Genomic DNA, 72,089 nt, shown 5'->3' with positions numbered 1-72,089 from the left:
TAATTGGGTCGTGATCACATGTATCAATTTATTCCTAAACCACTAAACCGACAACAACTAGTGAACAATAAAAGATGTTACTTTCACGTGAAAACTTTGGGCCGAATGATTGGGCCACTTAACCACCTTCACATACGATTGGGTCTTCAAGATGCATTCAATTCAGATTTGAGTGAACAATAGTAACAGCTGAATGATTATCTCAAAGCTGATTGGGCCTCTATCTTAAAGTCCAAATGTTCAAATATGATTAGGCCAAACACTCCACTAAGTTATAAACTTGTCCGACAAAAATTAATGTATTTACTGACCATTTTGTATTGATTTTCCTTTGACCATCCGGCAAATCCACTAACTTCCACACTCCCAATTTTTCAAACTGACTTAACTCTTCTTGCATTGCTATGACCCAAGAGTCTTCAGTAAGCGCCTCTTTGTAAGTTCTCGATTCAATCTGCGAGATAAAACAACTTAATGAAAATTCAGTTTGTAAAGGTGCTACTGTAGAATAAAAACATGTAAGGCCCTGGTCAATTTGACGTCTCGTGCGAACGCCCGATTGCAATTCTCCTATGATCAACTCCTCTGGATGATAAGAAAGAGTTCGCGGCATCACTTCGCTTGGAACATCTACATTTCCCTCCAGATTAGTAACATTCTATTCTGCATCTTGTTCACCAACTTGGTTTGTTTGACTTGATAACTGGATCTGCTCCCCCTCAAGATCTGAATCACCATGGTCAAAAACTGGCATGTTATCAGCTTCTTGATCATCATTCACCTCCGACTAATTACCATGAGCAACTTTATCATCATGTTCACCAGCATTGCTAGGACCTGCTTCATCATCATTTGAAGTTTCCCGAGGTCTTCCAGAATACTCTGCTGGGAACCTGAGCTGCGACTCATACTCTCGCAAAATATCCAGCTCATCAAAGAAATCTTCATCTTCCTCTGATTCTTCTCGCATGTCAAACGAATCCCAAAGTTTGTCATAATTATATCTCCATGAATCACCAGGATTCTGTGGCGGCATAGTGTAACCTTGACATTCAACATTCGCTGCTTCAATAATCCGCTTCTCGCTTGGAACGAAGACACGTCGCGTAGGACTTGAATAACCAACAAAAATTCCCTCAATGCTCTTCGGACCAAATTTTCCTTCAGGCTCTATAACCGTACAGGGTGACCCAAACGGTTCTAGATACTTCAAATTCGGCTTGCGGTTATTGATTAGCTCAAAACACGTCTTGTTGAACTTCTTTACAGTAAGAACTCTGTTGAGAGTATAGCATGCAGCAGAAACAGCTTCAGCCCACAAATTAATTGGTAACTTAGAGTCTGCAAGTATCGTTCTGGCTGTCTCGATTAGTGTCCGGTTTTTGCGTTCTGCAACTCCATTCTGCTGCGGAGTGTACGGAGCACTAAACTCATGCAGTATACCTCTTTCATCACAAAATTCTTCCATCTTACTGTTTTTGAATTCAGTACCATTATCACTGCGAATTCTACAGATAGGCCTCTGGTACAGATTCTCAATTCTTTTAAACAACGCCATCAAGCTGTCAAACGTTTCGTCTTTTGATTTCAAGAATGAAACCCACGAAAATCTGGAATAATCATCAGTTACGACCAAACAATAGTAGTCTCCTGTAATACTCTTGACGTTCACTGGACCAAACAAATCCATGTGAAGTCTTTCCAATGGTCTTGAAACTGAATTGACTTGCTTTGTAGGGTGTGACTTTTTCTTCTGTTTGCCTTTGACACAACTTATGCACTCCCCTTCCAGATGAAAACCTTTATGGAGGTACTGATGGCAGAATGGTCCACTCAGGTCTTTCACAATAAAGTGATAGACAGAACTGCCATGAAACGACTTATTATACAGAAAATTATTTTCACGTATGCATATATCAATTAAAAATATTCATTTAATATTGTTGTATTTTAATAGTTATGTTAAATTATCTTAGATTAAAACACAAATAAGTAAATGTTTCATATTAGTTGTTGCACGGTTGTTGGGTTGCGTTGGTGGTGTGGCAAACTGTTAGCGTTTGGTGCAAGGTCCCCCAATTTCGTCTTTTCAGTTAGGGATTTGTTAGTCCTTCCTCAGCATGTTGGGTTAAAGGATGGAGTTAAAGGCATTGTCCATGGGGTTGTGATTTTAGTTTGTTAGATGTTGAGTTATGTAATCTGCTGATGATGAAAGTCAAAACCTAAAGGAATCATGTTCCATGTCTGATAGAATAAGGTTGAGGTATAATCAAAGTACTAGAAGTTCCCTCCTTGAAAGGTTCTCTAACAACCACTTAAACAGCTAGAACAGAACTACTAGTTCAAAGTATAGGAAGACAAAGTACAGGTGCTGAAAAGACAAAGTACTGTTCAACAAGTCAACAACTGAATCAAAAAGTCAAAGCTATAGACCAAAGACTAGTCAATACAGAAGACCAAAGTACTGGATTCCAAAAGTGTTTGGATTCTTCCAGCAGTTATAGTATCCCAGCTTTTCCATGTATTTCCAGTAGTTTCAATGTAATAATGGTTTTCCCAACTAACGAGCAGTTTGCAAAACTATTGGCAGTTACATCATTTAATAGGTTGTTTAGGGTCGTTTCATGGTGATGTCTCCAGCAGTTATCTTCTCTTATAAATAGAACAATACTCAATGTAAAATTTAGAACTCTTACATCTGAATATCCTCTGATTACAGAATCTATAGAGAACGTCTGAATATCCTCTGATTACGGAATCTAGAGAGAAATGCATAAGAAGTAAGAAAGAGATAGATAGAGAGAGTACACCTGGTGGAGAGGGGTGTAATTGTACTTTTAATTGTATTGAAATCAGATTGCATATATGAACCATTTGACAATAAAAAATGTGCATATATTATTCAAAAAAGGGAAACTACTGATTTTCTTCAAATAGACCTAAACTACTAGTACATTCAAGCTGTTTCTTAAAAACCAGTACTTCTTATGACATAAAACCCTATAAATGTGACAACCGGTGATTTACGGCTCTTAATTATGTGATTAACAAGTAAATAATGCGATAATAAATAGTGATTAAGGCGAAGATTGACTTAATTAGGTCTTTGGAGTGCCTAGGAACGTCTATCCGACTTTACAGTGCGCGAACGGTGATTTGCGGAGAAGTATGTTAAACGTTAAGCGACAACGAACTGATACCGTACAAAATACTGACAACGCCGACAAGTATGAACGTTACACGAAAATTTTGTGCTCATGAAATTAGTTTTGTGAATTTATCATGCTTCCGCACGACACAAAACGCAGACGCAGACGAAAAACGTGGAAACGATAACGCCCCGACAATCAACGACGAGACTGACGCACCGGACTCGAATTTCGTCTCGATATTAATATATTATGATATATTTGATTTCGTTTTCGAATTTTAATGCTCGTAGTTGAAACCGGGTCAGAAAACGAATTAAACGGCAACAACACGGTTTTACGCAATTTCACCGTTATCGACGCGCGAACACGACAACATCGAATACCGACACTATTCCATATACTTTTAGATAAAAAAAAACTATAATTCACGATATTTTTACGATAATCATGTTATAATAGCGGGTGTCGTAGGAACGAGCGGGCCACTTAAACGCGTGAATCAGGCTTGTGGGCCTTGGGCCCAAGCCCAAAACCCACAAAAACTAACCTGCGTGTGTATATAAGAGACCTTATGGTCATCTATTTCCCACTTGTGTAGACAAACAACAAATCAGACACACACACATTACACTTTTGCTCTCTCTCTCTCTCTCTCTCCGATAGTTGTGACCGGACTCCGGCCAGCGAGACCGGCGAAGCCGGTGGTGGTTCACGACGGCGCCGCCGCTTCGGCGGCGTTGGAGGTGGTTTTCCGGCGCTGATCGACCCCCGACAAACACCCACACCCTGTTTTAACCCCCCCTCTCGTCGACATAAAGGACCACCACCACCGTGCGGTGGTGGTGAGCGACGGCGACATGACAAAAGCGAAGAGAGAGAGAGACTGAAAGAGAAAGAGAGAAACCGATGGTCGGCTCAATTATCCGGTGGTTAGTTCGTTTAATCGGCGGTCCATGTCTTTATCCGGCAAGTTATCCGGTTTCGGGTTCAACTTGGTTCGGGTTCGAGTCAGTTTTGGGGATTCAAGCAGCAGAGAACGAGATGGAGACTCGGACCACCGGTCAGTTTGGTTATCCGGCGATCCTCGACATTATCCGATGGGTTTCACGGTAGGTGGTTCAACGGTTCGGCTTCGAGGTGTATTGTGGCTCGGTTCAGTTTCAGGTATGTGGTTCAAGACCTCGGGTCAGTTCGCGTCCTTCGGGCCAGCCGCATCTCGGGTTCAGATTGGTTACGGGTGAGTTTTGGTTCGGTTCGGGTCAGATGGTAGTTCGGGTCAACACCCGGTCAAACCTGGTCAACTTGGTCAAAGACGGTCAACGGGTCGGGTCAACTCAGTCAACATGTTCGACGTTTCGACACGAGAAGATGGTAAAGATTAACGGCGCGTTTTATTTCGTTATTTCATAATTTTATTAACTACGTGAGAAACGAGCTCGAACCGATTCATATTAGTTTTAGTTTTTATTTTGTCGTTTCTATGAAAGTTATATATTAGTAACTAGTTTATAGACCCATGTATTACATGGGTTGAATAAATAAAATATCTTACATAAGTTAAAAGATGATAAAATATCATATAAAAATTGCTTAAAACCACCCATAATCAAGAAAATGTCAAAGGTTTTTTCTTTGAAATTTAGAGAAAAATATGATAATTTTGAAATAAATTTACACATATTAAAAGACCAATATATAATTGATAATTATTGCTAATTATTATTAAATACATAAGTTAAACTAACAATTTAAACAACTTGAATTCTAAATAATTTCAAATGGAACACTAACATGAATAATATGCTAGTACTTCTAAGTGTTAAATATCAGCTTGAGCATAGATTCAATTAACGGTTTTCACTTTAAGATAATATTTTCTTTTCTTTTGTGTTTTTGTGACAAGAACATTAAAGTTTATTTTTTTTTAAAGGAATAATGGAGTTTAATAATCCCAACTATTAGTTGTTGGCCGGTAGCGGTCCTAACTTCAAAAATAACCAGTGGTGGTCCCACATTTTCACATATTGTAAACCATCGGACCTTTACTAAAAGAAAAAGAAAAAGGAGACAAAAAGAAATTAAGATTCTTTTAGTAAAGGTCCATTGGTTTACAATATGTGAAAAAGTGAGACCATCACTGGTTATTTTTTAAGTTGGGACCGTTGCCGGCCAACGACTAATAGTTGGGATTATTAAAATCCATTATTCCTTTTTTAAAATGGCTATAAACTTTTTATACACTGAAGTTTAACGACTTTATTTCTTTGATTTTTTTTCTTTCGGTTGTTATACAGAGTGTCATTGGTAATGAACTAAACCGGTATTGATCGAAATTGAATTCCCGCCGAATCGTATAGGGGATTTCAGTATTTATTACTTCAAATTATATATTAGTTATTGTTAATAACTAAAGCAAATCAAATCCGTCCCGTTGGTTTATCCCACTGATCAAGTATAAACTTAAGATGCTATATAAATATCCTCTACGATAATTAGAAATAACTTCATTGATCATAAAAAAAATATAAGTTAAGGATTATATACAATTTAATTTAAATATTCATTAAATTATTTATATGTTAATAATTTAAATATTTTCATAAAAAAGAAAGCAAAGACAAAATCCATATAATTATTAAAAAATAAAGTTTAAGAAATTGATCCAAAGATAAATTAAGATCATGTATAACAATCATTTATATTTATATTTATATATTATTACATATATTATATTATATATTAATAAGTTAGAGTTAATTTAATATATTGATAGTATTAATTAGTTTAATTCATAAATAAATTAAATAAGAGAATGCCACATGGCATTAGATGAAAATAAATGAAATGAGAGAATGCCATGTGTCATTAACTTCATTCTTTTATTAGTATTAGATTGAATCTTGTTTGAGTATTGATTGAATTTTGAAAATATAAAGACAACTTGTGTTGTCGGGGCGTCCAAAAACAGAGGAAACTCCGCCCGTTTTTCGAGAAAATCCGTAATATACAACGCGTTTTATTATAAAGTAAACTATCGGATTCGAATACTCTTTTAGAAATATAAATACGAACATATAACGTCTTTTGACGATACTTTACAACTCGCTAAAAACGACGATTTGATGTTATTCACAACTAATAAATATAGTTATTATATTTATTTTAAAAATCTTGAAAAATTCGACGAAACTTTTATAAAATCAATGAAATTATTTATATTGTTTCAAATGACGAATATTACGACTCCTTTTTATAAAAATAAATATAATTATATATTTATTTCGAACATCAAACAAACGACGATTTTTTTATAAACTTAAATGTAGTTTATATGTTATTTCGAATGTCAACGACACGAATTCGTTTTATAAAAATAAATATAGTTTTTATATTTATTTCCAATATATCACAATTACCAAAATAAATATAGTTTATATATTTATTTCCAATGTTGTTCAACACGAATCCTTTTAATAAAAATAAATATAGTTATATATTTATTTTCAAATACAACAACTCGACGATTCCTTTGTAAAATAAATATAACTTTTTATATTTATTTCAAACACCGAAGCGGCTTATACGTATGCTTGATAAATATTACACGAGACGTAATAGATGGTGCGAGTTTGTTATATGATATTTTCATATAAATATTCTTTTTATACCGGTACGACTACTTGAGACGGCCAACGCAACTACAACGACATATTTATATTTTTATATATAAATATTTATTTATTTTTTAATCTCTCGAGAATCAAGCCTTTTCAAGACTTATTGGTTGTTATCAACTATAAACGACACTTATCAAATATGACTTAATCATTTCTGATAAGTTAACAAGTTACAGTTGAATAGTTGAATCGTTCGGTTAACGATTCGGTAGAGCTCGATGACACGTAGTTTAGTTACTGCGTTTAATTAGAAACTTATAAGATATTTCGTGTTAGGAATATTGTAGAATGCACGCTAGCAAGTCCAGTCTTGGAAACGACATCACGAAGTCGTATATAGCTAGCTTTGCACAGGAATATTCAGGTGAGTTCATAACCCCACTTTTTTTTACGATTTTACATTTTTGTAAATGTTTTTAGGGTGGAAAGACATGCATGATTTTCAGAAACATAAAAGTTTTCGATAAACAAAGACTGTATATTTTTAGACAAAGCACGTTTTGCAAGAACATACAAAGTTTTGAACAAACGCATTCTAAATCATATTACGAAAGGATTTCGAGGAACTCAAATGATTCACGAAAGGTTTATACTAAACATACCGGTTTTTACAAAATAAATACGTATTACCGAAATGTGAATGATTTTCATAACTAGGGAGTTGGCCTTAGAGGCTGGGGAGGTTTAGCCTTAGAGGCTGGGGAGGTTCAGCCTTAGGGGCTGGGGTAAAATACGTGTTACAATTATTACAAACATTTATTTACATGGTATGGTTAGCGTAGGGAGGGTTTATACTACTAGATCATGTGAAGGGTAGGTACAACACTTGAGGCCATTAATCCTCGTTGTAGGACCGAGGGACACAAGAGTGATAGATCTATTTGGGTGTAGCGAGCCCACACCCGTGAGGCCGGGGAGGCCCATAGAGGTGACTGTGTCTTACAGCCGAAGCCCGGTAACAAATTTGCTAGGTTTGAGTTTCCCTACACTTTCTCACACATACCAGTGGCTTTGCAACCCATTGGTGATCTCTTTTTCCTTATTGCTACATACCAGGGATTTTTATCATACACACTTACAGAAATAATTGATTTATACAAATTAAATACCATGTTTTATACAAATTCAAAGCATAGGATTTATGCGGGCGTGGAGTCAAAGTCTGGGTGGGCATTGACGGTTATACAAATTTTACAAATACGAGACTTTACAAATACATGGTTTCTTTTACGAACATAATGCGTTACAAATACAAAGTTTCCATATAACTTGGCAAGAAAATGATTTCTAAACTCGTTTTCTCATTATTATTTCACAAACCGGTTATTCAAAAGATTTATTTTAAATCTTTTACAAACAAACTATGAACTCGCTCAACTTTATGTTGACTTTTTCGCATGTTTCTTTCTCAGGTTGCTTTTCAAAGTCAAGGCACGGTTGGAATAGGAGAACCATTCGAGATTCGAGTACTTAATGGGCGTTCATTTTCTAGAAGTCTTAGCTTTATTTGCTTCCGCTGTGCAATGAAGATACCAGTCCAATCACGCCAGCTCTGATAATTTCGGGGTGTGACAATAAATACTCCATTAGTAGTTTGGGTTTCTCTTTCCACTCACATACTTATTTTATCATTAATTGCAAACCCTAACTCTCAATTTTTCTCTCGGATTCTTCATTATTTATCTTCTTTGATCATGGCCAACCTTGCACTACGTCCTGTTCACAACCTTGTTTGACCAAATCAAATGATCACCCACGCAATATAACATCATCATTGATCTTATTGAGAAATCTCCATTCCACCATGCATTAACTATTAACCCACCAATCTACAAAACCCCCTCTTGTTGAGTTCTGGACCACTGCTCGATTAACACATAATGATAAAGGGAAAGTGTTAGCCATCACTGCAATAGTGGGAAAGAAAAAAATAGCCATCACCCTGAGGTTTTAACAATCGAACTCCAACTTGGAGATGGTAAGGGTGTGAACAAATTCTTAAAAACTGAAATAGATTTGGAACTCATTGAGCAGGGTATTATGGTCCAACAAAATATACTACTTATCAAAAGAATGAATGCTCTGCTAGTGTTAAATTACGCTTTCACACCATAATGCAATGCTTATCAGGTAAATTACGCTCATGAATGAAGTTCCTCGAACAACTGAGTATATTATGGTCCACCTCCTCACCTACGAAGTTCATTTATGCTTTCACGTTTATGGATTTAAGCCCACAAGACATTTATATTAGTTTCTTAACTTTTATAGACTATATTATAAGACTATGATATGAAAAAGGCATAAAGTTAATCCATAAGGGTGTATGGGTGGTCACGGCAAGGGGTGCGGCAACCCCCTTTGCCGAGCGGTAAACACCGCCGCCACCAACATATGCCGCGCGGGGAGGTGAGAGATCGGGGAAAGGTTGCCACTTACGGGAAGGGAAAAGGTGAACGTGTTGGGTGGGGCCCACTAGTATTCAACGAATCTCAAGTTTTGTTTTTATTTATTTATTTTTTTAAATGGTTTAGGGGGAAACCATCTCTAGGTTTTTTTGGGCAAGATGGGAGAATGAGAGGGGCAATGACATGACATATTTATGATTGGGTGGGTGGAAAGTTTGCCCATCTCACTAGACATGCACCCCTTACACCCTAACTCAAGGGCGTAGCTTAAGAGGGGCCGGGAGGGGCGCCCGACCCCCCGAACTTTTCGCTCAGTAGTGTTATATATGTAGTTTTCGTATAGAAATTTTTGGGTATATACGTTTTCGAGCCCCCAGTTCTATAGAAATTTTTGGGTATATACGTTTTCGACCCCCCGTTTTCATGGTCAAGCTTCGCCACTGCCCTAACTCATCTTGTAGAGTCTAAGACATAATAGAAAATTGTGGAGTTCATATTGGTTTTTTTACGGCTGTTTTTGGTTGAAATCGTAAACCAAACCGATAGGTACAATTTAAAATTTTCTAAACCGAGCAACCAAAAATTCTTATAAGAACCCACCACGAAACCAAACCAATGATTGGTTTAGGCAGTTTCACGGTTTAAACCAAATCGTGAACACCCCTAACTTATATTTTCCCCATTAAACTATTTGAATACCGGTTAAGATTTTGCCAAAAAAAATTACACCATTAAACTGAGCATTATATACTTCTTTAAGTTGAGTATTGACATTATTGCTTTAGTTTTTTTAATATAGAAAAGATAATACATGTTATGTAATTATCAGTGTCTATGGTCATCGCTACATCACACGAGCGCCTTTGTCTGTGTTTGTATTTGGTCCCCCTAATGAAAACCTTAATCTAGTCCCCTCGTCGTCTTCGGTCTAGCATTCCAGCTGTAACGCCCAGTTTTAGGGGCAATAAATTGTAATTAATTCAATTAAATTTGAAGTTGTGCAACGTGTGTAGTGTGTGTAATAACTAAGTGTATACGAACAAATTCAACACACACACACATTTATTTATTTATAGTTGTATATCAGTCATATACTCATATACTGTAAGGTTCATTGGAAAACATTAAAAAAGTGGTGAACCTAAGAGCACTCTTAAAAATTTAACTTAACATGTTAAAAATTAATTTTTTAAACATTCTTTTCGACGCTTCTCCTTATATATACTTGTAGAAGCATTTTTAATAGAAAAAATCAAAAACTAAAAATATTAAAAAAACAATTAAAAAAAAGGCTAAATTTTTTTTTTTAGAAAACTTATTTTTTTATTCGACTAGTTTCTCCTCCTTTTTATAAAGAAAAGCGCTAAAAAATTTTTTAAAAAAAATTGATTTTTAACATGTTAAGTTAATTCTATAAGATATAACCGTTTTTAAACATTTTTTTTATATTTTTAGTTTTTGATTTTTTTTATTAAAAATGTTTCTACTTGTATTTATAAGAAAAAGCGCCGAAAAAAATTTAGAAAAAAAATAATTTTTAACATGTTAGGTATAATTTTTAAGAGTGTTCCTCCGTTCCCCACTTTTTTAGTGTTCCTCAATGAACCCTCCCCTAGTCATGTAAACTTAAAAACATATAGATAGATAGATAATAAATGGCGGAGCTTGACCAAAAGTTCTAAGTGGGCGGAAAGTCATGGGACCCAATTTATATATTGTATAAATATTTAGGCAAAATAATTTGGAGGACAGTCCTATATAATTTTAAAATTTTCGAACGAAAAATAAAAAATTTTACACTTATAACCGAAACATTCAGATGCCCTTAAGATGCCCTTAATTTTTACAAGGACAATTCGGCCACACAAACAATTTGAAACTTGGGCCCTTGTATTTAAGATGCCCTTAATTTTTAGTGTTTAACTTCTTATAATTTCAGGTTTTGATAACAAGAATTAAGGTTTCAAGTTTTAACCATTAGGGGTATGTATGGGTCGGTTTTGGTCGGTTTTTTTACTATTATCCATAACCATAACTGTTAGTTCGGTTATGGAGTTTTGGTAACCATAATCATAACCAAACTTCGGTTATGGATAATCGGTTATGAAGTCGGTTATGGTTCGGTTTTGGTTAATTTCGGTTAAGTAACCAAGCAAGGTTTGAAATAAATAGGGTTGTGCACGATTTTAACTTAGCTTGAGCCTATTTTATAAGATAACAAAGACTAAACTTTTTGGTTAAACTACCAATTTAGAGTTCTTTTTAATAAGGTAATTCTCAAACAAAAACAATTATGGTCATAACACCTTAGTTCTTTATCAAAATAAATTACATCTATATCAAGATCATTTTGTTACTAACATACTTTTACCTTAGTAAAAAACCCTCTATATGGTTTTGTAAAACACAAATCTATTATATAAAGTTAACATCACAACTTCGGTTCGGTTTCGGTTATATTCGGTTAACCAAAGCTTCATAACCATAACCATAACCGATTGAGCGGTTATACAAAGTTTCAAAACCATAACCATTGGTTATATTGGTTATCGGTTATTAGTGGTTCGGCTATGTCGGTTATGGTTCGGTTATCGGTTATGATGATTAATTTGCTCACCCCTATTAACCATTACTAGGGCTCTAGTGGTGACCACGGGTATTTAAGTTCCACATATGGTGGGTGCGGGTGAGTTTTGCCCTCCAGGTCTCAAGTTCGAGTCTGCGTGATAGGGGTTTCTCATTGAGAGGTTTGAATCGGGGATCTATTGTGCGAGGGGGCTCTCTAGCGCGGACCCGGTTAAGACACCGTATGCTAGACCTCCCGACATTCGCGAATAATTCACACCTTTCAAAAAAAAGAAAGGTTTTTTTTTAACGGCCAATGAATACTATATAAGTCCGGCCATCTGGGCAAACCCATTGGCGAAAGGCCACCCATGCCTTACGTACGCAAACAACGCTGGTGACCAGGCCTTCTCCCAAACCAATTGATTTAGGATTCATTGGCACTTGGAAATGTTTCTAATTCAATGAAATCATGGTTGCAAAAGTCACCAGGCGTTCCCTACTCGGATTCGGGAGTACTCGGGAAGTACTCGGCTTAGGCGAAGATTACTCGGGGAGTAATTGGCCTGGGAGAACAGTACTCGTGCCTTGGCAGCCTACCTTGTAGCGAGTACTTGGGAAATACTCGGAGCTTAAGCAAGACTTTTACAACCATGAATGAAACTAAATCATGTTTTAACATGTGATTGTGTGCCTTTTCTAAAATGGTACAAAAAGAAAATGTCTTCATAATGATAGATCTTAAGAGATTTTTTTTTTTTTTACGAAAAGTGCCTTAATTTTAGAATTTGTTTTACACTCTCGAAAAGGTTTAGTCAACCTTGTATAGTTATATATTTTAGATACATAGCTTGCATAGTCAAGTTTCAGATGATCAAATACTTTCAATGGATACGTTTACAATCTATGGAACATTGCAATGTATATACTCCAGCATGTCAAAATAGAAAATAAAATACAAAACAAACAAACAAACCGGTCCGTAGGTTACCGGTTCAACAGGTTTTAAAGCTACTCCACACACAAAAAAGAAAAACAAAAAAAAAACTATAAATATTAAACTGGTGGAGGCTACTGTTATGAAAACAATGGTTACGACTTTTTTATTGTAGTTTTTCTCAACTATTTACTACTTTAAATTATCATCATTAAATAAATGCAGGGCAATATTTGTGGCCTAAATTAAATTTCATATGTGACACAATTAATTTTGGTTTGAAGTTTGATAGTTTTGTGTGGTGAGTCATGAGTGTAGGGGCTTTTGTTTTTTGGAAAATCAAAGTATTCAACTAGTTTTTTTTGTTTACTTTCAAATTTATATCTCGTTTTATTTTTTAAATCTTGTTCTACGTATATTATTTCATGATTTTATACTATATTTCTAATAAGCGGCATAGGAGCATGTCCAATGTGCCCCATTCAAACGCTTATTATAAACACCTCATGTTAATAAGTGGCATAGGAGCATGTCGAATACCTCATTCAAACGCTTATAAACTCCTCATGTTAGCTGACACCATATTTTCACTTATCCTTAGGGCTCACCGCATTCCATCAAGATGCGTTTTGGAATTTCGGACGCCAACAAAATGAAAACCTAACGGGACGAATCATCCAATTGAGCGTTTGGATTTCCAGACACCGCCTAAGTATTCACTTCCGTGAAATTCTGCATTGGAAATGCTCTTAACATTAACGGAATAATAGGCGAGACAAGAAAGTTCATGTGTCTCTTAGTCATTCGGTTATCAAATTTAATATTAACAATAATACTTTTATTTGTTTTCTTGTAATACGACTCTTAAGTTGTTACCGCTAAATTAGTTACTACACATTTAAAAAAAATCCGTCACCCTTCAGTTAAAAGTCGTGTTCCACAACTTCGTGTCACAATCGTTACCAAGTTCGATAAAGTTTGATGACATGAATACAAGATTAGCTTCTTTATTTAAAAACACTTAAATAAATCGTGTTAAACTTTCAATGCATCACTTGTTAAATAAAGCTCTAAAAGAAAAATCATAAACTCTAAATCTTAACCTTAAACAAAGTTGCCCACAATACCATTGTGACTTTTATGGCTTAAGTTGAAAAACTTTTACATTGCAAAACGTCTGATGAAAAAATGACAGATCTAAGATTTTTCGTTAGTGGAGACAAAACCAGATTGATTAAAACGGGTCAAAATGGTTTGCAAGACACATATATAATTGTGTGGAGTGTGAACTATTCTTTTGTTTTCTAGAACATAAAAGACCATTTTATTTGTTATTTGTGGTTGGCTTCCATTTGCAATTAAGCGTTAATTATGTAAAGTCAAAAGTATAGCACTATAGCTCTTACAAACCATTAACAGGTAGAAAAAAATTGGTGTTCATATTACTTCAAATATAAGTATGTTTGTGGTGCTCAAACGGGCCACGTTTAGCCTAGGGTTGGTTACCTATTCCCAGGGTCAGTACTAGAGTTTTGGGGCCAAAGCGAATTAAAAATTCGAGACTCTTTTTAGTTTTTTTTATGCTTGTAATTTTGGTTTGTATCTGACATGAAATATATTAGGAAGAATTATAAAGCATTTAACCATTATATAAATTAGATTATTTCCCTAATCAAATAATATTGGGATCTAATACATAAATCAAATCTAAGTTGTTCAAAAGAGTTTAACTAACAAACAATTACATACATTATGTGTGAAAGGAATTATCCTTATTCGTATTATTATTATTATTATTATTATTATTATTATTATTATTATTATTATTATTATTATTATTATTATTATTATTATTATTATTATTAAACACTAAAAATTGATATACCCATCACCACGAGATAATATTGTAAAAATAATACATAGTATATCTTTACGGGGAAGGATCCACTAAAAAGTGGATTTTGCCTAAGTAGCATAAGAAGGATTGTGATGATGACATGTGGTACTCCTAATAAGTAGGAATGAAGGGCATTTTGGTTCTTATAAATAGGAGTGAAAATGACATGTGTCACTCTTTTTTTTTAAAATACAACAAAAAAAAAATGTAGTACAAAAAAATCTAACACAAAAAATCTAGTAAAAAAAATATAGCACAAAAAATTTAGTACAAAAAAATATAGCACAAAAAATGTAGTACAAAAAAATAATAACACAAAAAAATCTAGTACAAAAAAATATAGTACGAAAAAATTCAGCGAAAAAAATGTAGTACAAAAAATACAGCACAAAAAAATGAGGAAAAAAAATTCAGCACAAAAAAATTAGCACAAAAATCTAACTTATAATAAAAGACTACAAATAATGCCACGTGGCATTATCTCCTTCAACCTAATAAATTTTATTTATATTAGTTTAATAAATTCCTTCTAATATTAATATTAATTAATAACCAATATATAGATATTTCTTATTTTTATCCTTATCTTTATCTTTATCTAAAATTAATAAATAAATTTAATTTTGCAATTTAGACCCTTTGTCTTTTTACTTTTAACCCAAAGTTTTTCATCTTTTGCAATTTAATACCAACTCTTTTTTATTTTCAATTTTGGTCCACCATACTTTTCATCTTTTCCAAGTTTTTCGTTTCGTTCTAAATTTTGTGAGTTAACGCACCGCAACGTGCGTGTGGGGTTCAACATTTTTACATATATTTTTCCCGTTTGACTGGCCCGTCGCGTCACATCTATTTTTCTGCGTTTGGCAAGTTCATCCAACACGCGAGTCCTGAATGAACTTAGTTATTTTTTTCTATGTTTTACGTTTCGGCTTAATTTCTCAGCTACGAGCGTGCGTGATTCAAAGATTTTACGTCTGCTTTTCGTTCGGCGTTATTTTTTTCCCATTTTTATTTATTTTGTTTTTACGAGCTTTTCCTGTGTTGGTGATCGCTGATAATGGTATAGTATTACTACTACTTAACACACTTTATGACAACCGCTGCAACGCAGGGGCTTAATATTAGTATATAGTACAAAAATTCAGCACAAAAAATGTTATATAACATAGAAATACAACACATTTTAGTGGTTTTTTTAGTCTTCATATTTTATGGGTGGAGATAAAATAGGAAGTTTATTTCGCTAGGAAGGATAGGAAGCAATCATAACCGTCCAATTGCATAATCTACGGTCTAGATCAAAATCAAATTAAAAACTGTCATTTAAACACGCTCTCCGGGGTTTCAGGGGTATTATCGTCAAATTCCCAAATAACCGCCGTTGAATATACACAGAAATCCTTCGAAAAATAGTGCATTACGTTTTACACTTCCATTGAACGATCAAACACATACAGAAATTTGAGAAAATCATACTCCATTGAAGTTCATGGCGTCGTCGAGAGATAATTTGAAGGTTTACATTCGAGTTACTCAAAAGAAATCCGTCTCTGAAAACCCTAAATCATCAAAGAAGCAAAAAACATCATCAGCAGAAGAGAACATAGATGAACAAGAAAATATTAGCCGAAAATCAACAATGAAACAACAAGGAACTAGAAAACGAAAAGAATTTCAGACAATGGTAATTTTATCTATTTTTGCTCTTTAACTGAATTCAAGTTACGTTTTATGAAGTACAGTAGACCTAATATATCATATCCGTTCCAAAAAATAGTTAATGAGTTATATCTTCCCCTATCTTAACATTTTTGTTAGTAGAGACTACATTGCGTTTTATGTTAAAACTATGATCTAAGATGCTAATGCTTCTTATGGGATTTATATATTGTGAATTAATGCGTTTTACCATAATAAAGTTGCAGAAACAAAGAGATTATTATTATGATAATTGTAATCGAATTTTAGAACATTGCGTTTTATCTTTGAATTTTAGAAACAAAGAGATACATGTGTTGTTAACTATTGCCTGTTAAATAATATGATGTAAATTATTGCGTTTTATCTTAAACTATTGAATTAATGCTTTTTATCTTTATAGTGTTACCTAATTCGATTTATCATAAATTTGTTAATTGACATTGTTAACTAATGTGTTTTATATTAATTTATCATAAAAAACAAAATGAGATTATGTAATGTTAATTTGCTGTGTTAAATAATATGATTTAAAGTATTGTGTTTTATCTAAAACCTGGGAATCACTGCTTTTTATCTTTATAGTGTTAGCTAATGCGTTTTATCATAAATTTGTTAATTGACATTGTGTCATTATTCTGTTTGAAGTTAAAAAACAAGAGGAAAAACAAAAAAAGGAGAAGAAAGAAAGTGGTGATCGAATCATCAGAAGAGACCGTTTCTGATTCCAATGATAAAAAATCTAGTCGAGCTATTGTTCTGCATACTTCCGAAGAAGAAGTAAATTCAGGTAACATAAAACGCATTTAAAAAATTTCATGAAAAAAATATATGTTTTTAACACAATTCAATGTATCAGATGATGATTTTGTTGATCCACAACCAAGAGTTAACCCGACAAAAAATCAAAAGAAGGAAAAGGCAGAATCAAAACCAAAGAGATCACTGAGGAAAGATAAAACAAAAGAACAACCAGAACAACAACCATATTACGATTACGACGGAAAAAAAATCAACATAAGATGTGCAGTCAATAATCTAAAAGATTATATTGAAAGTTTGTCAAAAGAGCAAAGGAATGCTGTTAAAGAAATAGGGTTTGAGAGCATACTAAAATTCAATCTGCATTCAGTTCCACGCAAATTCGGATATTGGCTAGTAAAAAACTTTGATGCTGAAAATGATGAGATAAATACCGGAGATGAAAAGATTAAGATCACAGCTGAATTTATCCAAAAGGTACACTAAATACCAAATGGAAAAACAGAGATTGAGGAAAAATTGAGACCAAAAGACACTGATCTTATAATTAAATTCTGGCGCGGTCAATTCAGCAAAGATATCTTGAAGAGGATGTATGCGCACAACTTGATTAGTTATTTAAAATCAAGAAATGAGCTTGGAAGATTGTTCAAACTAAATTTCTTGGTTATATTTTTTACAATCATGGCGGAGGCAATGCAAAGTAGTAATGTTAATCAAAGATTCTTGCCATCAATGAAAAGTGACAAAAAACCCAGGATTTTAATTGGTGTGAATATATTCTGACCGTTTTAAGGTGTACAAGAAGACAATGGCTTGGAAATGAGAAGCTCTTCAATGGACCTATTGCATTGTTAGCGGTATGAAATCTGATCTTTCACTATTGCTACATATTTGCTGAATGCTTGTTTAGACTGCTTGTTTATATTCTTTGTTTGTGTAAAACTATACTTTATAAAACGCAATGTATATTATAAAACACAATGATCTTTCATTTTTGTTTCTTTATATTCTTTGTTAAAACTTCTTTTCTAGTGTAAAACGTAATGTTTTTGTAAAACGCAATATATTTAAAGTTACAAAACATTAGTTTTGTAAGTTGTTTACAATGATTTATATTTTAAAACGCAACAAAATTTGAATTGATTATATTTCTAAAACCCAATGATTCATACAGATACTATATGCTTACAAAAAACAAGGATTTGACGATGCTGGAAACACTGAAGAGTTCTCTCTTGATAAAATTGACTCTACAACATTACAAGAATTTGAAGATGAATTGGAAATTGCTGCGCAAAATGAGGGGATATGTCTTGTAATGGATAAAAAGAAAAAAGTCAGAAAGAATAAACAAAAAAAAGCAAGATGAAAAGGATGAATTTTATGTTTATCCAACTGAATCCGAGAATGAAAACGAAGAAATTTTTGAAAATGAATCTGAAGAAAATGATGAAGACGATGCTGAAGAACAACCAATCACATTACTTAAAGCTGCAACAGACTGGATTGATCAAGAGAATCAAGAAAATGTTCAAAACAGCCCAATTAAAACCAATGAAACTGAGAAAACACAAACAGAAAGTGGAGGATCATGGGGGCAATTCTTCATTAAACCATCAATAGGAAATAAAGATAAAATGTGGGTAGACAGTCAAAGCCGACTGCGTAATTTCATGCTATCACAAAATCAAAGTGAAGGTCTTTCTGACATTCATTCAACAAAAAGTGGCGATGAAAATATGAAGAACATTGAAGATAAAAAATCACATGAAGAATATCTTGTGACTGTTTTGAATGATCATTTAAAAGGATTTGAAGAAATTTTCAAAAACATCCAATCATGCATAGATGAGATTGTCGAAGAATATCCAAACAGTGAAGCTCTTCATAACAAAGTAAACGAATGGGTGTCATTGATGGAAAAATTAAACCATCAAGCAAAAAAGCACACGAAAGTTAATATTGATTCAACTATGATGGAAACACCATCAAGATTTCTAAATTTGAGCCAAAATGAAGACAATGAAAATCAAATCATTTCATCTCCATTGATTATAAAACGCAATGATGATGATGATGATGATGATGCAAAACGCAATGAAGATAACACAGCTGTAGTCCAGTCCTCCAATCCAGAAAAAATCAGTAACAATGACCCTACATCTATTCTGCAAACATACATTGAAAAATCTTCAATGGAACAATCATCATTTAGCGAAGAAACTCCATCATTAATGTTGGAGATGATCAAAAAGACAGATGAAGAAGAAAAAAATCAAATCAAAAGAAAATTCAGGATAATGAGGTACCATCCTTTGATTTGAAAATTTCTCAGTTGTCTTCAAATGTTGATGAAAATGAAGTTGAAGTTGATGCTACTCCTCACGCTGCACAAACCGAAATTCAAGCGGAATCTGAAAATAGATCAATCGAAAAAGATGTTCAAATTACTGGAATACAAACAATGTTTGAAAGAATTGAAGAACAGGATTATACTGAAAAGCAAATCAGTGATCTAATTCAAAACACATCATTCCTCAACCCACAAGAAGATCCGTAGAAAACACCTGCAAAATCAGTTCATCAAGAACAACCAACAATAGATATAAGCAAAACAGAAGAAATAATCACAAGGATGGTACGACCTGATCGAGAGAAAAATGTACCAGAAGTGTTTTGTTCACCGTACTATCTACGACAAGTAGCAATGAAGGAAGCAAGAACGGCACACGAAAACAACATATCGGGATATGCTTTCCATGCAGAAGGAGAAATGATGTAAAAATTCATTTATATACACTAAAAGAAAAAAACAAAAATAAAAAAAATTATAATTTAATTATTATTATTTTTTTTTGCAGGGATACTCTTTTTGAAATTAAAGATCATGTATTTCTATATAGATATGATGTTGAAACAATGAGGCCAGGATTGGAAATCACCGGAGAAGTAATCAATTGTTGGTCATATATTTTGAATGAAGAAGAAAAAAGAAGATCAAAAGACAACAAAACTCCAAGATTTTTCTGTACTATTCGAATGCTGGTATGATATATAAAACACAATTTTTCTGTGTTCGTATAATGAAGTATTTTGAAGTTTGATTGAATGAAGTTTTATAAAACGCAATTGCAGTTTTATTTCTTTAATAAAATGCAATGCTTACTTTGTTTGAATGAAGTTTTATAAAACGCAGTTGTATTTTTTATTACCTTCATAAAACGCAGCTGTATGTTTTATAACTTCATAAAACGCAATAATATGTTAATTTGATTAATTTTATGCAGGCTTTTCCTTTGAATGATAAGGAAGAAACAAATAAAGAAAAGATGATAGAAGCATTCACAATGAACATAGAAAAAATTCTTAAAGGTGCAAAGCTAAAAAGCATAAAGGATTTTAAAATTATCCTTGTCATGATTCTCTATATACAGCATTTCTTTGTGATCTCCTTCAATCTTGAAGAGAAACAAATATTCATCATTGACAACAGTGCCAAAAAAGAAACAAATAAAGCTAAATATGGGGATGTGCCTGAAAATACAGTAAGTATTCTTACTTATGCTTTTAAAACACAAATATAAACCACCTAATCTTTTTGTTTTGTTTTTTTTTTTCTGTAGAGGAATGCTTTGGCAGCTTACCTTAAATCTGTTGGACATGAAAAAGCAGATGATATAAAGGGAATAACCCCTGTTAGAATGCAGATGAAATGGAGGACACAATATAATGGCAATGACTGTGGTATATTCACTATGCGTCATATGGAATGTTATCATGGAGAACCGGTCGAAAAATGGGATTGTGGGTTTAACGTGGAGTATGAAGAACCTGCAAGGGTAAAAACAAAAAACCAGTCAACAAGCAGACCACACAACTTGAAGATCTAAGAAGAAAGTTCATCGCGAAGATATTATTGCACGAAATCAACGAACAAAGAGATTATGTAATTGAGGACTCAAAGAAGTTTCGAGACCTCAGTGCGAAACTTAAAAAACAATCCTATGACACTAGTTTAGATAGGATTAAAGACAGGCTTTCTCTTGCTGGTTTACTTTGATTTTGAAATGCTACTTATTATAAAATGCAATGTTTTTTCATTTAGCATGTTTTTAATATAACTCATTATTTTCTTGATCTTGCTACTTACTTTGATTTAGAAATGCTACTTATTATAAAACGCAATATTTTTTTATATAACGCAATATTTTGATGATATTTTTAAAATGCACTTATTTGTTTGTTATTTTAAAACGAAATATGTATCCTTTAAAATATTTAAACATTATTTTGAAAAAAAAATTATAAAATATATATACAATTTATAAAACGCAACATTTTAATAGTATGCTATAACTCAAAATTGTCAATTTTAATTTTAATATGTTTTGAATATAAAACGCAATGTTTTTTCTAATTATTCATTTCCAAACATATAACGCAATATAATTTATAACTCAATGCAATTTTTTTTTAAATTTTTATAACACAAAAAACAAATTAAAAACATAATTACAATAAGGACAATAATAAAAATAATATATTATAATCTTCTAAAACGAAATGTTATAAAAAATAAAATAATATACAATATATGAATACTGTATGATAGAAATTGATACATTTGATTAGACCAAAAGCCTTAAAAAGCCTTTTGGATTCCTGATACCAAATACTGTGTATGATTAAACATTCAATTCAAAGAAAAAAATAAAAATTAATCATTTTTATTATTAAAACATAGTTGATTCAAATTCCTCTACCAATATATAAGAACAGAAACCCTAAACTATTTTCACATTGCTCTCATCATACACCAAAAATACACCAAATACCCAACACACACAAACCCTAAAATGGCTAATCCACAACTATCAGTTTGGTGGGTTAAAAGAGGCAATTTCGTTCTTCAATTCCTTGATGGAAAAAAATAAAATACCATTTCGTTGCTTCTGTTCTTCATAACTGCAATGAAAATGTTTTGAAAAGAATGAACGAAATAGGTATACCACCTTCTTGTTACACAAATCAAACAGCCGCACTGTTCAGAATTCTACACAAGAGATATGGTGATCCGAATCAAACTACAACTGAAGATGCCCAGGTTACATCTTAGGAGTTCATTGAGGAAACTTTCAAAGTTTTAGTGACTTGGGACGATGGTGAAGTGGAGATGTATGACCCAAAGGACATATCTACCAGTGAGGATCTAAACTTTTTGAATCAGTTATCTAAAATACCAATCATCAACAACTCTGGTAGCAAATTTGCAGAGAAGCTCCAAAACGCAGTAGTCTCACAGGTTGAACTTTGGGTTAAATCTGAAAGTGATGAGGAAATCCCTGATGGAAGCTTAGGGTTCTCATCCGATGAAGAAACAAACTTTGATCCATGAAGCTGATCATGCTTGTAATTTTTCTTTAATTTTGTGGTTTGAAAACATCATGTTTGTGGGTTTAAAAACTATCATCATCTATATAACGCAATGTTTATTATATCCAATTGCATTTCTTGTTTAATTTTATGTATGAACTGACATTGTTGTTATCATAAAACGCAATTAAAAAAACAAACTGATATTTATGAAGGATATCTCAAAACGTAGTAACAAAAAGAGATGAAACCTATACATCATAAAACGCAATGACAATTTTTTTTTACTTATTGATATCTGATTTTGACAGAATTTGTATACATAATTACATTGCATTGCTAGAACCTATAGCATTAGAAGAAACCTTATCTTTACATGTTCGACTGTTATGTCCTTTTCAACCACATACACGGCACGATTTCTGGATCTTTGATGATTTCTGAATTGCAATCTCACGATTAGACTTGATCCTTTTTTGTACACCGCATCCTTTGGTCCTTACTTTGATCGGGACACGAATCATAGAATCTGATTTTTCTATGTTCCCTCCAATATCAGCAAATCTTTCTTTGCGACTAGGAGGCGGCGCAGCAACCATAACCTCATCCGCTTTATCAATATAACTTTTAATATGATCCCTGTAACGACACAGTTCATCTAAATCACCAACCAGCCTATTAACAACATACTCATTTGCAACAACGATTTCTCTATAAACTTTATCAATTTCACTATTCCTACCAATTTCATCAAATCGAATATTGGAATGATTTGATCCCACTGAAACAACATCTCTCATCCATCTTCTATGAACATATCTTCTAGGAAACTCACTTATATCCTCATACCGTAATACGTAAAATATATGGCGGCACAATATACCAAATTGTTCAAACCGTTTGCAAGAACAACTTATACTTAAACCATATTCTTCTTTGCTGTATTGCACCTGTAAATAAGATTAAAAAGCTATATAAAATTAGTGAAATGTAATATAAAACGCAATGAATAATAAATATAATACAGATATAACCATATGATCATATAATGTTAAAACGCAATAAAACATGAAAAATAAAACGCAATAGATATTTAAACAATATAAATTTATAAAAATACCTTGAAAAAAGAAGTGCATGGCTGTCTGAAATCCTTTATTTCAAAATATTGAACATCACCCACAGTATCAACAGACTTTGACATACACTTTGTAATAGCAGCATCAATTTCAATCCGAATATCCTTAAAAATTGTTTGGGTATATATTTCTGATGCTTGTTTCTCCAATACAAAGTCACTCCAGGGTTTACACTCAATATACCTTGTATCATGATCATTCCTCCTATGCTCATGCCTTTGAATATCCATTGCAGTCTCAAAATGAGTGAAAAATTCAACAAGTGTACATCTTGGATTGCAAATCTGACTAAAGAAGTAATTCTCGCTTTCACATCTTGACGTAGTACGCATAAGCCCAGCCAAATCCTCTCCATGGTAATAAGCAGGAATCCAATCAAATCGAAGATCGTACATGTCTTTTAACCACTCATGATTTTCCAATCCAAAAGTAGACATTATTGAATGCCACTCAGTTTCAAAATCTTCTGGAATAATAGTATCATTCCAAACAACATGAGTCATTCTTGTATTAAAATCAGTGTTTGCTGACAAAACAGGACCAACCTGAATAAAAAGTTATAAAATCATTAAACATAAGACGCAATAATTTAAAAACCAATATATTGAAAATGATAAACATAATGCGTTGACTGTAAAACGCAATTGTTTTGTAATTCTATTGATAAAAATGTTAGAGGATCTTATTGTATAATACATAAAACGCAATAATAAAATAATTATAAAATTGCAGTTTGTTATATCATAAAACGCAGTTAATACCTTTGTCTTCAATTTCTCCCGTATATGCCACATACATAACCTATGCCTACTTCTTGGAAGTACATCCTTAATAGCTCTCTTCATTGCAGCATCTTGATCAGTAACAACAACTTTAGGCTCACTTCCAAAAGCATTAACAAAGCATCTTAAAAGCCATCTATACGAATCTGCAGTCTCTGAACCAAGTAATGCACCACCAAAGGTGACATTCCTAAAATGATTATCAATACCAGTAAATGGTACAAAAACCAAATCATACCTGAATAAAAAACAAATTAAAAAAGCATTAGAAAAATTAGAAAAGGATATATAACGCAATAGAATATATAACGCAATAAATCAAAAAAACTTACTTGTTTGATTTATAAGTAGCATCAAAACCAAATATGTCACCAAACACTGTATAATTTTTTGTTGATTGCTCATCAGCCCAGAAAAGCCCTTTCAATTTTCTATCTTCACCAATAACATAATCACATGTGAAACCAGGACAACATTCTTTCTTCCTAATAAGACGCCTAACTACCATTTCTGCATCATACTCTCCGATGTAAAGATTCAAATCCCTTCTATAATTCTTACAATCAACTTTACTAGCTCCAACTTCACCAAAACCACCATACATTGTTTTCATAATATTGAATGCTTTAACAGGTCCAATATTGATTGCAGACAATCCAGATATAAAACTTTCTTTCACATAATCGATACTTCTGGCAGCCGGCAAGAAATGAATATCTTCATCTTCAACAAAGATATGATTATGTTCTTCTTCAAAGTAGTAGATTTTAAACATATTATTGTTCTCTAATATTAGTTTCACATGAGCATTGCATCCAACTCTTTTTGAACCTCTATTACGTCTAACAATCTTTTTACTATTCTCAACTGAACCAGAATCTATTTCTTTGCTAACATGAAATCCTTCTTTTGAACAGACAATATATCTTATTTTTACTAAACCACCAACATTTTTCCAAGAGGTATTTTTTCTTGCAGAAAAACCTGCAGCAAGTGCATATCTCTGATAAAATGCAAATGCCTCATCAAATGACTTAAAAAGCATTCCAACAGCAGGTGTAATAGATCCACTGACTTTGGGTTTGAAAAACTTTCTTCTACTGTTTATGCATACACGTTCCTCCCACTTGGAAATGTTATCTGAAACAATTAAAAAGACTATAAAACGCAATACCTCTAACAGAATAATGTTTTTATTGATAAAACTAAAAATATGTTAATAAAAATTTAAAAAATACAAAACTTTAAAGTTTATAAAAGCATAAAAAGCAATACATTCAGTAAAACGCATCATGTGATCTGAAACACTTTACAAAAAATCATAAAACACAATACAACCTATATAATAATGTGTTTACTGTTAAATCTCAAAATATGTTAATAATAATTTAGAAATACAGACCTTTAAAGTTTGTATATGAACTATTATCAAATAAATAATAAAACGCAATACATTCAGTAAAACGCATCCAATGATGAATAAACAAAAATTGTACAACAATAACAGTTATAGCTTTATATAGCTTTATATTACATAAATCTTAAACTACAAGTTTGTATGCATATAATTTAATTAATATCATAAAACGCAACTCTTAACTAAAACACAATAAAATGATGAAGAAACAAAACAAACAAATTATGTTAAATTATACAACAATAACAATTAAACTTATGAAATATAAAATATTAATTACAGAAACACGAATTATAAAACGTAAAACAATGAAATTTGGACAAAAATAACAAAAATTAACTCAAAATTGAAGCTAAACATACCAGCAGAGTCTGACGAAGACATTGAAGTTATCGAATTGACAAACGAAAGAAGATTAATGTTTGAAAAGAGGTGAATTTGCGATCGATGGCGATTTAGGTTTATGGAATCTTCAATTCTGTTATGAGAGTGATGAACTATGAAAAGAAGTAACAGAATCTATAAATTAGAACGAAGATATGATAATGTAAAAAGACGAAACAGCCCCCGCATCCAAAAATTTAAAAAAAAGATGATGAACGGCTGAGATTGCTTCCTATCCTTCCTAGCGAAAATTAACTTCCTATTTGATCTTTACCCCATATTTTATATAGCATTATGGTACTCAAATTAAAGATAAAAAAACGCTCGATTTTATGGTGAAATTTTTATGAAAAAATAATGTCGTATGAAAAAGTTATGAACGTTTAAAAAATGGGGGTGGAATATGCATGTGTCTTGCATGTGGAGAGAGAAAGTCAATAAATATGATTTTCCCAAGATACCCTTACACTCCTCCTTTCTGCTACACTTTCATCTTAACCATTGATTTGAAAAATAAATGGTTAAGATTCATTCTCATCCTACTTAGGCAAAATAAACTTTTTGTTTCATCTTAACTTTATCTTTAATATATTAACACGGATATAGTATTTATATCACTGGAAAAACTTGCAAATCAAGCCCTATGTATATCTTTAATTAGTAAAGAATTATATAGTAAAATTAATTATTGATTCAAATGATTATCAACACAACAATAAATTCTTCATACATAGAGTAAAGAACTATATGTTTAACTCGATTTATATGTAATTTGTTGAATGGGATATATTTTTATATAGTAATGTTTGTGTATCAATTAATTTTTACCCTAAATAATTTGTTAAATTTGCTAATGTTATAAAATAATCATTAGAATAAAGACCTCATATAATAATACAACTAAGTATTATAATTTTCATTTATACTATACCACCTATGCACAAATTTTATTAACAAAATCGATTGAATTTATAACACTGACAATTTCAAAAATGGGTTGCGGCACAGCTCGTTGCCCGTTTACCTGCCACTTGTTTGTAATTTGTTACTTTGGCATTTTAATGAAAATTTCAATTTATGAACTAATATATATATATATATATAATATTGACTTAACCAGATCAATTTCCTTAATATGTCTTGTTAAACATACGCATATATAATACTGATTTAACCACTGGACGTGATACCAAGGTTTTTTTTTAAATAAGACCTGAACCTCTTATAACTGGTTATCTTTGTAGAGTTAAGTTTCTGTGAAAATAAAATAAACATACGAAACGTACGAATTAAAAGAAAGTCAAAAAAAGTGGCGGTGGCATTTTGGTAATTATCAGCAATTTCAAAATTACTCTAGTAGAGTAATTTTGAGCTTATGTAGAGTAATTTTGTAAAAGTTCATGTAGAGTAATTTTGGTCGTGTAGGGTAATTATCAAAATTGTAGGGTAATTATCAAAATTACACTAACCCCCCCCACCCCAACCCCCAAAAACCTAAACCACACCCCCACCCCCCAAAAACCTAAACCACCCCCACCCCCCCCCCCCAACTAAAAACTAAACCATAAAGCTAAACCCCGTAACTAAATGCTAACAAAATTACTCTACAAGACATTTTCCAAAATTAGTCTACAGAAGTCAAAATTACTCTACTAGAGTAATTTGATTATTACCCTACATTTCCCAAAATTACTCTACAGATGCTCAATGTTTCGTTTCCCTGTTCTTCCTACAGATGCTCAATGTTTCAGGTCCCTGTGATATATTTCGGGTATCACACAATGTTTCGGGTCCATGTTCTTCCTGTGCCATATTTCGGGTACATGTGTTTCGAGTCAGATATTTCGGGTCTTTCACCATATTTCGGGTACATGTGTTTCAAAATTACTCTACAGATGCTCAAAATTACTCTACAGATGCTCAAAATTACTCTATTAGAGTAATTTTGAAGTTGCTGATAATTACCAGATTGCCACCGCCACTTTTTGCTTTTTCCCCAGTAATTTGAAGTTGCTGATAATTACCAAAATGACACCGCCACTTTTTGCTTTTTCCCTCAATTCGTACGTTAATTTTGTTTTTATTTGATCCTTTACCTATTGTATTGCAGCTCGGGAAAGGTTAGATCTGACCCGACTCCGACAATAGATGTAGCAACAGAAGAATGTGGGTTCCTAGTCTGGGTTGACTTTAACATCTTTTCCAATACAAGTTAATTAAATATATAGAAGATCCCTATAGGTTCAATCATGAGTTAAAAACTAACCCGTCCTATTAGGCTATGTGTTAGTGTCTCATAACTTTTTACTGTCACCTTAGTTACGTAGTCATAAGCTTTTAATCAATTTTTCACCTTTACAATGTAATAGTTCCACAAGTTTTCACAACATTATTCTTTAACATAATATTTAAATCTAATAAATATAAAAAATACGAAAAAAAAAATGTTTGCTTGGTTGAAAAAGAGAGATCCACCACCATCTTCTTCCTCATGTCGTGAGCCTACCAACGTCCACCACTTTTTAACCTGGTTTCACGCTCTAATGAGCGGTGTTTAATGCCATTAACTCCCCAAAAGTTCCCCATCACCTTGGTCGTAAACCCATGACTAGTGGTCTGTTTTGTTCAAGACGGGTTTAGTTACCTGCTATCCTTATTTAATTTGTCAGGCTAATTGGAATGAAACTATTCGAGATTATTATTAACTGTAAAAAAATGAGAAAGCGACGGGACAACATTGTCGTTTGTTTGTGTCGTTAAAAATTGCTTGGCTTCTAGACGATAATGCAACCGATGACGTAGGCAATCAAATCAATTAGTCCTTCTATGAAAAAGAACAATGTGTTGTGAAACAACGACCTACTAGCCTAATAGCAAACAATAAGAGAAATAGATGTAGGGAGAAAGAGACTGATATTTCATTGATAGGTATGATTTACAATGAGATACAATATTGGCATATATAGGTGTACAAAACTTGGAGAGAAAGCTAATCTATTTTTGGTGTTGATAACCACATTAATAATAAATATATTCATAACACTCCCCCTTGGTTATCAACATAATACGCTTGATGCTACCTCGTTAAAAACCTTGCTAGGAAAACCCGGTGGGACAAAACCATAGCTAAGGGAAAAAGAGTGCAGCGTGTAATGCGCATTAGTCCCCCTGATACTTCTAGATCAGGTATGTTGTCTCATTAAAAACCTTACTAAGAAAACCCAATGGGACAAAACTTAGTCAAGGGAAAAAGAGTGCAACTTAAATAAGTCTCCCCCTCATTTTAACATGTATCCTTTAAGTGACGTGTGTCCATCTTCCTTGAAAGTTGATCAAAGCTTTTGTAGTCAATGATTTGTCGCTCGATCCCTTAATGTGCAATCCTTTATGTTGAGTAATGTTGTATAATCTTCTAACAAGACTTTAGGTGCCTCCTTCCATAAAAAATATCATATGTCTAGGACTATGTTTAGTTACATTCTTGCATCTACAAGACTAACCAAACTTGTTTTGATGGGTTAGTAAAATATAATCAAATATCGTTTATACCTGAAATATTTCCTTGAACTCATTCCAATGTCTCTTCGCTTGACAAAGGTTATATCATGACAATAAGCTCAAGTGAAAGATATTTTAACCATACATAGCTAGCAAAACATTTTAGCGCATACATGCATTTAATGATGGTACTTCTAGAATAAGAATCTCTACTTTGGTAGGAGATGATAATAGGCATTTCTTATAACAAATGACTTAACAATCTTTAACATACTTTAAGGTTCAACTATGTCCATATTAAAATATCCCAACATCATCTTCTAGATGTACTTGAGGGATTGATAAAATATAATTACATATATACTCGAACTACAGTTCGAGTAATAATTAGATCGTGCCAAGGTCATTAAAAAAAGTCTCCCTCTAAAAGCTCGACAGTTTCTCTCGATGATACCTAAACATCATCACTGTAAATTGCGATTATAGTGAACTTTTAAAAGTAGAATGCTGATAAAACATGGCTAATTTAATCAAATTTATATCCATTTTTATGCGAATATCTCGAGTTGTACAACACCCGACTCGACTATTTTAGTCCATACGTATTTTGTCAACTTCATATAGTATGTTCTTGAGGGTTTGACATCAATGCTTCTAGCATTATCAATCAATGAGGGAATTTGTTCCATCTATATCATATGCAAAAATGTCATGAACACTTGCTTTTATCTCCGAAATCCATATTGTACCATGCGTGTACACTATTTATTGAGATATCACAATCACCGGGTACAAGTTTTCTATGTATGTTTCTTGGTGCACAAGTAGTACATCGTTAAGATGTTTCAATTAACCTTTTAAGCACTCAGTTGCTTTAGAAACTCATCAGGAGTTCCAATTATATCCAACATGTAAAATAATCATAACCTGTTCAAATTCGAATATGTATAAATGATCACATTGTTCTCGAGAACTTACTTTACATGGCTTACATAATTTAATCCTTCAGGACTTTCATGTACACTTTCAATATCAAGTGATACATAACATTCATAAGACGCATATCAATTCTCTCTCTATATTACCAGACGGATAAAATATTGGAAAGTCATTGCATCCACCACTAAAGATGTGTCTCTTTATAACCAATCATGGGTTTTTGCGAAAATCCTTGTGCCACCAATTTTTCCTTATCTCATTTAATTTGATTTTCACATGATTCGCATAAAAGACCCATTTATATTCAACATACTTTACAAATTCAGTTGTATGGACTATTGGTCCAAAATCTTTCCATTTCATTAGAGAATTCAACTCTGCCTCATTTGCGTCTTTTCGTTTTGGCCAATTATTTCTTTGTATTTGTTCATAGGCAGATCTTAAATCTTGATCCTCATCATTTCATCATTACAAGCGCTATATTATATACAAAAGTATAACGACGTCGATTTTATTTCGATTCCATACATATCTTAGACATGATACAACTTATCGAGATCTCTTTAGTTTCAGGTACCTGAGGTTATTTTTAAACCATCATGTCTACCGTCTCTTCAGGAGACCTTTTTAATATAACCCTGACTTGACCATCTTAATTAGTTGCTCCAACTTTTGAGGAATTTTATTATTGGAATCGACTAGTCTACCACGCTTCAGACGTGCAATAGACTCATTACAAACATGTGGTTGACCTTCTAGGACACTTATCTTAATTGGAGCATTAGCAGTTGGTATATATGCATAATCACCTTTTTTAAGGTCAGTGAATGCGTCTGGTAATAGATTCTCTAATCTTTGTATATGAGTTATTCTTTGAACTTCTGGTTCACACTTTTAGTTTTTGAGGATCAATGATAATTCATACCAACTTGTTTATTTTCCAACTGTTTTTTATCTCCCCCTGATATTGGGAATGTTAATCCATTGAGATGGATATCAATTAATCTATCATATATTCCCAACCACTTTTTTAAGGTCCCATCATTATGCGTAGTGGTGGATCAATTTCAATATATGTCACACAACCAAATCTTTGATGGGACATCTTTGGTTCCTGAACAAAAACCAACGATACAGGGAGAAAGTATTATGACTTGTTGGCTTGATGTGAATTAACGTTGCATGTAAAATAACATGTCCATAACATATAATCATCGACGTTTAGCGATCTTCTCAACAAAACATGTATTCCAATGATGATCAATAACTTGGGAATCCAATTCACTATTTCAACCGAAATAAATATGTCAATATGGAATAATATGCTTGTTTGATCACATTAGCTAAGACATAATCACACAAACTTTAGGTTGTGGATTTGATAACCATTTAGACGATGCATCGATTTTTAAAACACTAAATTGTATCATGTTGAGATATGCATATCCTTTATTCACTTTCAGAATATTTAGGGATTCTCACCCTACTATGGTTGGTAAATAATGAATTTCCCTTGAGAGAAAATGTTGCATTCTAATTATCAACTTGAAGAATCTTCTAGTTCTTCAAGACGTTTCACATCATCATTGACTCGGTGTGGTCTAACCGGTCATGCCAACTAATTAAATAATTATGATCCATAAACTTCTGGTTTATGATCGTATGTGTATTACTTGCTCATATGTAATACAAAACGTATGATACGAGAGAATATATTATAACTTTAGAGTTCAAACCGTCACATTATGCAATCACTCCTTAGTTTGCCACTTTTGTGGCTCATTATTCTTAGTTTGCCACTTTTGGTGGTTCACCTCATTACTAAAATAATCATTATTACGAATTTCTCAATTATGTCCATGATCACAACATTTTAATGATCATTATATAATCAAATCACTTCAGGGAATGGAATAACCGAACAAGCTTCATAGTTTTCCATTATTTACTTGGTCACACGAATATAAAATCATTTCAATCTTTTCATACGCTCTTAATGATATTGCTACTTCAAGAGCATATCTCATGTGTGATAAATGGAAATTTTTATCCGGTTTTTCAACATAAATAATATTCTCTTTACATAACATCAATTGAGAAGTAATAACACATACGAGTCATAAAATTTATCGGTCTAAAATCTTATGACCTTTTATAACTTGATAATGAGATTTGAAGAGTATGACACTTCATGTATCATATCTAAGCATACTTATACACTTTTATGAAGTGGTAACAAATCATAACTTTAGTTTAAATGTTCTATTCAATATTGTCTACATACAAAAAATGATAGCCTACAACCATAATATCAAACTATACCGTAAACAATATTATAACATGTCAACATAAGAGTTATATTCATTACTTTAGTGTCATTAGTAAAATTGTAGTAATGATAATCTTGGAATAAGCACATTAGACATGATTAATTTAATCTTTCGTATCCATAATAAGAGTACTTTATTACGAAGTATATGAATACTTATCATCACAAATATCTAGAATTTAAAAGCTTTTAGAACTTATCACAACAACACTTCAAAATATGTGGATATTCCCTATCTGTTTTCTTATCATATTTAAAAACAATTCCTTTCAAAAGTTTTGATTAAATATATGAATTGTTTTTACTCATAATTGGAATAGAACATATATAACCTCTAACAATTCACACCCTAAATTAGAAAACGAAAATTGTAGAACAATTAAGTTACCTGATGAAAGAAAACTCAAAACCCAACAAAAAAATGGGTAAGACCATCTGTTAGGGACGTAAACATGTATGAGATTAGTTCGTGTGTTATGTGAATCAAATTATCTAGAACTAACTAATCTAAATATATATCATATAAAATTAATATAAAGCACATGTTTATAGCAAACTACACAGAAGTAACTACTTTTTCGATAACGTTATGCATTGTAAAACCCAAATTAAAAACTATTGATAGGAAATAAAAGAACTAAAACGTATTGGGATCTCCTCTAAAGTTATAACATATGATTACCCAATATAATGTCATTTAAAAGAAATAATGGATCTCAGAACAACAAAAGAGATCAATGGTGAAAACTCTTACTAAATAGATCAAATAAAAAAAAATTAACTCCTTGCGAAATTTTCCGCCATAATAATTTATGTGTAATATTGTTTCTATAATTAAAATAACTTAAATAACAATTAATTTATTTCCAAGTGTGTTCCATAACTAGAAGTTGAAAGAACATATTCAGCAGAAAATCATAATATGCATATAACAATTAAATATAAGAAAAAAAAAATATGATTTCTAAAACTGTGTACATGTGTATTTAGCATACATCCGAATTTTTAAGTGAATAAAAATAAGTAGGCAAAAGTGTATATAAAGAATCAGATCTTGATTTTAAGAGTTTTAAAATATTACTTGATAATTGAAGAATCAAAATCACATAGATAACAATCTCGTAATTCATAGTCAAATACCTAACGTATATAATTTAACTTGTTTATCTCTAACACAACATAAAACTGTATTAATTGAAACATGGTTTATATTTGAAATAATAAAGAATGATAATAAGTTAAATAAACAAAATCTACTTACCTTGTGATGGTGATGATACCATCAAATTCCAAAAGCAATTCGTGCTGATAACGTGTTGTGAAACAACGACCTACTAGCCTAATAGCAAACAATAAGAGAAATAGATGTAGGGAGAAAGAGACTGATATTTCATTGATAGGTATGGTTTACAATGAGATACAATATTGGCATATATAGGTGTACAAAACTTTAAGAGAAAGCTAATCTATTTTTGGTGTTGATAACCACATTAATAATAAATATATTCATAACACAATGAACATTTAACATTACAAGAATACATATTTATATTCCTTTTGTCATAAAATTGAACTTTTTTAATCAATAATACAAAAAACATAATAAAAAATAAGAAATAATATTTTTTTAGTTTTTTTAACTTTTCTATAAAGTTTATTGAAAACGAAGTCCTTAAAAAAGTGTATTCTTTATAAAACAATACGGCTTGAAAGGTTTTTTTCTATAGTTTTTCTCATATTATTAACTTTTATTTTAATTACCCATAAATTTTACTTAGTTGATAAAAACTTGGGTTAGGCCAGGTTGCGAATGTGTAAACATCTGGACTAGGTTGTGTTGTGTAGGTGAAAAATAGATGAATTAGTTTTTTTTATTAAAAGGTTAAGTCGGGTTAGATTGTGAATGTGGATGGACTAAATTTGCGGCAAATAAAACCTTATGACAAAAGTTATATAGTTAAATCTGGTTATAAAAAACAATTGTGAGCGTCAAAACTGGCCACAAGGTGACATGACAGTTTATGGTCATTTTAGTTATCAATACTAAAAAATGTGTAAATGTAGATTAACAAGTGAAATTCTCCTGTGTTATGGCGGGTATTCAGTCTTCGCTCTATTCATTGCGGTATCGGTACAATACCAACACTCCGTATAGTAATTGAAAGAAACAATCCAAAATTAAAATTGTAACATGCTCAAAAGGATATCGATACATGTTTTACAACGATTGGAAAAAAAATCAGTAACGGTTGATACCGATACTAGTATCGATGTTGTTAGGACGATTCGACATGGTACTACTGATATTGTTAAGACGATATCAGTTCGGTTAGTCGTGATACTGGTACAATACCGATAATCTTTTTAACTTACGTTAAGGAAAAGATATTCTAATGCGATTACAACTTTGTTTTTACGAAAACTATAGAAACGAATATTGGTACCACTACCAAATTGTTTGAACGATATTGGTTCGATCAACAACAAAAAATCAATTGTATTTAGCTCGTTTGGTTTTGAATAAAACTTCTATTGAAATATAAATAAAAATAAACATGTCACAATAGTATATATTAAAGTATAGAGTTGAATACTTTTTAAGCACACTAACTCCTAATAAGCTTGCAATCTAACTTGGTAGTTATCATGCATAATCTCATATAAAGAACATATGACAAGCATAACGAAACAAATAAACCTTTTCGGTCACCGTATATTTCTAAAGTTAACACCAAAGTTAATATATATGAGGATTAATTGAGGTTAACACATATGAACATACAACAACAACCGTATCCAGTACAATCTCACACATAATTAAACTATCGATAGGATGTGAGGTTAATGCATATGAACATAGGAAGTGATATAGAGCAATGGCGTTTAAGAGTTCCAATGATTACGTTTTATAAACAAGTCGTTTTCATATCGAGAATGATTGACGTTTTTCTATGCAAAGTAAAAAAGATAAAAAGTTATACAAACAAAGAAGTGTTAAATATTGGTACAAAACAATGAAATGGTTCAAGAATCCGTACATGCTTGTACTTTCTAACCGTATGATATGACTATGCATAAATAAGTGATTTGTTTGTTTGTTCTCGATTAGTTTGATTGTTTCTTTCTCAAAATGTTTGGTAAAATTTTATAAAACGTATAAGGGTATTGATAAATTTTGTAATATGTATATTACTAGGTTAGAACCCCATGTATTACACGGGTTGAATAAATGCAATTTTATATACCAAATAATAAAAAATATATCTTTAAAAATCTCGTTTATTACACGGGCTGAATAAATGCAATTTTATATACCAAATAATAAAACAATATATATTTAAAAATCTCGTTTATTACATTGGTTGAATAAATATAATTTTATATATTAAATAATAAAAAAAATTATATCTTTAAGAACCCTGTGTGTTGTACTGGTTGAGTAAATATAATTTTATATATTAAATAATAAAAAAGTTACATTTTTAAGAACCACGTCGAGCTGAGGAGCGAGACTAAGTTGGACCATTAGGGAGACTAAAGCGGGAGACTGTGTTATACGGGTTGAACATTTGTAATTTTATATACCAAACAATAAAAAGTTATATCTTTATAAATCCTATGTATTATATGTATTGAATAAATCAAATTTTATATACTACATAATAAAAAAGTTATATTTTTAAAACCCCGATTATTACACGAGTTGCATAAATGTAATTTTGTATAGTAAAAAATAAAAATGTTATATATTTAAAAAACCTCGTTTATTACACGGGTTGAATGAATCTAATAAAAATTTATATTTAAAAAAAAAACTAACTGATATACTCGATATACGATGGAGGGTGATTGTGGTGATTGTTCTTATAAATGTCACGTAAACATAGTGATTACCGTATTTGAGTTGAGAATTGAACACGAAAATATAAGTATAGAACCAATAAACACATTTTAAACATTTTTGAAATAGGTTCTACCCTTAACTATTTTAGTTTAATAAAATAAATTAATCATTTAAATTAACTGAGTTAGGGCTAAAGGACATCACTTGCAAGGCTTTGCAAACATCGAGTACGTTTTTTGTAATTATTGAAGACAAAGAACACAGTTTGCAATAAGTGACATACATAAAGGAGGGTTTTTGTAATTTACTCTAAAGGAGGGTTAACCAACTGGGGTGTCCCAGTTGGCAAGTCCCACCTCTACTCTTCATAGAGACCCGGGTTCGAGTGCAGGCAGGGGGTATTCTGCCACCTTCTTCCCAGAGGGAAACGGACTCAGCTCGGGATGGGGTATTCACCGCCAGGCAGCATTGGGACGTTGCTAGCTTGTGGAGTGGGATCACTCCAGCGGCCGGGAGGTCCGTGCAATAACCCCCCTACTCTAAAGGAGGGTTTTTATAATTTACTCTATTTTAAATATTATATATATATATATATATATATATATATATTATCTCCTATATGAATTGTTTAAATTTATATTAAATTTAAATTGTATAATTATCTTTTAATTGATATTAATTATCTATTAAAATAGATGGCTTCAATGAGTGACATGTGTCCAAAACTTGGTTTCTTTTATTATAGTAGATAGATTACATGTTATAATGATTTAAAAATAACGATCATATTGCCCTTATTAACCCCGTGTATTACACGGGTTACATAAATTTAATTTTATATTATAAATAATAAAAATATGTATCTCTTAAAAAAACTCGTATATTGCACGTGTTGAATAAAATATAATGTTATATGTTAACACAAATAGTCATCAAGATTTATGTTTTAAAAATAAACATTGATGTACTATTTACTTATTATAACATTTTACTTTTTTTATTTATTATTAGGTTAAAAACACATGTATTACATGTGGTTGAATCCCGTTTTTATTATACATTCAAATTATGAGATACAATTATTTTAGTTAGTTTTATGCATCTTTATGCTTATTTGTTTATTTCATTCACAATACACTTGTGTTATATTTATATTCAAAAGAGTTTATGGTACAAAAAGATGGAGATCAATCCCCACGTTTTTATATGTTTCATCATTTTTTTGAATTATACCGTAAAATCAAGAATTTAATTCTCTTTGAATGAATTATATTTTTTTTTTCAAATTATTATTATTATTATCATCATCATCATCATCATCATCATCATCATCATCATCATCATCATCATTTACTTGATTATAATAAAAATAAATGTTTATATTCTTATCTATTTTTAAAAAAATTATTATTATTTAATATGATCATAATAAAAACAAACGTTTATCCTTATCTAAATATTTATTCTTATCTAATATTTTGTTTAAAATTAATATTATTTAATATGAGAGATAAATGGGAAAAATAAGGTGAGAAAGCACCAGAAAATGACACGTGTCCAAAAATAATTTTCGTTTATTAGTATAGGAAGATTTAAAAATAATAACGATCGTATTGGTAATAAACAAAATGAAGTTTAATTATATAAATCTTAAACTTTAAAAGGAGAGAAAAACAATTATCAACATAAGTAATTCATTCGCCGCAATGTGGCGGGGGATTCAATAGTTATATATCATGTTAGATGAAGGACAAATGTTTCTCACATGACCACGAGCCTATGTGTAAAACCGAGAAAAAAATAACTAAGTCGATCTCTGACTCGCACGTTGCGACAGACCTATCAAATGGGGAAAATTCAATGTTTTAAAACCGGTAAATACCAGCTGGTTATATCGGTATTACCGTTTCCAGATGTAAATCCGGTACGAAACACCCTGATAAATAAGTGAAACGGCATAAGGTTTGCACCGGCGGTAAAATCCGGTATACCGGTTTGAAACGTAATACCGGTACCGACACAGGGTTATTTTTGTAACACCCCGTGTTTTCGAATGTCAAAGTCAAAGTCCAAGTCAAGTTTGACTTCTTGACTGTAATTAGTCTATTTTATGTTTTGTATTATGTGGAGCAAGTGTTGTCAATCAGAGAAATCGAGGTAATCGAATGTTTAATCGACGCGAAACGCTTTTCGAACTGTGAATAGCAGAAAGTAACAATGCGATAAAGTTAATCAATCAATAATCAAGTTAATCGAATCATCAATCGAACTCGAAACTCGAATTATGCGAATTTGGTGTTACATTACGTGTGTGTGTGTATGCCTTATGTGTTACCTGTGTGTGCTTACTTTATGTTATGTGTGGCGATCAATCGAATCAAAACTCGAAACTCAATCGAACTCAATCGAAATCGAATATGGGATGTAGATGCTTGTATGTAGATATAGTGGTTGGGACTAAAAGTAATTTGAATAGGAAACTCTATCGTACTCGTATCGTCTTTAATCGAAATCGAAATATCAGAAATCGTCGCACCGAACACTCAAAACAGGCTGTGGATCGATCAGGCTCCTAGCCGATCGAATAGCCCAGCCGATCGGACAGACTGTCTGATCGAGCAGGCTGTCCGATCGGGATGCCTGGCCGATCGGCCAGCCCTTTCCTCTTTGGGAAGCCTATAAATAGGCCTGTCATTGTCATTCATTCCACTTTTGGAAACCTTCTGACCGACCAGCTCGTGCTCCCCTTCTTTTCTCTGATTTCTTCCGATTTCGGTAAGTTTTCATCCTAAATCTTGTACTTTCTTGATCAATACACACTCCTACACCTTTCTATCTTTCAAATCTTGATTTCTAACCGTGAAATCATCAAGATCTAAGCATTCTAGGAAGATGTCATCATGGTGTTCTTCAAGAACTTCATGTTTTGGCCTCAATCCACCAAGAATCACTTGGATCTAGTCGATTTCCATATAAAAACACTAAGATCTACCACAGATCTGAACATTTACATAGTGTGAAGAATTGAAAGATGGATTTTCCAACCTTCTTTCAACTCTTTTACACTCAATGCCTTCAAACCGGTAGAAACGGAGCTTGAGCCAACCCACCAATCCTTCTAATGGTCAAGTGGTTCAAGATTCGGATTCCACCTACGAGATTCACCGACTTCGGGTTAAACTATAAACTCCGTTCCGAACCGTTCACCGGCCGGACTTGGGTGATTCCTGTCCGAGCAGAGGAAACAAGTAGGAACGAATGTACCATGGTTCAACTCGTTGTCAAAATATCTCAATATAACGTCAAACAATCAAAACAGCCAAGTGTTAAACGAAAAGGCCGACCAGGTCAGGATGCTGACCGATCGAACAGGCTGTTCGAATGAACAGCCCAACCGATCGACCAGGCCAGCCGATCGGCTAGCACATGGCCCCACAACTTTGACAATTTCATGATGTATAGTATTGAACGAGGTGATGTTCGATCGAACGAGTTGTTCGATAACATTACTCATCGGATCATGAGATACTATGCTTCAACCCTTAATCGATTTTGCAACTCGTTCGACGTATTGGAGTGCCACCCGATTGAACATGTTGTTCGATCAGGTGACATCCTGCTGAGAACTACTAATGAAATGTCTAACCGATCGGTTAAGCCGACCGATCGAACGACCCGTTCGACCGATCGACCTGAAAAGTAAGAACACTTCAATGTTCTCAAATACTACAACGAAAACTTCAAAAGGACAAACTATCATACACAAACACATCCTACTCAAAGGAAGAAACAATCCACTCGAACAGTCCAACCGATCGAGCCTACGGGCCGATCGAACAGGCTGTCCGAACGAACTGTCTAACCGAACGAACAACCCGTTCGATCGAACCTCCAGTTCGATCGACCAGGCTGTTCGACCTATCATCACTTGTTTCCATTTTACGCGTTACTCATCGTTATGCTATCGAACTATTCAGGCTAACCCTACTCTCAAGCGCTCCCTTCAATCCATCAGTCAATCGCTGTGAGTATACTCGAACCCCTTTTGCTTTAGCACTTTTGGGTGTTACATACGTTACTTATCTAAAATCACAATCGATCACACTCCTCAATTACTTTATACGCTAACCGTTCTGCATGTATTACGTGACTAAATGAATGCTTGTTGTTATGTTTACACATGAAATGCTGTCTACCTGCCTTAACGACGTAGTACTATAGTTTTGACTCAGCACCCGTTCACACGGGGGTTGTTAAGGACAATTACTTGCATGGATTACGGTGGTAATCATGTATTGTGAACTGTCTCGGACAGTCAACCCGCAGTCATTGGTATCGATAGATCCATGTCGATAATTAACATGCTTCGTTTTCCTCTGTGTACGTGCTGGTTATGCGTAAACTATTTCGAACTCTACATGCTATTATCAAACTTGTATGCTCACCTTTACATTTTATGTATTGACTTTATTTTAACGTATGTGACAGGCAATTAGGATGCTTATCTGCTAGGAAGGCGAGCTAGGAATATGCGTCTAGAGCATAGTTGTCTGTAGATCTTGCAGATTGAGTCTCTAGAAACAATTAAACAATATTTATATTTTTATTTAAATCTGAGTTGTCGGAACAGTATATTTGGCTAGATGTTATTTGTAATAATTTGTTTTGCTATTTGAGGCACGGTATGGGATGTGTTACATAAATTGAATGGTAATGATAGTTGTTATGGAAACTTCTGGACAATCTGTTTCGCTCAGTGCCATGCCCCGATGATTCCGCCATCGGTTGGGGTGTGACAGATTGGTATCAGAGCCATAACTATAGGGAATTAGGCTAGACACGACCTAGTCTGGGTCGCTGTCTTAGAGACCTAGACTATAGTTAGGAACCAACAGACCAAGCTTATGTGCTATATTCTAATATTCTTCGCTATCACTGCACTCGAATTTTCAAAAAGAGTCAAGCGATTTAGTCGAGATTAGGTGTGAAAGCCGCAAACTCTCGACTAAATTGTTTGGTCAATGCTGATTTTATCAATTTATCAATGATTTCCTCATTATTTTCGATAATGAACGAGGAGAATTATACCAAATCAGGAGTGAAATCCATATTTTGATGAATAATCTCCTCAAAACAAGGAAGAAGTTGCTAAGCTAGGGGTGAAACCCTAACCTTGATAACTTGTTCCGGATTTTTATTTATCTCACCAAAGCCTCGACGGACTCCAACGACCTGAACTCACAAGTATGACCTAGGGAATACGTGTTGAATGCCCAAGAATCGAGGCAGAAACGCGATCCCGAGAGCCGAAAAGTGACAACAAGTCTACTCCGAATAGTCGAATCGCTTTGGGTAGTCGACGTCTAGTAGCCGCAGACAATCTATTTCTCGATTTCATGTGTTTCGATTCTGAGCCCGCAACTGCCGACTCTGATGATTCGTCGATTTTATGTGCTTTATGTGTAATTATTTGTTTATGTGTTTAATTTTGGTAATTATTCGATTTTGCTATCACTATGATCGACACACACGACTCGCATTGCTCTCCTATCTCAAAACACTAACAAGTCATTGCAAATCTAGATGAAATTACGCTATAATATACGCTTATACTATACTACCCAATACGCTATACGCGACCGATATATACGAACGACACGCAAGCTTTGAATAATAGGTTTCTGTATTCTGACTGCCTCGGTGATTAAATGTGTATGTGTTTCTGTGATTACGTGATTCTGTACTTATGTGCTTCTGTGATTATGTGTTCTATGTGCTTCTATGCTTTTATGATTACATGAATCTGTGGTTTTGTGCCTGTGTGTTTATGCAATTCATGCCTTATCGTGTTCCTGAGCTTTAGTAAGTAGTAGACGTGTGAGGCGAGATTCGATTGTTGTGTCTGAGACCTACGACGATGTCTGTTGCAGACCATGTCGTCATCTGGACACCGAACCCCACTTACCCGCCAAGAGAAGAGAGACAAGCGTCTCGCTGCTATCATCGCGAAGCAAGTGGCAAAAGTTGTAAGCGAGGTGTATGAAAATGTCAGCAAGTCGTCTGAGGAGTCGCGAATCGATGCTCCTAAAGATGCTAACAAGACTGTTTTCAGTTTCAAACAGTTCAAGGCATGCGGACCAAAAGAGTTTACCGGAGAAGATGGCCCTACCGCCATGTTTCAATGGTTTGATTCGGTTGAAGTCACTCTGCGCCAAAGCGGCTATCCTGAAAATCTCCGTGCCCTCAATGCGACCGGTGTCTTTCAGTCCCGAGCTCTAGACTTGTGGACGGCCGAACAAAAAAACCGCGGGAATGATGCAGCTTATGAGCTGACTTGGGAAGAGCTGAAGGCCATCATGATAGACGAATTCTGCCCTCCCCATGAACGCCAGAAGCTGGAGGACGAGTTTTGGAACATCAAGCAGAAGGACGGAGACAACACTGCTTTAACTGCTCGTTTCAAGCAGCTTAGCATTATCTGTCCCGATCAAGTCAAGACTCCAGACATGGCCATCAAGAAGTACATTCGAGCTCTACCTGATTGTGTAGCCGACTATGTTCATGCCGCCAAGACATCATCAATTGAGGAGACCTACTTGCTTGCCGCCAAGATCAATGACAAGCGGGTAAAGTCTGGTTTCTGGATAAGCCATCCAAGTCTCTACATCAAGCTACAACTGCACCAACTGCCGACTCCACTGCTCAGCCATCCAAGTCATCACGTCGCAAGAAGAAGCACAACAACAACAGCAGCTCCAGCAAGAACTGTGCAGTCACAACAACTGCTGCCCCTCTGCAAGCCGTACCGGCTCAGCAGCAGTATCATCACCGACCAGCCCCAGTGACCAATGCACCGCCAGCGAAGCGTGCTTACACAGGTCCCCACCCGCTCTGCCTGACATGCTCATATCATCATCCGGTGGGAATCGCCTGTCGTTTCTGCGCTTACTGCAATCTCTACGGTCATTTCACTGCTAACTGTCGCTATGGTCCTTGTCAAGCCCTAGTTCAAGCCGCCGCTCATCAAGCTCTACTCCCAGCCCCTCAAGGCCAACCCGCAGCTCAAGCACCCGCGGTCAATGCTCGAGTCTGCTTTGCATGTGGTGATCCTAACCACTTTGCCAACATGTGCCCGAACAGGGTTGTGAAACAAGAGCCCCAACAGCAGCAGCAGCAGCTTCAGCAGCAGCAACAAGCAGCCCGTGCCAGAACCTTCAACATCAATCCTCGTCAAGCCCAGGCTGACAACAACGTGGTTAATGGTACGTTCCTTGTGAATGGTATTTATGCATCGTGTTTGTTTGATACTGGAGCCGATAACTGCTTTGTGTCGTTTGAATTCGAGAAGCTCCTTAGTCGTAAGCGCTCCTATCTCCCCTCGTCATTCGAAGTCGAAGTCGCTACTGGAAGAACTGTTGCCGTTAACTCTGTTCTCCATGATTGTACTCTCGAGCTCAACAATCACATCTTCCCAATCGACCTTATTCCCATGCAACTCGGAAGTTTCGATGTCATAATAGGCATGGACTTTCTTCGCGGAAACCATGCTGAAGTTGTGGGCTTTGATAAGATGATTCGATTCTCGCTCGCGAATGGTGATCTTTTATGTGTGTACGGTGAAACTGCTTCGAAGGGCCTCAAGCTCATGCCATGCATCCAAGCTAGCAAGTATCTCCCCAAGGAATACAGAGCTTTCCTGGCTAACATTGTAGTAGCGGAGAAGGAAAAGAAAAGGAAGGCCAAAGTCAAAGACGTTCCAGTGGTCCGTGAATTTCCTCAGGTGTTCCCTGATGATCTTCCTGGACTACCGCCAAGTCGTGATATCGACTTTCGTATCGACCTCGTTTCTGGAGCTAACCCTGTTGCCAAAGCCCCTTATCGACTCGCGCCATCCGAAATGCGGGAACTCTCGAACCAACTCCAGGAGTTACTTGAAAAAGGCTTTATTCGCCCGAGCGCTTCTCCTTGGGGCGCGCCAGTCCTTTTCGTTAAAAAGAAGGATGGGTCGTTCAGGATGTGCATCGATTATCGGGAGTTGAATAAGCTAACCATCAAGAACCGTTACCCTTTGCCTCGAATCAATGACTTATTTGATCAGCTGCAAGGCGCCAAGTGTTTTTCGAAGATCGATCTACGCTCAGGCTATCATCAATTGCGCATTCAAGAGGAAAACATCCCCAAAACCGCTTTTCGTACTCGATACGGCCATTATGAATTCGTTGTTATGCCATTTGGTTTAACTAACGCACCCGCGGTTTTCATGGATCTGATGAATCGCATGTGTAAGCCATTTCTAGACCGTTTCGTCATCGTGTTCATCGACGAGGTCTTGATCTATTCTAAGTCGAAGACCGAACACGCGCAACATCTACGTTTGGTTCTCGAGCTACTCCAGGGGAATCAACTCTACACCAAGTTCTCCAAGTGCGAATTCTGGCTGGAGGAGCTTCAGTTTCTGGGTCACATCGTTAATAGCCAAGGTATTCATGCCGATCCCGCGAAGATTGAAGCAGTTAAGAGTTGGATTACGCCTAAGAACCCGTCTGAAGTTCGTTCTTTTCTCGGACTAGCAGGCTATTATCGACGATTTATCGAAGGATTCTCTAAGATCGCTGTGACGCTTACCGCCCTTACCCATAAAGACAAGTCTTTTGTTTGGGGAACTGAACAGGAGTCTGCTTTTCAAACCCTCAAGCATATGCTTTGCAATGCTCCTGTCCTCACATTGCCCGACGGAAACAACGATTTCATTGTCTATTGTGATGCTTCCAACCTTGGTCTCGGTTGTGTTCTCATGTAACGGGACAAGGTTATAGCTTACGTATCTCGTCAGCTCAAAATCCACGAGAAGAACTATTCAACCCATGATCTCGAGCTAGGCGCAGTTGTTTTTGCATTGAAGATTTGGCGACACTACCTGTATGGTACCAAGTGTACGATCTTCACCAATCACAGGAGTTTACAACACATCTTTAATCAGAAAGAACTTAACATGCGTCAACTCCGATGGGTAGAACTTCTTAACGATTACGACTGTGAGATTCGTTATCACCCAAGCAAGGCAAATGTTGTTGCCGACGCCCTCAGCAGACGGAGTTATTTGCTCAGTATTCGCAATACCCAAGCCCAGCATGATCTCGAAACCCTCATCCGCGAAGCCCAGCATGCATGTTTTAATGAACGCACTCTGAAGAAAGAAAGGATTTATCACGATGGAACTCAGCTTGTAAGCAAAGCAAATGGGATTTTCTATTATCTGGATCGAATTTGGATCTCTAAGCGGACCGGTTTGCGAAAGATTTTAATAGACGAAGCCCACAAATCCCGGTATTCTATTCATCCCGGTGCCGATAAAATGTACCAGGATCTTCGTTACAAGTACTGGTGGCCGGGCATGAAACGGGATATTGCTCTCTATGTTGGAAGTTGCCTAACTTGTGCGAGAGTTAAGGCTGAACATCAACGACCGTCTGGCTTACTCGAACAACCTCCAATCCCAATATGGAAGTGGGAGAGTATATCTATGGATTTCATAACCAAACTTCCGCCCACGCTATCAGGTCACGACAACATTTGGGTCATAGTTGATCGTCTGACCAAATCAGCCCACTTTTTGCCAATACGGGAAGACTACAAGGTAGAACGACTAGCCCGAATCTACACCGATGAGATCATTTGTAATCATGGTACGCCACGTGACATCATTTCGGACCGTGATGCTCGGTTTACTTCGCGATTGTGGGAAACGTTTCAAGCAACTCTTGGTACGTCGCTTAACCTAAGTACTGCATTCCATCCTCAAACCGACGGACAGACTGAAAGGACGATCCGTACTCTTGAAGACATGCTCCGCGCTGCGTTATAGACTTCGGTGGTAGTTGGGACAAATACCTACCGTTAGTCGAATTCTCGTACAACAACAGCTATCATGCCAGCATCCAAATGGCACCATTCGAGGCTTTATATGGAAGAAGATGTCGATCGCCTATTGTATGGCACGAGATCGGTCACTCACAATTAACCGGTCCCGAGTTACTACAAGAAACGACTGACAAAATCCTCCAGATTCGAGACAACTTGTCGAACGCCAGGGATAGACAGAAAAGTTACGCCGATAGAAGACGCAAGCCCCTTGAATTTGACGTTGGTGACTACGTACTCCTAAAGGTATCACCTTGGAAGGGTGTGGTCAGATTCGGCAAGAAAGGGAAACTAGCGCCTCGATATGTTGGACCTTTTAAGATTCTGGAAAGGATCGGAAAAGTCGCCTACAGACTCGAACTACCGGAGGAACTTAGGAACGTCCACCTGACTTTCCATGTGTCAAACCTCCGAAAATGCCTAGCTGATCATGATCTGATTGTACCCCTCGACGACCTTCAAGTCAACGATACGTTGCACTTCGTGGAAAAGCCTGTCGAAATCATGGATCGCCAAACCAAGCAACTCAGACGCTCACGCATCACCATCGTGAAAGTCCGATGGGAAGGCAAATGAGGCGCAGAGTTCACTTGGGAACTCGAAAGCGACATGAAGGCTAAGTACCCGCAGTTGTTTAAATAAAGATCTGAAGCGAGAAATTTATTATCTAAATATTAATGATCATAATAAAAACAAACGTTTATCCTTATCTAAATATTTATTCTTATCTAATATTTTGTTTAAAATTAATATTATTTAATATGAGAGATAAATGGGAAAAATTAGGTGAGAAAGCACCAGAAAGTGACACGTGTCCAAAAATAATTTTCGTTTATTAGTATAGGAAGATTTAAAAATAATAACGATCATATTGGTAATAAACAAAATGAAGTTTAATTATATAAATCTTAAACTTTAAAAGGAGAGAAAAAAAATTATCAACATAAGTAATTCACCCGCCGCAATCTGGCGTTGGGATTCAATAGTTATATATCATGTTAGATGAAGGACAAATGTTTCTCACATGACCACGAGCCTATGTGTAAAACCAAGAAAAAAATAACTAAGTCGATCTCTGACTCGCACGTTGCGACAGACCTATCAAATGGGGAAAAATTCAACGTTTCAAAACCGGTAAATACCGGCTGGTTATATCGGTATTACCGTTTCCAGATGTAAATCCGGTACGAAACACCCCGGTAAATAAGTGAAACGGCATAAGGTTTGTACCGGCGGTAAAATCCGGTATACTGGTTTGAAACGTAATACCGGTACCGACACAGGGTTATTTTTGTAACACCCCGTGTTTTCGAATGTCAATGTCAAAGTCCAAGTCAAGTTTGACTTCTTGACTGTAATTAGTCTATTTTATGTTTTGTATCATGTGGAGTAAGTGTTGTCAATCAGAGAAATCGAGGTAATCGAATGTTTAATCGACGCGAAACGCTTTTCGAACTGTGAATAGCAGAAAGTAACAATGCGATAAAGTTAATCAATCAATAATCAAGTTAATCGAATCATCAATCGAACTCGAAACTCGAATTATGCGAATTTGGTGTTATATTACGTGTGTGTGTGTGTGTGTGCCTTATGTCTTACCTGTGCGTGCTTACTTTATGTTATGTGTGGCGATCAATCGAATCGAATCGAAACTCGAAACTTAATCGAACTCAATCGAAATCGAATATGGGATGTAGATGCTTGTATGTAGATATAGTGGTTGGGACTAAAAGTAATTTGAATAGGAAACTCTATCGTACTCGTATCGTCTTCAATCGAAATCGAAATATCAGAAATCGTCGCACCGAACGCTCAAAACAGGCTGTGGATCGATCAGGCTCCTAGCCGATCGAACAGCCCGGCTGATCGGACAGACTGTCCGATCGAGCAGGCTATCCGATTGGGATGCCAGGCCAATCGGCCAGCCCTTTCCTCTTTGGGAAGCCTATAAATAGGCCTCTCATTGTCATTCTTTCCACTTTTGGAAACCTTCTGACCGACCAGCTCGTGCTCCCCTTCTTTTCTCAGATATCTTCCGATTTCGGTAAGTTTTCATCCTAAATCTTGTACTTTCTTGATCAATACACACTCCTACACCTTTCTATCTTTCAAATCTTGATTTCTAACCGTGAAATCATCAAGATCTAAGCATTCTAGGATGATGTCATCATGGTGTTCTTCAAGAACTTCATGTTTTGGCCTCAATCCACCAGGAATCACTTGGATCTAGCCGATTTCCACATAAAAACACTAAGATCTACCACATATCTGAACATTTACATAGTGTGAAGAATTGAAAGATGGATTTTCCAACCTTCTTTCAACTCTTTTACACTCAATGCCTTCAAACCGGTAGAAACGGAGCTTGAGCCAACTCACCAATCCTTCTAATGGTCAAGTGGTTCAAGATTCGGATTCCACCTACGAGATTCACCGACTTCGGGTTAAACTATAAACTCCGTTCCGAATCGTTCACCGGCCGGACTTGGGTAATTCCTGTCCGAGCAAAGGAAACAAGTAGGAACGAAGGTACCATGGTTCAACTCGTTGTCAAAATATCTCAATATAACGTCAAACAATCAAAACAGCAAAGTGTTAAACGAAGAGGCCGACCAGGTCAGGATGCTGACCGATCGAATGGGCTGTTCGAACGAACAGCCCAACCGATCGGACATGACAACCGATCGACCAGGCCAGCCGATCGGCTAGCACATGGCCCCACAACTTTGACAATTTCATGATGTATAGTGTTGAACGAGGTGATGTTCGATCGAACGAGCTGTTCGATAACATTACTCATCGGGTCATGAGATACTATGCTTCAACCCTTAATCGATTTTGCAACTAGTTCGACGTATTGGAGTGCCACCCGATCGAACATGTTGTTCGATCAGGTGATATCCTGCTGAGAACTACTGATGAAATGTCTAACCGATCGGTTAAGCCGACCGATCGAACGGCCCGTTCGATCGATCGACCTGAAAGGTAAGAACACTTCAATGTTCTCAAATACTACAACGAAAACTTCAAAAGAACAAACCATCATACACAAACACATCGTACTCAAAGGAAGAAACAATCCACTCGAACAGTCCAACCGATCGAGCCTACCGGCCGATCGAACAGGCTGTCCGAACGAACAACCCGTTCGATCGAACCTCCAGTTCGATCGACCAGGCTGTTCGACCTATCATCACTTGTTTCCATTTTACGCGTTACTCATCGTTATGCTATCGAACTATTCAGGCTAACCCTACTCTCAAGCGCTCCCTTCAATCCATCAGTCAATCGCTGTGAGTATACTTGAACCCTTTTTGCTTTAGCACTTTTGGGTGTTACATACGTTACTTATCTAAAATCACAATCGATCACACTACTCAATTACTTTATACGCTAACCGTTTTCTGCATGTATTACGTGACTAAATGAATGCTTGTTGTTATGTTTACACATGAAATGCTGTCTACCTGCCTTAACGACGTAGTACTTTAGTTTGGACTCAGCACCCGTTCACACGGGGGTTGTTAAGGACAATTACTTGCATGGATTACGGTGGTAATCATGTATTGTGAACTGTCTCGGACAGTCAACCCGCAGTCATTGGTATCGATAGATCCATGTCGATAATTAACATGCTTCGTTTTCCTCTGTCTACGTGCTGGTTATGCATAAGCTATTTCAAACTCTACATGCTATTATCAAACTTGTATGCTCACCTTTATATTTTATGTATTGACTTTATTTTAACGTATGTGACAGGCAATTAGGATGCTTATCTGCTAGGAAGGTGAGCTAGGAATAAGCGTCTAGAGCATAGTTGTCTGTAGATCTTTTGCAGATCGAGTCTCTAGAAACAATTAAACAATATTTATATTTTTATTTGAATCTGAGTTGTCGGAACAGAATATTTGGCTAGATGTTATTTGTAATAATTTGTTTTGCTATTTGAGGCACGGTATGGGACGTGTTACATAAATTAAATAATGATAGTTGTTATGGAAACTTCTGGACAATCTGTTTCGCTCAGTGCCATGCCCCGATGATTCCGCCATTGGTTGGGGTGTGACAATTTTAGTTTGAGTTGATACTTATTTTCAATATATATGTTATTGATCTTATGTGATTTTTATATATTATGATTATTCGTAACTAAAAGTTCTTATTTAATATTGTGTGAAACGAAAATAGTTGATGTATTCAACACTCAAATGGCTTAAACATATCGTACACTTTCATTTGAAAGAGTTTGTTGGAAAATTGAATGATTTTCAATTATCTTTTAGATTATTTTTTTATTATGAATTTACTTTTGGATTCTCTTTAAATACGTAATCATTCATTTTTGGATTAACTTTTGAGTTGATGTTGTAATTTATGAAATTATAGAGGTAGCTAGTCAACCCGGTTGAACCGCTCGGTACAACCTGGTTCAACTGGTTAAACCATTTTTTAGCCTAATACGGTTTGATCTAAAAACCGGTTTTTAAAACATTGGGAAAAATGGACGCGCTGCGACGGAAATGTCAAACAAGAAAAAATGATGAAAAAACGTTGAATCCCACACGCACGTTGCGGCGTGTTAAGTCGGAAATTTAGAACGACACGTTAAACGGGGAACTTATGAAAGATGAAAAGTATATAAGGAGACTAAAGTTTAAAGTAAAAAAAAATGTTGAGATTAAATTGCAAAAGGTGAAAAGTTTTGGATTGAAAGTAAAAAGAATTAAAGGGGTTAAATTGCAACAGATGAAACTTTTGAATTAGAAGTGAAAAATCAAATTAATCAAAGGGGTTAAAATACCAAAGATTGAAACTTAGACTTAAATTGCCAAAGATTGAAACTTTAGAGTTAAAAAAGAAATCAATTAAACAAAAGAGATAAATAGATTTAGTTAAATTGATGTTTAATATTATTATTATTACTATTATTTAATAAAAGAGATAAATAAAAAAATAAGGGTGAGAAATTACCAGAGAATGATACGTGTCCAAAAATGATTTTTGTTTATTAGTATAGAAAGATTTCACAAATTGTATTTACACGCAAAATCGTTTACTTAAATAAAGGCTAAATGTATTATTTAAATACTTATTAATATTGATAAAACTTTAAAAAAATAGAGTTAATTAATAATTACATAGTGAGTCTCTATGGTTTACACAAACTAACAATCTAAGATACTAATAGTTTAAAATCACTTCTTAGGGTACTAACTTTCCATTTTTTTAACATGTGAGGGTATTAATTACATAGTTAGTCCCTGTGGTTTACACAAACTAACAATCTAAGGTACTAATAGTTAACCAGGGAATTAACGTTAATACCCCCACATGTTAAAAATGGAAAGTTAGTACCCTAAGAAGTGATTTTAAACTATTAGTACCTTAGCTTGTTATTTTGTGTAAACCATAAGGACTAAATGTAATTAATCTTTTAAAAAAAGTATTAATCTATTTGTTTAAAAAATCATATTTATTTAACATGGTATCTAAGACTACTCACATTAGCAACCTAATACAAATTGGGTTGCCACATGTCAAACAAACATGTATTAGTTTCAATATAATAAACAAAATGAAAAATAAAAAATTGGCAACCTGGTCGTTACCTAGGTCATGAACCAAGAATTTTAAATGTGCTCATATTTTTTTGCCACTTGTCCAACTTTGATTGGTCCACTATTTTTTATTTCTTTTTCATTTATCAATCTAAAGTACTTTTTCCCCTAATGAATAAATTAATCAAATAACTTATCTTATTTAAACTTAAAAATAAAATTAAATGCACTGTATTTCTTAATTTTTTTTGTGAACATGTCGGTATAAATTTTATTAAAAAAAGAGTTCGTTTAAAAATATTTATTTAATATAAATATGATTTAAATACACTTTATGTAGGTTCGGTTAGGTTACTTGTCAATGTGTGTCAAAAATTAAGTTGGATTAGGTTGGGTTGTGTACGTGGAAGAGAAATTAGTTTTATATTAAGGGTCGGGTTGTGTTGGGTTGTGAATGTGACTACTCTAAGTATTATTATTAAAAAAAAACTGATTTATTAAACATGCTATGCTATCTAAGTATTATTATATATTTATTTATACTTACACCACTGTCAGTCTGTCACCACCCACATACTTTGGGCTGAAATACTAATTGGGCCGAGGAGGAGTAGACACTAGGCAGACCAAGTGGTCAGCTAATCATGCCCTATCATGAGTCCGGATCCTTATCGAACCCAACTTTGTATTTTTTTTTAACGGCAAATTTGGATCACTGACGGACCACTGGAGTATCATTGTTCCACCAGCAGAACCACCTGATCATATCCATCTCCACTAGGCAATAATGACTATACACCAATTCAGGAGGAAACCCAACAAATCTGGAAAAACCCCCTTTTGTGGGAATCGAACCCATGACCTAATGGTCATAAGTCTTATCACACCACCAAAATACCACTAGCCTATAATGCCATGGGTAAAACCGGTTTCAAAAAGGATGATGTTTTAGATAATTTAAAAAATTAATATATAAATATCTTATGTGAAATTGCAATGTTAGGGACTGTTTGACAACTTCTGAAATTAAGAACTAAACAAACAACCCCTTAATAAGATAAAGAGTTTCGGTAGTAAATGAAGCAACAAATGAGATTTTGGAGGAAAAAAGGAAATGTGCTCCAACTACCCGGTTGATTCACCGTTTCAACTGGTTTAAATAGACTCAATCAGACTGGTTATTAGCCATTCCCAGTCCGATCGGCCAATTCGTGATTCTAAAAACCATGTTTTTTTTTTCTCTTATCCAAGTGTAATTACATAAATTCATAAATATAACTTTTAACAATTAGATTGGAATCGTAACATCATAACTAAGATTGTCGTACAGATTAATTACACAATGAGCATTCTACTCCACAACCTAACATACATTCTATTAGTTTAAGGTTATACACTTGAATCATCAAAGGTGCGTCCAAAATATAGTACTAGGAAACATGAAAAGACATGTTTTACACTACAAGTTTGCATGAGACGTTCAACAAACTAGATCTACAAAGAGGGCAAGTGAAATGACCATGATCTAGCCATCGCACAATGCAACGTTTATGGAACACGTGATGACACTTGTCGAGTTGACTCACTCCATCACCATCCCCGAACTCTGACAAGCAAATGGAGCATATATCATCCTCCACATTGCTAGCGGTTCTATCATCTCCTCTCGAGCCAACATCATGAAATGGAAGAGTCGGGAGATGACAGACGTTTGAAAACATTTTCTCACATGCATTATGATCACGTGCAATACCATGATCATGATGATGTTGTGAGAGACACAACATCGTCATCAAAACAGATATAATTTTGAAAAATGTATTTTTTAATTGGACGAATGGAACCCAAACGCAAGCGATGAATACAAGGGTTGTTGTTGAAGCTCCATAGCCATCGTATATTAGACAAATCATGTTTTCAGGTGTTTTTATGTGTATTTGTAAAGATGAAGTGAAGCTAGGAGCATAGGGGTGGGGTACCTCTTTATATAATCACAATTTGTAAAGTCAATGGATTATTGAATTATTTCTATATTTTCAAAGAATTATAAACTTAATATAATATAAATTATAGTACATGTATCAAAGACCTCGTTAATTATTATATTGAGGACGGCAAAAAATATTAGTTAATGGCACCAATTTGGTTAATCTAATCATAGTATTTGCTTTCACCATTTTGGTGGGGTGGTCAGGAGTTTTTCCTAAGGGGTTTCTTTTGTGAGAGACGCAGGGTTCGACTCCCAACCAGAGTAGTTTGTTCGAAATGGGGGGCTGGACCTTAAGGGGGCCTGGGGATCGAACTCGGGAGGTGGAGGTATTTCATTAAAGGCGTGTTCTGCTGAGCCATTCAAAAAAAAATCAACATATTCATATCCACGTAAATAGGTCCAAATTTATGGGTGTAACTTTCTAATGGATACGGAACTAAAAGTAAAATTTCAAGTTAAAAGAGTCATGTTCGTGTTAATCCACAAAAACTCATGCTATATTCAGGTCTATGTTTGTGACATGATTTTCATATTCATGTCATGTTTGAATTCGTGTCAAATATTTAGGTTCGTGTTAGAAATGATCTGAACATCAGCATACTTAGACCCGATTATTTATTTTTAAGTCTGGATAAAAGTTGTAGTGTCGATTTTGAAGCATCCTAAAAACAACTATATTATATTTCAGGCAAGAAGATTTATTTCAAGTCAATTATTTTTATATTGGTATAAGAGATTTCAATTATTTAGCATACAATTAAATACTGACTTTCAAATCAAGTGTTGATTGTGGATTATATATTATTATTAAATTATGTGACAGTTTGGTTTATTAAAGTCAAAGAGTTAATGGTATCACATATGTAACATGTTAATATCTTTTAATGTATCAAAGTCTAAAGATCTCATTAGCTAGAGAAGCTTAACAACACCCCCACCCACCCACACAAACACACCTAAGTTTGATACAAAAGATACACACTTTTTATTTGTTTATTTTCTACGTGATCGCTTGATATTTCATTATTCTTCAACTTGACTTTGTTGATGTTTGTTTGCAGACGATATGGGTCAAAATGCACGTGGCATTATTGCATATTTAAGTTTGACATAAAAGACGCGTTATAGCTTATGTTATAAACATTACCCTTCTAGTTGTTTTCTAGTTTTGAAGGTCGACATCTAAGTAAAAAAATCATCATATATTAGACATATAATTAACATGACGAACAATGTGACATTGTCAAATTCAATCAATCAAATTGAAGCCACCCACTCTAAAACTCAAGTTCACTGACTTATTTTTTATGGTACGGCGGCATTTCATTAAAGAACAAACAACAAGAACAAAAACAACGGGGGTTGTGGCGCAACTTGTTAACTGTTTACCTGCCATTTGTTTGTAATTTATTGATTTGACACTTTTATGTGTAATGAAATGAAAAAAATTAGACAGGAAAAAAACAATAACGCTAACAAGAATCTAGAGTGAAACAAACAAACAACAATTGTAAGATATATAACATCAGGTTGGCCAATGATCTCTACATTAAGTGGTGGAAGGCTTGCATTTCTCTTGTGAGATGCAAGTTCAACTCCCACTTGGTGCAGAGTGAGCCATTGGTGGGCAATGATAGAAGACCCAGGGAAACCTGGGTTCGATCCTTGAGCCAAACGGGTTTTACCGGTAATTTCACCGTCGTGCCTATGGGCGGGTGGGTTACCGGGTTTTCCCCGGAATTGGTGGTGGACTCGGGTTACTCTCGGAGTACTCCATTTGGTCCTGTGGGTGCCTCGAGAATGCTCGGGATTGATTCTGTTGGCCGTTAAAAAAAAAAAAAAAAAAAAAAAAAAACATTAGGTTGACCTTATAGTTTTTGATTTTTGAATCGGTGAAGTAGGAAGTCAAAAGCCGGGCTGACCCTACCACACCTTCTCCACTTATCACAAGTCAAAGCGGTTAGTTTTTTATTGTACAAAAAATCTTAAAATTCAATTATTTCAAAAGACCTCAAATTCACACGAAAACCTTGTTGAATATGGCGCCTTCCTTCAAAGGAGAGAAAAACAATTATCAACATAAGTAACTAGTTGAGAACTCGTCCGTAGGCCGGGTACCTTAACGACATAATAACATAAATACTCATAGAACATAATAAAGAAAATGATAAAACGTATTTGTAATGTCCATAGAACATAATAAAGAAAATGATAAAACGTATTTGTAATGTCACTAAACAAATAATCAAACATTAAAATGAACAAAACAAAAGAGCATAGTTAATGGAAGTAAATATTTGGTGAAGCAAGAGTCTCGGTGTATATTGCTCCTTATAACCCGTGAAACCAAAGTACATGATAGTAACAATCTTCCGCTTTCATTGTCGTGTCTATTTCAATGGCAACTCCATCATTCGATACCACAAGGAACCCGCCAGTACTTATAATATGTGTGATAGAGCATGATAAAATAATAGGCTGTATGGGAGGAAAAATCCATAATTTCACCCAACTTTCACCTTCCATCCTCCACAAATCAACCGTCCAGTCCAATGAGAAAACCCATGACTAACAAACATATGAAGCTCTTCATGTACAACAACTAAATTTCCATCAAAATCAGCATGTGGAATACTTGGAAAGGTTTTCAACTTAAATCTCTCTAATTCCACATCAAAACCAAACAACATAACAACCTTATTCTCAATAAAACAGTCAACCATAAAATATAAAACCCTTTTGCGGAAAGTTCCATTAGACCATATAGGCTCTCCACGCCAGCAACGAAATTTATTTGCGAAAGTGATTTTACGCCACGAAATTTATGGGGTTTTTTTTTTTTCTAAAATGGGTGTAGTGAGGATGTGGGGCATTATGTTAAAAGGGGTGTAAAGAATTAAATAAAAAAACCATCAAAAAAAGGTATTGGCCAAACAAAAAGAAGGATACTTGTGATTGGCCAACAAAATCTTGATCCAGCGTGTAATTTAGCACGCCCCAACCCAAATTTTAAAGAAAAACGCCCCCAGAGGCGGTATATGGGCGTGTTTGGGCGTTTTTAAGGAAAAAACGTCAAAAAACCCCATTACGGGTGGTCTTGTTTTATTTATGACTTAATTAGCACAGATCGTATGCTTTAGTTTTGTTTTTAAAAAAATATATATTTTATTTATTTATGACAAAAGTCTTGACACATTTGAAAATTACTAAGGGGGTGTTTGGGTTAGCTTATTTTGAAGCAACTTATAACTTATTGACTTATAAAGTTAATAATTTGTTTTTATAGTGTTTAGGTTAGCTTATTTAATATGTTTTTGTGTGTTGAGAAGTTGTTTTTGAGAAATTAGTATATGTAAGTTATAACTTATATAAATTAATAAGTTCTTTTCGAGAAAGAATCCAAACACCCCTAAATAAAAAAAAAGTCTCAAAGACGTTGTTTGTACAAGAGCATTCGCACCCTACCAAACATCCCCAATTCATCTATCTTCTAAATCCAAACCCTACCAATTGAATCAGATGCCACCGTAGTCCGCCGCTCCTTTCACTCCTGCCAGGCTGCCAGGTAACCGCCTCTTATCATCACATTTTCTTTTCATCAATTGGCCTCAAAGCTCCACTCCACCATTACAAATAATGAAAACGTGAAGAACAGATTTTCGGTTATCGCTAATGCATAGAGTTTTATTTTTTATTTTTTCTTAAACACAGATAGTCGATTGAAGTCCGTAAATGTATTTGAGAACTGAAATATTACCAATCTTGAAAGAGATCCAAGCGTTGTCCCACATGGTCTGAAATTGGCCAATAATAATCCCAAGTCACGAATTAGCCGCCAATAATCCAACCTCGTCCAATTTTTTTTTTGTAAAATACTCCACCGTTAATTCTGGCTAACGTCATTATGAAAAATGGTGACGTGGCTGCCACATATTAAATGACTCAAATGACATGGATTTTTTTTCCAGTGATATGGATTATTTTAAAAAGGGCCACTGACCCCAACATAACACACCAACGAAATCTCTTCAATCATCCAAAATCCACCTCTGATTCCCCCTCATCCTCATGATCCACCCCCAAATCTAGCCTCTGATGATCCTGAGCTACCATTTGGTGCTCAATTCGGGTCAATTCCAGAGCAAATTGAGGGTTTTGCGACCCAGTTTCCATCACAAAACTTACAATCTTCAGGGTTTTCCACTGGACAGAATCTAAATGGGGAAAATTCAACTTCAATTGAGTTTACTGTGAGTGCATCGAAGTCCCCTACTGGTGCGAATTCCACTCTTAGTTGAGCAGCAGAAGTTTTGGCGACAAAACCAAAATTGGCGGTTCCAGAATCCTCTGATGCACACTCGATAGCTGCTGATGGTGTCATTGCTGGAAATCGATCTCCTTCAAAACCCATAAGCGGGTCTTCCAAAAGCTGCCTGAGAAACCTAAGAAGAGGGAACTCAAATTCTGGTTCAGGGGATGCAGAATTGGATGCTTTACGAGCTCAGTATGTAGCCCAGGATGCAAAGCTGCAAAACGATTTTGACAAGGCTAATGGCATTACTCGAGTATCCAGGTCTCGTGCCAAACAAGGAGGGGTTCAGATTGTGGGGTTTGGGGTGGTTAAGGCGCAGAGAAAATCTGTTAAATATTGCCCTATGTGGTCAGGAGGCAGATAAAATCCATGTCATTAGAAAAAAAATCCATGTCATTTGAGTCATTTAATATGTGGCAGCCATGTCACCATTTTTCATAACGACGTTAGCCAGAATTAATGATGGAGTTGTAACGCCCTGCGTTTTCATACTTTCTATATTAAAAAAAAAACGTTGTTCGTATTCCTATTTTTGGAAAACTTTGTATTCTCGTATTCGTTATAATTGTCGAAAAATCTTTATTTTTTTATTTTATTTCAGTCGTTATAAAAATGGTTATTTATTCATGGTTTAATTTATTTAAATAAATTAATTAATAATTAAAAATTTTATTTTTTAAACTAGTTAGTCTTGTTAATTTTTGAAGTTAGTAAATACAAAATAACCTAGTTAGTTTAAACAAAAAAAGTTAGTTCCTTTAAAAATAACATAACTTGAGTTTTAATTAAAGTCAAAGGGTGTTAGAGTCAATTTTTGAAACTTTAAACTTACAGGGGCCATTTGGGTAATTACTGAAAGTATAGAAATTAAGAATGGAAAAGAAAAAAAATAAATAAACAAAACTGCTGCCCGCGGGATTCGAACCCGTGTCACCAGATCCAGCAGCTGCGCGCCCAACCAACTGAGCTACAGCCTTTTCAGTGAACTAACCCAGCTTTTAAATCATTTAACAACTCTCTCTCAGATGCCTGATCAGCGCAAACAGCTTGGTTTCAGCTCCATTTTAGCGCGATTTTTGCTTGTTTTTGAGTTTTAAACTCACTTATAACATTAAATACATAACCACCAACTACCTAAACTCTTCCCTATAAATACCACACCTCTTCCAAGCTTCATACACTTTTCAAACACCTCAAAATCACTCTCAAACACCCTCAATCAGCTGCAAATTCGGAGTCTTGGACAGATTCAACACAAGTTCTTAAAACAAGCATAACTTCTTCATTTCTTGTCCGTTTTCGTCGATTCTTCTTCCTACTTGTTTGGATTGACCTAAGGAACAATTCCACAGGTTTTCTATGGAAAACCAAGGTCTGGAATGTCCCCAAATAGGCTCCAAAGTGGGCTGTTCGTTTCTGTTTTTATCTAAACTTTGTTAAACTTAGTAAACTTGAGTTAATCTCATCTCAAACCTATGGCCTAATGCTCATAATCAAATGAATGGTTAGTTGGGCTTAAAAACAAGGCTGAGAAATGTTAAATTAGAGGTGTAAACCTCACATATTTTCTGTTTTTATTCAAGGGTTTAACCCACAAGTGATGAACAAGCCTAAAGCTTGAAATTGTGTGATTATTTGGATAGCTTGGGCTATCCTACCTTCAATCCACACATCGCTTGATGATTTCCCTAGTTAGATAGTATGTATTTCTATTCCTTAACGTATGTATTCATGACCATCCTTGTTGTCTATGACAACTCGTGCATTGGTGAAACACAAGAGGTACCTAAATGGAAGATTTATCTTCCTACCTCCTACATGAATTCTATGACACAATAGAGGTACCTAAATGAAGATTTATCTTCTACCTCATGCTTGATTATTGGACTACATAATACATATAATACTTATACATATATTTACTATTCGAACCCTTGATGGTGGACTTGTGTTCATTCGTCAAAGTATTAGAATACATCATCCAAGACATAAGACTTGTTACGATTCTAATGAGTATACTACTCATGAAAACATTCACCCTTGAGGTTTCATAGTGTCAAGAACAAGTACTTGATGTCAAATGATGATTACTTTCGAATACATATATTCTTGTGTTTTAACTTCCTAAATTCCTAAACGAACATATTCAACCTTCTAACCTCATCAACTTCGTCACATTGGATAATCGGAAAGCATATGCAAATTTGTGAGTATACTCGCATTTTTCCCCTTTTTACTTTTACCACTTTTGGGGTGTAACATGTTTACCTATTGAAAAACTTACACATGAACACTTTGTTAAACACATGAACGTTCCTATAACATGCTTGTATACGTGATGACTTGATACTTTAAACTTGGGTTATTCTTATGTGTTGAACTTATCATTAACTTCGTACGAGCCAAACCTTGACATATGTAGCGCTATAGGATTAACGACCCGCCCGTAAACTTGAGGTTATGTCTTGAGCATATTGCGTTTTCTTGGTTTGATATGTTAGACACATGCCATATTTAATGTTTATCTTGAATCATATGCTTGCTACGAGGAATTGTTCACACTTTTATCTTATGCTATGTATGTACCAAACTCGTATACTCGCCTTTGCTTTTGCATTGAACTTTATTTTAAACATGTTACAGGTTGAGGATGATGATGCTATGAAAAGAAGTAGCGTTGATGCCTAGATACACATATAGACGTTTAGGTTTAACATGTTGTATCAATTTTGATTATGTTGTTATGTATTTCCTTTGAACTTGTTGTTATTTGTATTTCTTGTATTGTTGACAATTTACTTATGAAATGAAACCGGTTTATTAAATATTGTCACAAATAGCGTTATGAAGTCTCTTGCAATCTTCACACTTCGTCTCATCCCGATGTTTCCGCCATTGGTTGGGGTGTGACAGATTGGTATCAGAGCCATAACTATAGGGAATTAGGAAAAGTAGGAATGCTTTTACCTAGTCTATAGTTTTAGAGCCTTATTCGTATGTTTTGCTTGAACTACTACATGATACTTTATTTGTTTCTTATTTATGCTCTTCTAAACATGTATGTCATTCGTGGGTAATATTCGACATGTTATTCTTATGCATTAATGCTTGTCTTTTTATGTGTTAATACTTGTTTCGTTGTTCGATCCTTTACGTATTATTCTTGACCTATTTCTCTATGTATTAATACTTGTTTTATTGTTTCATTCTTTATTCTTTATGTACCATTGTTGATATGCTTTCTTATATGTTTATACTTGTTTATGTATTCTTTTGACGTACACTTTTCCTCATGCATCTTACTTGACTATTCTAAATCCGTAAACCCTCACATTATACAAATGGGACGAATTCACCAAAATAGGCGTGAAACCCACAATTTGGTGAACGACGCTCAATCTATATATTCTTCTTTTTACACGAGATATCGCCATTAAGCTAGGAGTGAAATCCACATCTTAATGGTAAATCTCAAATTTTAAATTCTAGTGGACCCTTGTCAACATGTCGAAACTAAATTTCGACCCGACAAGTACCAACCACACTTAGGATACGAAACCGTCAAGTTAGGGGTGAAACCCGCACCTTGGCGACTAGTTCCACTCCTTGATATTTTTTTTTATCCCGCCAAGTCTCGAAATTTCGATTGATTTGGGACATGTAGTAACCGGAAGGGTAAATACCGTTAACCGACTTGTCGGCGAGAGTATCTTACCTATTAGGCCAAAGCATGCTCCTCAAATTCAAAAGATTTTTCGACCACTTTGGTTAGTCAAAGTTCCGTTTTGGAACACTCCAAACTTTGGTTAAACATGCGTTTCTATTATTCATTTTATACGATACGATCTTTCAAATTTGAATTTACCTTTGATATTCTCTTTTTACACACACAACATATTGAATCTCTTCCATACATTTATACATATGCATGATTTCATATAATTTAAATTCATAATCCTTGTAACGACAAGTGGAGACATATCATCGAGATAGGAGTGATTTCCTTACCTTGACGATTAACTTCACTCCCCTTTTCTCAAAAACGACCTCACCAACGAGTTAGGGGTGATTCCTTTACCTAGGTGATCGTTTCCAAAACGTCTCTTCAAAATATCTTATTAAGCAAACTCGATCATACTTTATACCCAAATTGTTTAATGTTATTCAAAAATACCCACTCATACCGATTTCAAAATACATTGTTTTATCAAACGTACTCCTTATTCTACAATCTATTTTCACTCAACTCATACACGCGAAATTCATAATCATGTCTTAAAACGTTTTATTACCCGAACTTCAAAACCTTACGAAATGCTAACCATCAATTTAAGCGGTTCAATGAAACTCTTGCCCATGAACTTCATATTCAACTTAATCACTAAAACATGCCCACCTTCTACTTTTAATCAAAATCCAACCAACCTTTCCCAAATACTTATAAGATTTTATAGAAGTTATATGATTGTTTTACCAAATACCCTTTTCAACATCAACAAATCATTTGTTATTTTTTTTACATTACTAAGTCCTTTTGCAAAAAAAAAAATCTCTTCTAAGGATCCTAGTTTTCACAAGGACCTCCTAAATTCATAATTTCTTATTTGATGAAACGAACCTACTTTTTAAACAAAAACCTTTTTCCTACACCAATTTACAAAACACGCGGGCAAGAAGTCTTCATGGGAGCCGACAATCTTTGACTTACATGAATTTTTTTACAAAAGTAGCATTTCAATCATTACAAAAATACATTATGCCTAACCAATTAATACTTTATATCCTCTTACATACACAGCTATATTCTACCCTTCCAATCAAGGTCAACCTAATTTTGATTCGATAAACTCAATGTTTCATTTAAACAACTATACATGCATATCATCGTACACATTTTGGTCGTTACCTCGCGATAACATCATTTATATCATTCGTATTTACATGCTCGACCTTTTGAACGCCTTTATACACTTAAATCCGTGATGACCCAACAAACACTATATACGCGATATTTAGTTTTCGTACCTACGCTTATATTCATACGTATTATGCTTATGCTTATACACATACTACTTATACGTTTTACACTTCTGCTTGTACACATACTACTTACACGTTTTTTTTTTTGTTTATGCTCATACTTTCATGATTCATACATTCGTACCTATACGCGAGCGTAACCCGAGGGATTCGCTTGCGTGGGTCCCACACATACTTAAGCATGGATTTGCTTACATACTACATTCTTGTACGTACACATTCTAAATTTTTTTTTTATGTATACCCTAATTCATACATAACTAGTACAAGCTATGCGGACCATACGATGATCAATATAATCACGGGTGCACACGGGATTATAGTGATAGGCGTATGAGAACCATAGAGTGTACTACTATGTATGGTAAGACACGGAATGTAACATGACACCGAATAACGAGACGGACATAACATGGTCAAAACATGGTGGATACGCCACTGGTACTTCCTATATATAAGTGTTTTCACCATGTTACCAAACTTTCGTAAAACGTGCCATGAGAAATTCAGTGTTTCGCAGACCTTTTGACCTAATACAAACTTTAAACAACTCACAAACGCATTATATCCGATTATCCACGATGAGACTTCATTCTTAACACACTACTTTTCATCCATCTAACACTTACGCTATTCTTATACTTGCCTTCATTAAGAGTCAATCGTACGCCCCATACTCCTATTATTCTCCATTATCCTTTCTTTCATACGAACCTCGTTCACAATCAAGCTTGTTTAAACATTCGAATCCTAACTTATCTTATTACCTTTAGAACCGATTTTCTATTCTTTATTCTTGTGCAACATACTTAGTAGGCCGTTATCACTTTATTTAAAGTACCAAACCTTCTTGTCCCTTTCAATAAACAATTTTGTAATGTGTGATTTTTACTATCCTTAAAACTTCCTACGCAAGCTACCTCACTTTTATTGATTTCAACCCATTCTATATATAAAGATCCCTTTACGAACCTATTTTTTTTTCTCGTTCTTCAAAGTTCGCACTTTTCATAATATTTTAAAATTTCATAATTTCAATTTTAAAAAAAAAAAATCATCTTTTGCCAAAACTCTTTCAAGTCTTCCTCTGGATTAAATTTCGGGACGAAATTTCCTAAAGGAGGGGAGACTGTAACGCCCTGCGTTTTCATACTTTCTATATTAAAAAAAAAAAAAACGTTGTTCGTATTCCTATTTTTGGAAAACTTTGTATTCTCGTATTCGTTATAATTGTCGAAAAATCTTTATTTTTTTATTTTATTTCAGTCGTTATAAAAATGGTTATTTATTCATGGTTTAATTTATTTAAATAAATTAATTAATAATTAAAAATTTTATTTTTTAAACTAGTTAGTCTTGTTAATTTTTGAAGTTAGTAAATACAAAATAACCTAGTTAGTTTAAACAAAAAAAGTTAGTTCCTTTAAAAATAACATAACTTGAGTTTTAATTAAAGTCAAAGGGTGTTAGAGTCAATTTTTGAAACTTTAAACTTACAGGGGCCATTTGGGTAATTACTGAAAGTATAGAAATTAAGAATGGAAAAGAAAAAAAATAAATAAACAAAACTGCTGCCCGCGGGATTCGAACCCGTGTCACCAGATCCAGCAGCTGCGCGCCCAACCAACTGAGCTACAGCCTTTTCAGTGAACTAACCCAGCTTTTAAATCATTTAACAACTCTCTCTCAGATGCCTGATCAGCGCAAACAGCTTGGTTTCAGCTCCATTTTAGCGCGATTTTTGCTTGTTTTTGAGTTTTAAACTCACTTATAACATTAAATACATAACCACCAACTACCTAAACTCTTCCCTATAAATACCACACCTCTTCCAAGCTTCATACACTTTTCAAACACCTCAAAATCACTCTCAAACACCCTCAATCAGCTGCAAATTCGGAGTCTTGGACAGATTCAACACAAGTTCTTAAAACAAGCATAACTTCTTCATTTCTTGTCCGTTTTCGTCGATTCTTCTTCCTACTTGTTTGGATTGACCTAAGGAACAATTCCACAGGTTTTCTATGGAAAACCAAGGTCTGGAATGTCCCCAAATAGGCTCCAAAGTGGGCTGTTCGTTTCTGTTTTTATCTAAACTTTGTTAAACTTAGTAAACTTGAGTTAATCTCATCTCAAACCTATGGCCTAATGCTCATAATCAAATGAATGGTTAGTTGGGCTTAAAAACAAGGCTGAGAAATGTTAAATTAGAGGTGTAAACCTCACATATTTTCTGTTTTTATTCAAGGGTTTAACCCACAAGTGATGAACAAGCCTAAAGCTTGAAATTGTGTGATTATTTGGATAGCTTGGGCTATCCTACCTTCAATCCACACATCGCTTGATGATTTCCCTAGTTAGATAGTATGTATTTCTATTCCTTAACGTATGTATTCATGACCATCCTTGTTGTCTATGACAACTCGTGCATTGGTGAAACACAAGAGGTACCTAAATGGAAGATTTATCTTCCTACCTCCTACATGAATTCTATGACACAATAGAGGTACCTAAATGAAGATTTATCTTCTACCTCATGCTTGATTATTGGACTACATAATACATATAATACTTATACATATATTTACTATTCGAACCCTTGATGGTGGACTTGTGTTCATTCGTCAAAGTATTAGAATACATCATCCAAGACATAAGACTTGTTACGATTCTAATGAGTATACTACTCATGAAAACATTCACCCTTGAGGTTTCATAGTGTCAAGAACAAGTACTTGATGTCAAATGATGATTACTTTCGAATACATATATTCTTGTGTTTTAACTTCCTAAATTCCTAAACGAACATATTCAACCTTCTAACCTCATCAACTTCGTCACATTGGATAATCGGAAAGCATATGCAAATTTGTGAGTATACTCGCATTTTTTCCCTTTTTACTTTTACCACTTTTGGGGTGTAACATGTTTACCTATTGAAAAACTTACACATGAACACTTTGTTAAACACATGAACGCTCCTATAACATGCTTGTATACGTGATGACTTGATACTTTAAACTTGGGTTATTCTTATGTGTTGAACTTATCATTAACTTCGTACGAGCCAAACCTTGACATATGTAGCGCTATAGGATTAACGACCCGCCCGTAAACTTGAGGTTATGTCTTGAGCATATTGCGTTTTCTTGGTTTGATATGTTAGACACATGCCATATTTAATGTTTATCTTGAATCATATGCTTGCTACGAGGAATTGTTCACACTTTTATCTTATGCTATGTATGTACCAAACTCGTATACTCGCCTTTGCTTTTGCATTGAACTTTATTTTAAACATGTTACAGGTTGAGGATGATGATGCTATGAAAAGAAGTAGCGTTGATGCCTAGATACACATATAGACGTTTAGGTTTAACATGTTGTATCAATTTTGATTATGTTGTTATGTATTTCCTTTGAACTTGTTGTTATTTGTATTTCTTGTATTGTTGACAATTTACTTATGAAATGAAACCGGTTTATTAAATATTGTCACAAATAGCGTTATGAAGTCTCTTGCAATCTTCACACTTCGTCTCATCCCGATGTTTCCGCCATTGGTTGGGGTGTGACAGGAGTATTTTACAAAAAAATGGACAAGGTCGGATTATTGGCGGCTAATTCGTGACTTGAGATTATTATTGGCCAATTTGAGAAAGGTGAGATTATTATTTTCCAATTTGCCTTTATTAAACATGCTATCTAAGTATTATTATATATTTATTTATATTATACTAGGATATAACCCCGTGTATTACACGGGTTGAATAAATAGATTTTATATACTAAATAATAAAACAATGTATCTTTAAAAACCTCCTTTATGTCACGCGCTAAATAAAAGTAATTTTATATATTAAATAATAAAAAGTTATATCTATAAGAACCATATTGTACGGGTTGCATAAATATAATTTTATATACCAAATAATTCAAAAGTTATATCTTTAAAATCACGTGTATTACACGGGTTGAATAAATGTAATATTGTTTACCAAATAATAAAAAAGTTATATCTTTAAAAATTCTCGTGTATTATACGACTTGAATAAATATGATTTTATATACCAAATAATAAGAAAATTATATTTAAAAAATCTAATGGATATACTCGGTACACGATAGATATGTGATTACGGAGATGATTATTGAAAAGAAGATACAATGGTCAAACACTTTATGCAAGAAGTAAATAAGCAACCATTTGAGTGATAAAATATAAATTATATTTAAAAAAAACTCGTAATAAATCTAATTTTATATATAAAGAAATATTAATATTATAAATGGGAAATATACATTAAATTTAAACTAAATATAATTATCTACAGTTAAGTGGAAAAAATTAAACAAAATAATATTTAGTAGGAGAGTTATCTATAATTAATTAGAAGAGATTAAACTAAATAATAACTATCCATAAGATATTAAACTAAATAATATTTAGTAGGAGAGTTATCTATAATTAATTAGAAAATATTAAACTAAAATAATAATTATCCATAAGACATGGCCTAATGTTGGGATTGAACCCTATCAGAGGAACAGATAATTAAAGCCAAAACTGGTTCACAACAGTGGATTCATCATAAGCAGTAGTTCACACTAGGCTTTCCCCTTGAAAGTGTTTATAACATCTGATGTCCTCTATCCACTGTCCGTATACAACAACTGTTGTCCTTCAAACTGCTGATGAAGCCCTAAAGACTGCTAAAGATTAAACATTGCTAGTTCAATCTACTGATGCTGTCTAAGTACTGCTGATGATTAACGAATTGCGCACTCAAGGACTGATCAACTTTTGAGGAAAGCACTGATGGTCATCAGTGATTAGCATGCAACAATGGAAGGAAAAAGCAGTAGTTTAGTTTATCACTTGTGTTATATAGAATCAGTGGTTAGGATAACAGTGTTTGTATAATAACAGTGGTTAAAGGTTGTTAGGTTGTTAAATGTCACTTTCATGGTGACGTCAACTTAGATGCTTCAGGGGTTTGGTTTACCTATAAATGGAGCAGTACTCTGTACTGTTACATTTGGTTGACTGAGTGAGTTTATCTCCTCCAATCCTTTCATCTTGTGCAATCAACTAGTGAGCATCATGCTGAGGGGGAGTTTTAATTTGTAAGCATATCTATAATCATTTCTATATTGTAAATCTTTCGACTAATGAGAAACATGTGTTTACTGAAAACTATTTCCCTTTGATTGTGTTTACAAAGTTTGTTTTCAATTCCGCTGCATTAGATTTCTGTTTTACATTCATTTATTGTTCAAAGTATTACAAACAAACACAATCATGAAGGCCTCTGATATGCTTCTGTTGCCCACCACGGGGCCGTGCCCAAGTGCCAGCAGAAAAGACAAACTCATAGAAGCTTCTGTTGCCCACCACAGGGCCGTGCCTAGCGGACACGGGGGCGTGGTCAACTTCCTGCAGGCGCATTTATTGTAATTGCGAATTACAATTAATGAAGAGAAAGAGTCAGATGGACACAGGGCCGTGCCCAGCGGACACGGGGCCGTGCCCGAGCTTCTGTTCAGCCTATAAATAGGAGTGTTTGGAGCTCTTGCAACTGATCCCTTGGCACACCACCTCTCTCACACTTCACCCACCACCCACCATCACCATAACACCATCATCCACCACCATCATCCATTGTCCATCATAGAGTGTGTGAGTCGTCTCGGGATCCAAGATTGATCCTAAGAGTTCTTGACAATCAAAGGCCATGTTTGCCTAAGTCTCTTACATCACTTGGTGAAGACAAGTGTTTAGTGTAATACTTTTTATTTTTAATCTGTTGCACTTTTTAATTGGTTTTGTATTAATGACTTTAATTACTAGTTTCTTATGTTGAAGGTGATTCTTCCTTATCGTTTGTCCGTGGTGTCTTGGCATTATTTTACTATCTATATAAAATAAAAGATTTTCACCATTCATATCTCCACGGTCTATATGGAGGTATGTTGGCTACCTGGTCGGGGGTTAAGGGAACGGTTTGGTAATAGTCTTGCCATTGTTCAGTGTATAGATCCTGCAAAGGACCTGGGTCAAATTTAGTAGGTCCTCCTTCAATGCCCAGAGGTATTGGATGGCGGGGGTCCAATTTGATCCCCTCATAAGTTAAACTACTATTAAAACTTTAACCCAGCTACTTAGGACTGTATCCCTGCTGACTCAGACTACTTAGCTGAGGGTAACGTCGCCTTCAAAAGAGGGGCCTACCACATTATGCATTAATAACTTAATTAATTATCTTTCAATAATCCGACCCTTTAGGATTGTATCCTTGCTGACTCAAACTATTGGGTTGAGGGTAACGTCGCCTTCAAAAGAGGGGCCTACTACAATAACTAAGATAATCTCTTAAAGAAGTACAAAAGTGCGAAAATAATCAAAGGTTACATTACACACGAGTCGGATCCAAGTGATTCATCTTCTCTGTCTGTTTTATTTTTATTTTATTTTTCAGCATTTTAGTTAGTTTTATTTTCTTAGTTTAAAACTTTTTTTCTAACATTTTGATTTGGTTAGACGTTGAGGATAAACCGGTACTAAAAGCTCTTATGTCCTCGGACGACCTCGGTATCTTACCAACACTATACTACGTCCACGATGGGTGCACTTGCCCATATGTGTGTTTAGTGTTAGTAAATATCGTGTTTTATAAATTTAAAACTTGGCTAAAAAGTGTAAAAAGGGCTTAAAATATATACCTAAATTATATTACACCTAACGCACATCAAGTTTTTGGCGTCGTTAAGGATTTTAAGAAAGTTAGGAATCAACGGCCTAATCATTTTTCCATTTTCTTTTTATTTTCTTTAGGATTTTCTTAATTTTCAGCTTCTGCAGAACTCAGCACGGGTCGTGCCTGGTCGGACACGGGCCGTGCCCAGCAGTATCACTGGCAGTTTTTATTTTCTGAGTTACAGAGGGCTGAGCACGGGCCCGTGTCGGTGCAACAAGGGGCCGTGTCCAACTTTCCAGTAACAGGGATCCGAAAAACAATCGCTGTATCTCCGACCACGGGCCGTGTTCGGTGAGCACGGGGCCGTGGTGAACTTTCTGACCAACATTCTTTTCTGTTTTTATTGCAGGATTTGGAACCAGACGCCACATCTGAATCTTCTACGTAGTGTATGAGCTCCAGTTCTAATAAAGACATAAAAGAACCTCTAGAAGAACCCGAACGCTTTCTCAGAAAAAGACTTAAAGCTAAAAACCAAGAGAAGGTTTCAGGGGACCCACTTCCAATGGCGGACCAACGTACCCTCATGGATTACCTACGACCCACCGTAGGTAATCTCGGCGCCGCTATCAATGCACCGAATGTCGAAGCCAACAACTTCGAACTTCGGCCACATTTGATACAAATGCTTCAAAACTCCGCAACCTTTCATGGGCTTGCGGATGAGGATCCCCATCTACATATTACTAATTTCTTAGAAATATGTGATAACTTTCGGATCAATGGAGCATCAAATGACACCATCCACCTCTGAATGTTTCCATTTTCACTAAAAGACCTAGCAAAAGCTTGGCTCAACGCCCTCCCAGTTGGTTCGGTAAACACCTGGGATGAACTAGCCCAAAAATTTCTATATAAGTATTTCCCTCCCGCTAAAACGGCTAAATTAATGACTGAAATTAATACATATTCACAAGAGGATGGGGAATCCTTATGTGAAACTTGGGAAAGGTTCAAGGAGCTGTTGCGCAAGTGTCCCCATCACGGTCTTGCGGTATGGCAACAAGTGTCCACTTTCTATAATGGGTTGTTGCCACACACGAGACAAACACTTGACTCTAGCTCCGGGGGACTTTTAGGTAATCGCCGCCCACATGAAATATACAATCAAATCGAGGAAATTGCTCAAACCAATTTTCAGTGGCACACTCCCCGAGGCAATAAATCTAGTGCCCCGGGCGCCCATAAGGTTGATGAAAGCACTTCTTTACAAGCCCAAATCGAGGCCCTTTCTTCAAAAATTAAAAAGTTAGAAATGACAAAAACGGTCTCGGTAATGGCTTGCGAAGGGTTTGGTGGGCCACATGAAAATTGGAGTTGTATGAAAGAAACAGATGATCAAACAGAGTTGATAACCTACATTGATAATAGACCTAGGCCGTCGGGTCCCCCAACGGGTACCTACAACCAAGGATGGCGTAACCACCCTAACCTTGGTTGGAGAGAACCCGGCAATAGTAGTAACCAACAAAGTCTAAATCAACGAACAAACTTTCAACAACCAAGAAATGAGTCACAAAATTTCCCTCAACAACAAGGTGGACGAGAAAGGCTTGAAGATACTATATCTCGCCTCATCTCCGACACTGAAAAGAAAAACTCGGATCGGTTTCAACAACTGGAATCAAATTTTAGAAATCAACAAGCTAGTATACAAAACACTGAAAAACAAATAAGTCAACTAGCTCAAAATTTCTCCTAGA

At 34.7% G+C, this 72,089-nt stretch overlaps 1 protein-coding gene and 1 non-coding gene across 2 annotated transcripts; both read right to left on the bottom strand.

The window, feature by feature from the left end:
- Positions 1–22,873: 22,873 nt before the first annotated feature.
- Positions 22,874–58,657, bottom strand: LOC110943464 (protein FAR1-RELATED SEQUENCE 5-like). Its single transcript, XM_022185213.1, has 5 exons — positions 58,462–58,657; positions 24,729–25,536; positions 24,376–24,634; positions 23,596–24,159; positions 22,874–23,425 (listed from the first exon to the last, which is right to left on the bottom strand). Exons 1-5 carry the CDS (start codon positions 58,655–58,657, stop codon positions 22,874–22,876), a joined length of 2,379 nt encoding a protein of 792 aa, XP_022040905.1.
- A 12,612-nt stretch (positions 58,658–71,269) lies between these two features.
- On the bottom strand, positions 71,270–71,376 carry LOC118492653. Its single transcript, XR_004894656.1, has one exon. It is a non-coding gene; the product is annotated as a small nucleolar RNA R71 (small nucleolar RNA).
- Between the last annotated feature and the right edge of the window lie 713 nt (positions 71,377–72,089).

Source organism: Helianthus annuus, chromosome 5 (genome assembly GCF_002127325.2).
Source record: "Helianthus annuus cultivar XRQ/B chromosome 5, HanXRQr2.0-SUNRISE, whole genome shotgun sequence".
NCBI classification, from domain to species: Eukaryota; Viridiplantae; Streptophyta; class Magnoliopsida; order Asterales; family Asteraceae; genus Helianthus; species Helianthus annuus.
This window is presented reverse-complemented; position numbering and strand designations above follow the sequence as displayed.

Excerpts from the sequence above, each read along its gene's own strand:
- LOC110943464 (XM_022185213.1), bottom strand. The coding sequence starts at position 58,657 with ATGACACCATCAGCAGCTATCGAGTGTGCATCAGAGGATTCTGGAACC. Across the intron at positions 25,537-58,461 it reads AGTGGAAAACCCTGAAGATT|ATAACATTTCCAAGTGGGAG; the intron begins GTAAGTTTTGTG and ends TAATTGTTTCAG. Across the intron at positions 24,635-24,728 it reads GCTACTTATAAATCAAACAA|GTATGATTTGGTTTTTGTAC; the intron begins GTAAGTTTTTTT and ends TTTTTTATTCAG.